The sequence below is a fragment of the Empidonax traillii genome, unplaced genomic scaffold, assembly GCF_003031625.1.
Source record: "Empidonax traillii isolate 1590-97213 ecotype Southwest subspecies unplaced genomic scaffold, ASM303162v1 scaffold766:size301553, whole genome shotgun sequence".
Classification (NCBI taxonomy): domain Eukaryota; kingdom Metazoa; phylum Chordata; class Aves; order Passeriformes; family Tyrannidae; genus Empidonax; species Empidonax traillii.
In genome coordinates, this window is record NW_020955959.1 from 39011 (window position 1) to 105439 (window position 66429).

General features: G+C 56.3%; 6 protein-coding genes and 1 long non-coding RNA gene across 13 annotated transcripts in view; 1 reads left to right on the forward strand and 6 right to left on the reverse strand.

Annotated features, from left to right (window-relative positions):
• Positions 1-8970: 8970 nt before the first annotated feature.
• On the reverse strand, positions 8971-15221 carry IDO2 (indoleamine 2,3-dioxygenase 2). Its single transcript, XM_027901219.1, has 10 exons — positions 15091-15221; positions 14500-14595; positions 13880-13999; positions 13665-13783; positions 13335-13349; positions 12818-12917; positions 12510-12627; positions 12339-12390; positions 10446-10594; positions 8971-9777 (listed from the first exon to the last, which is right to left on the reverse strand). Exons 1-10 carry the CDS (start codon positions 15187-15189, stop codon positions 9407-9409), a joined length of 1239 nt encoding a protein of 412 aa, XP_027757020.1. The 5' UTR covers positions 15190-15221; the 3' UTR covers positions 8971-9406.
• A 435-nt stretch (positions 15222-15656) lies between these two features.
• LOC114066485 (disintegrin and metalloproteinase domain-containing protein 32-like) lies at positions 15657-22387 on the reverse strand. 4 transcript variants are annotated; one of them, XM_027901209.1, is made up of 19 exons: positions 22177-22387; positions 21901-21962; positions 21694-21772; positions 21484-21560; positions 21276-21357; positions 20899-20964; positions 20585-20656; positions 20070-20236; positions 19540-19621; positions 19224-19360; positions 18862-19042; positions 18509-18604; positions 18146-18344; positions 17637-17745; positions 17178-17361; positions 16768-16848; positions 16519-16636; positions 16276-16441; positions 15657-16019 (listed from the first exon to the last, which is right to left on the reverse strand). In XM_027901209.1, exons 1-19 carry the CDS (start codon positions 22372-22374, stop codon positions 15839-15841), a joined length of 2337 nt encoding a protein of 778 aa, XP_027757010.1. In that variant the 5' UTR covers positions 22375-22387; the 3' UTR covers positions 15657-15838. The 4 variants fall into 4 exon arrangements, with proteins under 4 accessions (XP_027757010.1, XP_027757009.1, XP_027757008.1 ...); XM_027901208.1 differs by having other exon boundaries at positions 15657-16007; positions 21165-21357; XM_027901207.1 differs by having other exon boundaries at positions 21165-21357.
• A 1043-nt stretch (positions 22388-23430) lies between these two features.
• Positions 23431-48803, reverse strand: LOC114066492. Its single transcript, XR_003573192.1, has 3 exons — positions 48790-48803; positions 48028-48030; positions 23431-24266 (listed from the first exon to the last, which is right to left on the reverse strand). It is a non-coding gene; the product is annotated as an uncharacterized LOC114066492 (long non-coding RNA).
• Positions 24274-43664, reverse strand: LOC114066484 (disintegrin and metalloproteinase domain-containing protein 9-like). Its single transcript, XM_027901206.1, has 22 exons — positions 43536-43664; positions 37144-37241; positions 36843-36907; positions 36121-36199; positions 34256-34332; positions 33340-33529; positions 32520-32585; positions 32366-32437; positions 31799-31968; positions 30825-30906; positions 30005-30138; positions 29618-29789; positions 29427-29519; positions 29046-29241; positions 28506-28611; positions 27895-28078; positions 27172-27252; positions 26563-26668; positions 25426-25564; positions 25041-25143; positions 24662-24789; positions 24274-24435 (listed from the first exon to the last, which is right to left on the reverse strand). The coding sequence occupies exons 1-22, from the start codon at positions 43648-43650 to the stop codon at positions 24327-24329; spliced, it is 2565 nt and encodes an 854-aa protein (XP_027757007.1). The 5' UTR covers positions 43651-43664; the 3' UTR covers positions 24274-24326.
• On the forward strand, positions 45419-46616 carry TM2D2 (TM2 domain containing 2). Of its 2 annotated transcripts, XM_027901215.1 has the most exons (4): positions 45419-45640; positions 45718-45805; positions 45881-45996; positions 46107-46616. In XM_027901215.1, the coding sequence occupies exons 1-4, from the start codon at positions 45453-45455 to the stop codon at positions 46318-46320; spliced, it is 606 nt and encodes a 201-aa protein (XP_027757016.1). In that variant the 5' UTR covers positions 45419-45452; the 3' UTR covers positions 46321-46616. The 2 variants fall into 2 exon arrangements, with proteins under 2 accessions (XP_027757016.1, XP_027757017.1); XM_027901216.1 differs by lacking the exon at positions 45881-45996 and having other exon boundaries at positions 45429-45640.
• Positions 48804-49997: 1194 nt separating the features above from the next.
• PLEKHA2 (pleckstrin homology domain containing A2) lies at positions 49998-60425 on the reverse strand. Its single transcript, XM_027901214.1, has 12 exons — positions 60374-60425; positions 57212-57375; positions 57028-57084; positions 55903-55951; positions 55699-55796; positions 53588-53734; positions 52029-52178; positions 51880-51948; positions 51690-51760; positions 51105-51168; positions 50733-50810; positions 49998-50386 (listed from the first exon to the last, which is right to left on the reverse strand). Exons 2-12 carry the CDS (start codon positions 57350-57352, stop codon positions 50057-50059), a joined length of 1254 nt encoding a protein of 417 aa, XP_027757015.1. The 5' UTR covers positions 57353-57375; positions 60374-60425; the 3' UTR covers positions 49998-50056.
• Positions 60426-66385: 5960 nt separating this feature from the next.
• TACC1 (transforming acidic coiled-coil containing protein 1) overlaps positions 66386-66429 on the reverse strand; it is a 16017-nt gene continuing 15973 nt past the window's right edge. For all 3 annotated transcript variants that reach the window (XM_027901212.1, XM_027901211.1, XM_027901213.1), the window contains one exon: positions 66386-66429. This exon is cut by the window's right edge and continues 1172 nt beyond it. The gene's annotated coding sequence lies outside the window, so the exon portion shown is untranslated.

Sequence of the window (66429 nt, forward strand, 5' to 3'; positions counted from 1 at the left end):
GGACAGGGCAGGTATTTTAAGGGCATTTCTGCTGCAGTTCAGCTGCTGGAAAGCACAGACATGACTCAGACAATCCTCACGCAGCTCCCTGCCACAAAACAGGGAAAACCGATGGGTTTTCAGACAACAGGAGGCATGGCTGCACAATCAAGCCAGCTAAATGCCAACAGAAAAGTTTTTAATAGGGAAAAAACTCAGGGCTGGCCTGAGTGAGGGGAATGCAGCCCTGGAGCTGGGCAGAGCAGCCCCTGCACTGGCCAAGGAATGGCCAGAGCTGGGTGAGCCGAGCATCGCTCTCTGCAGGGACACCATATAAGAGTAAAGCCTGTGGTGCTGCTGATAATGAATGTCTGCTCATTTCTCATAAATTCTCTGCTAAATGTACGATCACCAAGTTAATAATGCAGTGCAGGACATAATGAATAGCCAGTTACAGTAAGTAAATCATGGCTGGTAAGAAACAGAACAGAAACAGAAACTTCTGGCACTTTTACCAGGCAGAACCTCTTGGAAGGAGCGTTGCATCCAGTAAAGCAGAGCTGAGGACACGTCTGGGGTGGACCACAAGCCACTTACTGGCACAGGGAGCTGGAGGGACTGGCTGGGAGGGGAGGGCTGGCTGTGTAAGGAAGCCACGGGTGGTTTCTCCTGGTGCTTGAGGCTTCCCAAATCCATCTTGCGAAGGGAAACCCTGGCTGTGGTGCTCCCCACTCGTCACGGGAGATCGTTTCTGAGATCTGGTGGCAGGTTGCCAGCCAGAGCACCGGTGGAGCTGAAAGCCTTGCCACCGAGAGATGAACCGTGTCTGGGGGGATGCAGGGGGTCTCAGGCCGAGGATGCAGTGGGGGTGTGGGGCAGGGGAGGAGGTGGGGTGGGATAACTCCCAGCTGGCAGTGTGTGCACCCCGCGATGGCACCGCCGTGTCGCGCGTGCAGCCCCACCCAGCAGGTCCTGCCATTTCCAGGGGAGACAGGGAAAGTATTTTCACGTCCTGACTTCAGCATCTTCCTCCCGGCTCAGCAATGAAAGTTTAGACTTTCCAGCACGAACAGCCTTTTTTCTTTCTCTGCCCAGTTTCCTGTTTGATCTTCCTGAAGGTCCCGAGGACCCCTCGCTGGAGAAGGGCGAAGGCAGAGCCGTCTGCAGCCGTCAGACAGCTCATTGTCTGGTGCCGAGGGGACGGGCCCACGGGAAATCCTGCCCGGGGCTGGCCCGCGGGGCCGGCCCGGTTCATTGTCACAGCCCAGTTTATTGTCACAGCCCGGTTTATTGTCACAGCCCGGTTTATTGTCACACCCGGCCCGCGGGCAGCAGCGCCCGACACCCGACACACGCAGCGGCGCCCCTGTACCCCTCCCCGGGGCTCTGATCTCTGCCGAGCCGCTTCCTCTGCTGCGGGAGGGCTGGCAGACAGGATGTGCCTTTGTGCTGCTGCGGCTCCGGGGGGCCTGCGGTGCCCCCATCGCTGCCGGAGCCCCCGAGGCTGCAGCCCGAGGCTGGGTTTGTCCGGGGGTCAGCGCCGGATCGGGGGCCAGATGAGCGACACGGGGTGCTGAGGCTGGCAGGGTGGAGGCAGCAGGGTGGCGATGCCCAGCAGTGAGGAAGGGGGGTCTGGGGGGGTGTTGGGGGTGGTCTGGTGCACCTGGGAAGGGCTGTGGTGGTGCAGAGGAGATCCTGGGCTGGGCAGTGGGTCTGCCTGGGGCCCTGGCACAGGGGGAAGCCTGTGCCACGTTGTAACCCTGCAAGTGGTCTGGGCTGGGGAACACCAGCTGAGCTGGGCGCTCCATCAGAGGGACAGGCTTCTCGAGCAGAAAAACAGCAAATCTAGTTTCGAGTTCCCTAATGTGTCAAAGCAAAGTGGCACGTGCCAGAGGGAGATCCTGCCCTTGCCGTGTTTTGGGGAGGAGCAGCAGATATTTGGGGACTTGTAGCTGAGCGATGCTGGGAGAAGAAAAACCATAATCAGAGCTGAGGGAAAGAGCAAAGCTGCACCCGTGGAGATTTATCAGGGAATCAACCTCTGCGTCAGTCGTCTGGGAGATGAGCTTGGCACTGCGGAGTTATCAGCCTTGTAGCTCATTCCTCCACTAACAAAAGAGTTCCTGGGAGGGAACAGATGGTGTTTGGCTCCTGCCACCCTCTCCCGTGGCCTGGCAGCCTCTCTTTGTAGCTGCTAGAAAAGCAATTTCTGTTGATCCCCTTCCTGTCCCTGCGGCCATCCCCGAGCCACAGGGGCTGCTGGCTGTGTCTGGGGGGCTTTGGGGGTATTTTTTGAATGCTGAGGCCCTCCTGCATTCCCCCCCTTCCCCCCCCCAGGTGCCCCTGGGGCTGGCTGTGCTGCTGCTGCTTTTGGGGGGCAGGAGCTGCTCCATGGGAGTTGTTCAGGTTTGTGTCTGGGCTCGGGGTTACGCCAGGTGACTGAACTTCTGCCAGGGGTTGTTTTCCTCAGCAAACTGCCATGGGCTGTGCACGTCAGCCCCGCTCCAAAGAGCAGCAGCAGGGCTGTAAAGCCTATCTCTGGGACAGGCAAGGCTGGCACTCTCAGGCACCAGGCTGGTGCTGCCTGCCACAGGTCTGCGCCGGGCAGAGCCGGAGCAGGGAGGCTCCTGCGATCTGTAAATCATCTGTGGGGCACAGACCTGCTCTGGATGGTCACAGAGTGCCCTGGCTCTAGGCAGAGCCACCAGCTCGAGGGCTGTGGCCCCGAGGCTTTCCCAGCCGCAGTCCCTGCTCTCAGAGGTGTTTAGCTCTCACAGCGCTGCCTTCTAGATGTTTCCCCACAATCACATTGCCTAAATGTTACAGTCTCAGTGACTGATGCCTTGTTTACACACGAGCCTTGTCTTTGTTCTCGAGATCTGTCCTTGAGTCTTTGTCAGGTGTCAGTGTGCGGGGGCTTTGGGCTGTCTGTTGGGTTATTTATGCAGCAGTTCAAACAAAAAAGAACCAGTTTAGAACTGCCAGTAGATTTTAGCTCTGTGTAGGAGGGGAGGAAAAGGGAGAGGGGTGATGCTGTGTGTACAGCAAGCAGTGCTTTGCAGTCCCTCTGGCAGAGCCCAGGAAAGCAGCAAAGTGCTGATGGTGAGTCTGGGCTGCAGCTCTGAGCCCTCAGCAGCTCAGGGCTGAACCAGAAACCAGCCCAGCACTTTGGGATCTGGACTGGTCGGCATCTGCCTGGGAGAAGTAAATCAGATTTGTGTCTGCCTTGGGGAGAGAATCTGCCCATCACAAGGGTCTGTGTGGGACTGAAGGAGCAGGGGGGTTGCTGTGTCAGGGGTGTGTCGGGACCCCCACGCTTACTGCTCTGATGTGGAGCACAAAAATGAACTAAAATACACTGTCTGTCAGTAAACAGTGTGGAGTGTGATGTCAGGCTGTTGAGGCTGGTGAGCTCATCCCCAGGACCCCCTCTGTACAGAAAGCTGAGTCAGTTCCTGCCACGATGAGCTCTGGGGCAGGAACGTTTCCCAGCACTGTTTAGGAAAAGCTTGTGGAGAAAGTAAACAGATATCTCAGCCCAAAAACCTGCCCCTCACAGACCTCTCTCGTCAGCCAGGGAAGAGGATGCTGCTGCAGCAGAGGGGACCCACAACCTCAGGACATCCTCGAGGTGCTTCTGCCGCTGTCTTTGGTCTGCATGTGATGAACACCAAGCCTCTCCTTCAGCAAATTAATTGGGGAAGAAAAAGCATTAATAGCCTGGCCAACAGCCCCTGGGCTGGGGCGTGGGATGGGGTCCTGATCTGTGGGGTTGTGTCCTGACAGGGAAGGTGTCCTGACGTGCCCCATCCGCTCGCGGGGTGTCCCACTGCACGTCTCCTCAGGCAAATAGTTTCCTCGGGGACTTTCACTCCCCCCCAGGGCTCCGGGGCTCCTCTCTGCTGAGGAAATGTCTTTGATCAGTAGAAATTAAACCAGGAAAATATTTTCCGCTGGTGTCAGGATAAAAATGGCTCAAGCCAGGCGTGATTGATAGCTGAAAAAAATGGGAGCAGCCCCCGTGCCGTTTCGGAAGGCTTCCCACTGTCCTTGCTTACAGTAAACACAGAATATATTTAGCTGCAGAGCCCAGCATGACACAGCCTCTTACTGCAATAATAGCAGCGCCTTGTCTCTTTTCCTTTTTTTTCCCCTCTTTTCTAAGAAATGGGATTGACGGAGCTCCTGGGAAGCCAGGCAGGGATTGCCTCGCTGCTCACTGCGCCTCCTGCAGTGCCAGTGTCTGTGTTTGCCCTTGTTTAGCAGGTCTGGCAACTTCTGTGGTGACTAACTTGGCAAACAGGCGTTGGGGTGGCCGTGGCGTGTCCTCCGCGTGGCACCCACAACGTGTCACCGCACAGGCGCCCATCAAACCCTGCTCCCGGCGTGAACAGGCACCCTGGGCATCAGAGAAACCATTTGCCCACTTTCCCCTTGGACTGAGCATGTCCTGGGGCTCAGGGCCAGCCCTGGGGATGGCACATCCCGTGCCAGGGCCTAACAGGGGTGCTCAGGCAGCCTGGCACGGTTTGGCAACCCGGGAAAGGCTGGCAGGAACTGGGTCTGACCTATCAGTGTGATTCCCCCTGAATTCTGAACTGCTAAAGTGACTTCTGTTGTGTCCCAGAATCCCACAAAATCCCCCCAAAATCCCCAGCCACTCGTGTCGCTGGGAGGGAGCTCGGAGCAGGGCTGGGGGCAGCGGGGCTGTCGCGGCCGTCACCGCGATGGTCATCATCCTCCAGTGAGATCAGAGACCTCGTCAGGGCCTGCCTGTGGCTTCTTTCCACTCTGCTTTTTGCCCCACGCAGAGCTATTTTTATTCTAATGCCAATGTTTGGGTCTCTGGTTCCTTTATTTCCAAACAGCTCTAACAGTGCAATGGAATACAAATGCTGGCCAGGCGAGGGATGCGTAAGCAGAGTGGTCAGGGCTGAATAGAACGATGTATGATGGTGATACAAATGACAGAACAAAATAACGTTGCCAAGAGGTCCCTGCTGCCTCGGGGGGCTGTGTCTGTGTTGGTGGCCCCGGGCTGGGGCAGCGTGTGCCATCCTTTCTGCAGTGATGGCTTCTCAATCTGTTCCTGACTCCCTCTCCATATTAGGTGTAATTTAGCAGCTCCTCTCCCCTCTCCCTCCTGTGCTGTAATTAGCACTTTTGGGCTTGACTCACGGCCTGTAATCATATCTGACCTGCAGTCACTCAGCCAAGGTGAGCCCTTGCCCAGGCACAGATAAGGCTCTGCTTGCGCCAGGCTGAGTGTCCCGAGGGACACGGCGCTCCCGGCACGCACCGGCACACGGCAGCTCTGCTCTGAGTGGCAGCACCCACAAAGAGGGGGAAGGCAAATATTTTCCGTGCCCTCACGTCCCTCCCAATAGGGAATTGCAAAGCAAACTTGGTTGTTGCTAATAAAGTGCTCTGAGAGCCGTGGCCGAGGCGTGCAGGACCCTGTGACAGACCTGTCTGTACAGACGGTTGCCCTGAGCCAGGCTGGTGTCCCTCCAGAAGAGCCCTGGGATTGGGGGGCAGGGACATCTGGGCCGCAGATGTGACAGCTCTGGGGACTCCCTGGGCACAGCAAGCAGTTCTGCAGCAGGGCAGAATTTGGGATGTGACATCTGGCAGCCCGTGGGTGCTCCCAGGAACGCAGCAGGTCCCCTCCAGTAGCGCGAGTGAAGATGGAGCTGGGGAAACTGCCCTGAGATAAACTCACCAGCGGATGGAGAAAGACTGGGATAGAAATGAGCAATCCTGGCACGGATCAGGAACACGGGGAGAGGAATGGCAGTCGTGGCTTGGTCTGGGTCTGGCTGTGGCTTCAGTGGGACCTTCACGATGTAATGACAGCCCAGGGACCCTGAGATGGGGCTGCAAACTCCTGAACACTTAAAGGAGGTTGATCGTGAAATAGTTTATAGCTTATGAGGAGGTTGTAAGGCAGCCAGGACCTGGATAATGGGGGATTTTAATTACTTGATATTGATGGACATAATAAGTGAGCAGCAAACCACTGAGGGAAACCTGTGGCTGGAGGGGAGAGCGAGATTGATCTATGCACAGCATGTTAAATCACTTAAATCATTCAGAGCCTCTTCTGGCCCCAGCTCCAGGAGCAGAGCCAAGTATGATAAATAAGGTCGGGGTTGGGAAGTGTCTAGAATCCAAATGTTTGTATTCCTGTTCAATTTCAGACATTCTCAGGGACAAAAGCAGCAGAGCTGAGCGTGCCCAGGGGCTGGGGGAATCCCTGCAGGGGGGGTTGGCAGCCAGAAAGGGGCTTCCACCGCTGGGGGCAGCTCAGGAACTCTCACACAGATTTGTCCCAGGGGAAGGTGACCTGGCTGAGACCCGAGCACGGAGGGAACGGGAGGCCAAAGCGACTGAGAAGGACGGAAAGTCTGAGCAAACAGTGTGGGTGGGATGACGGCTGCAGGCTGGGCACGGCCTGCGGGGCAGGGCTGGCCACCTCCTGCGGGCAGCTCCCAGGGCTGATGGGGCTTGGTGGGGTTTGGTGGCATCAAAGGTGTGCCCAGGTGAGGTCTCCTCCTGCCACCTGGGCCGGGCACCAGGCTTCCTTCTCCACCACACAGGCCTGACCATCAGATATCACGGGGGAAATCTCTGCTTAACCCAGCGGGATAACGAGGAGTCAGCAGGCAGGTGGACACCCCAGCACGTGGCTGGGAGGGCTGTGCTGGGGCAGCAGCTGCAGCTCCACAATGGAAACGTGTCCGTCAGCGCAGCAGGGGCAGGGCTGTGGCTCCAGAGATAAGGGAGAGTTCCGTGTGGGTGGCACCAGTCTGGGGCTGGAGCTGCTGCTCGAGCTGTGGCTGAGAGCTGTGACATCCCTGCTGGTTTCCCAGCCCCTGTGCCCGCCGAAACAAACCCTTCTGGGCACAGCAGGGCCTTGGCAGCCCCTGGCACTGCAGTTCCCAGTGGTGGGATGTGGCGCTGGTGCCAAGCATGTGCTTCTCCTCAAACACACCGTGCCATTTTTAGGCACAGGCATAAATTATTTAAATGCCAGGTGCTTCCAGTCAGAACGCACCTGAGACCTTAGACATCTGCATCTTGAGATCAGCGCTAGACAGCAGTGGTTTGAAAACAGAGAGAAATCAAAGCTCTGGTGGAGCAGCTGTCCCAGCCTGCCAGGGGAGCACATGGGAAAGGGCTGTGCCCCACTGTGCATCTACATTTGGGTACTGCCTGAGTGGCAGGGTCCTCCCTGAAGCTGATTCTAAAGGAGCTGCAGCTGATTAATTGTGAGCTGACTCCAACAGAGCATTTGGTAACGTGGACTCAGACATGGGGGGTCCTTGCAGTGCAGTTTGCTGACCTGGGGGTGCAGTTTCTTACGTGCCTTCTTTGTCTCCCCAAAGTGTTGTACCTGAGTGTGCCCTTCAGTGCAGGGAACCCCTTTGGCTCTCCAGAGCCCTCTGACACCTCTGGTTTCTCAGTTCCCATTCTCTCTTCTGGGGAGACACACATCCATCCTCCTTGCTCCTAAGGATCTGCTCCTGGATCCCCCTGGCATGGGGCAGGGGCAGCCTGTGCAGGGAGGGCAGTTTGCAGCAGGAAGAAAATCCACCTGTGGTGGGTCCTGTGGCCTTTCCTGGCATCAGCATCACAAGTGGAGCCCCTGCCCCCCTGCAGTGCCAGCTCCCTCCAGTCCTGGCTGCATTTCTCACTTAGCTGGAGCGATTTTCCCCCCTGCTCCAAGTTTGCTGTTTTCCTGAAATGGTCTGAAATGTAATAGACCAAGACAATCATCAGCATGAAATATTTCCTACATGAAATATGCAGCAGCTATTCAGAAATGAAGATCAAGTGGAAGGAGGGCTGCCAGGCAAAGATTTAAAGGTGCTGACATGTTCCCGTGGGTTGTTTACCGAAGTTATCTCTGAAGCCCCAGTTTTAGGGCTGCATTTCAAAAAAGGGCACAAAATACAATTTAGCAACTGCTTTAATAATTCAACCTGCAGCGTGCTGAGCTTCTTGTTGCCCTTATGGGAACGATGCCTCATTTCAAAGGACCTTGACTGTCTTCTGGTAGTGCAGAAGGGGCGCTGCCAGGGCTATTTTTGCACCAAAACACTGATTGGGTGTGAAACCTGTCTCTGGTGGCCGTGCCAGCAAAACCCGGGCAGGCGAAACGGAGCCATATGGCCTGATTTCCCTAAAGATGCGGATTCCAAGGAATTTGGGCGTGCTCTCTCGCTATAAAAGGGCAACTTGAGCACCTGGCTCTATAAGAAAAGGGTTTAGCCCTGCTGTTGGCACAAGGCCGTGCCCAGCCAGCCCAGCTGGTGCTGTGGGGTGAGCCGGTCCCTGCAGCCTCGGGCCGGAGCAGTCGTGGCTGTGCAGGGGTGCCCAGCCCGGGGCTGTCCCTGGCTCTGTCTGCCGTTTCTGTACTGTAGGAGCCTCCGCAGTGGGCTCACCCTGGCACCAGGCTGGGTGTTCTGCTGCAGGCACCTGGCCAGGGCCATGGCTTTGTCCGTGTATTTTTCCCTTGCTGGCCCCTCGAGGCAGCCGCGTCCCCTCGTGTCTCCTTCCACAGCACGGTGTCACTGAGACTCCAGAGAGCAGAGCCCGCCTGAGCCCCGGTGTTGCAGCTTTGCCCCTGGGACATCCTGAGCCCTTACCGAACAGAGGCTCCCCCCGCAGCCCCCCCAGTCCCCCTCCGTGTTTCGTTTTTCCTGCTGCCAGCCCGTTCCTCTGCTGCGGGATCGCCTGCGCCGCCGCCAAACGCGGCTTTCTGCCGCCACCTCGCGATGGAGCAGCGCGGGGATGTGGCGATGGAGCAGCGTGGGGATGTGGCGATGGAGCAGCGCGGGGATGTGGCGATGGAGCAGCGTGGGGATGTGGCGATGGAGCAGCGCGGGGATGTGGCGATGGAGCAGCGCGGGGATGTGGCGATGGAGCAGCGCGGGGATGTGGTGATGGAGCAGCGCGGGGATGTGGCGATGGACACGGCCCGGCAACGCGGCAGGATCGGGACTCGCTGCTTTATTCGTCCGTGTAACCCACCCGCGTCCAGCCCCTCTGCAGCCCCGACCCGCGGGGTGCTGCGGGCAGCGAGCGGGGCTGGGAGGGACACAGCTCTTGCCCGTGCCGTGGGAGGACGCTGCACCCACTCTGGTGGTGCCTTGGGACGATGTGCTGATCCCCGTGCCACGGGAGGACACTGTGCCCATCCCCGGGCCCTGGGAGGATGCTGAGCTCACTGCGTGCCTTCTGGGGGGGAACAGCAGCACTGTTCTCCCTCGACAGCCCAGAGCACGTTCCTCGTGTCCCAGGCAGGTGGGAATGATGCTGCCGAGGGGAGGTTTTGGACCTTGGCTCGTGCACTGCAGGCAGACACGGGAGCTGCCCGGCCTCCTGCACCCACTGTGGGCAGTGCCCCGACCCTCGGGGCACGTCAGACACTTATCATGCCCTCCCTGGTGGTGTCCCTGATGCTCTTGAGGAAGCTGAAGATGTGGGACCCACCGGTGCCTTTGGCCTCCAGTGCCGTCGGGGGCTTCCCCAGGGCAGGCCCAACCCTGGCACCCGGCTCTGCCCGCTCAGCCTTGGCTTTGGTGGCCGCCACGGAGATGTACTTGGTGACGATGGCGATGTGGCAGGACCTGAAGTCTGTCAGGGCAGACACACACCGGTTGAACGCTGCACAGAGCTGCCTGTCCCTGGAGGAGAGCACGTGCTGCCTCAGCGATGGGGCACGCTGGATCTCCTCCACAAAGGCTCTGTGGGGCGGGGGCATGTAGTTCCTCATCCTGTGCAGGAAGGCGGCTGCAAGACACCAGCAAAGAGTGGGATAAGTTGTGGGTGTGTGGATTAAAGGCCCCAGAGAGAAGCCAGCCTGGAGCTCTGCTGCTGGCACAGTTTGCAGGGACAATGGTGCTGGTGGTACTGAGAGCCTGAACAGCTTTCTCTGCTCTGCCTCCACTTCAGTGAGAAAGAAACCCCATATTAGCTCAGTGCTCCATTAGGGTTGGTCTTAACTCTAAAAGAAAAGACTACTCTCAGTCTTTTGATTTGGCTTATTTTGGGGTGGGTTTTTTTGCTAGTAGAGTGGTTTTGCTAATTTCTGATAAGCATTTCTGTTGTTGGCTGCACTAACACGGAACTCTGAATGGATGGTGTAAATCACTGGCAGGACTGTAGGCACGCTCTGCTCCCTCATCTCTGGGCCCACAGAGAAACTCAGGAAAAAGCTGACAGGCAAAAAGCAAAGCGTGACCTTTTGGGAATTCCTCACGGTGAGGAAGCGCCCACCAGAGCCTGGTTTATACCCCGAGGAGCTGGCAGAGCCCGGGCCCAGCTGGGCTCTGCAAGAGCGGGAAGGGCACGTGTGCTGCCGGCTGGCAGAGCTGGCACAGCCGTGGGAATCACTCTGGCAGGGGAATCACTTCCCCTGCCCCTTTTTTGCTTGGGAAAGGGAAGAGTGTGCATCTTACCGGTGTCCTGGCGGTGGTGGATGCCCAGGAGCTCATCGAAGGCGTGCAGGACCGTGCTCTGTGCTGCGCTGCCCCCCGAGTAGGCCAGGGGCTCCTCGGACACCCCCTCATAGACGAGCCCATCCGGCATGGCAGGATTGTCCTTCCAGCTGGGCAGGAGACACAGCAGTCAGGCAGGGGCAGCTGGGGACAGGGACTGTGAGAAGGGACTCTGGGCTGGCAAGATGGAATGAACCCTTCCTGGCCCAGCCCGTGGATCTCCTCCTCCTCCTCCTCACTCAGCTGTGCCAGCCCTGCTCAAACGGGCGATAAACTTGGAAATCAAACGCTGTGCCAAGGTGCACAGCGAGGCCGTGGATGGAGGGAGAAATCCTTAATTTTCCTTTGCCAGGAACCAGGGATCGTTCTCTGGGATCACCATGCCCTGGTGAGCACCCTGTGCAGCGGTGCTGGGACACCCTGCCCTGCCTGGCTGCACGTTCTGCTCCAGCTCGGGGTGGTTTGTGTGAGCACAGCTGCCTTGGGGAGGGAGGGGGCACTTGTCTGGGCGACAGTGGCACAACAACAATTCCTTGGATGCCAGTGGCCATTCGGAGAGGCAGCAGGTAGAGTCACCCAAATGCTTCTCTGAGTCCCTGAAGTTTGTACTTTGGATTTTCCTTTGTTCCTGTTACTCAAGGTTACATCTCTAAAAGCATTTAAAGCATAAATAGACACCGGGTCAGCCTGCCTCTATTTATCTCCACAGATAACAAGGCTGGGATGGGATTTCCTCCCTCTGAAGCTGCTGGTCCCAGGCAGGCTGGGAGCCAGGAGCTCCCCCCACACACCCTGAAGGCAGACCCTGTCAGCCCCCATTGTGCAGAAATGGAGAAGTGCTCTCTCCCAAACAAAGAGAAGAGTTATGATTCCAGGGAAATGAAGTGCCTGGCACAAAAATATCTGTTGCCCTTCTGCAGAATGCACCAGCCTGGGAGGCTTTCGGTGCTGGCTGCTCGGGCTGTGGGGCTGCGGGAACAGATTTTGCACAAACTGCACAGAAAATAGATTCATTATCAAATACCAGAATATTTTTAGTTCTCCCAGGGTTGTATTTATAGTAACCTCTACGAGTGGGAAGTTCTTATAAAGCAGAAGGGAATTTTAAAGGCATGTTTTTCCAGGCTGATGACCATCTAGACAAGGTCAGCTTGGATAAAAAATAAGAGAAACCTAATCAGGATGCATGGAGCCTTTTGACTTGGGAATGCTGAGATATGCTGGAGAGAGGTAAAAATAGAACCCCCCTGAGCAGCCCTGGAATGAGTGGTTGTGGAAGCTGCAGCCCCGCAGGGATGCTGAGGGACAGTGAAAGTGCCACGCTGGGCTCTCAGGGCTGTGCTTCTGCCTTGCCCAAATGGCTTTTTTCAGTATTTGGGGGAGATTTTCTTTTTTCCAATTGACAGAATCACAACAGAGCAGCAGCAAGAGGCTCGTTAGGGATGTTTCCTTAATGTGCAGTGGGAAGAGCTTCACAGCCTTGTGTGCACAGTGTGGAAGGAACGAGAAATTCCTCTTCTCCTGGCAAAACTGTTTGGCCAAGAGCAGGAATGATTCATTTGTGCCCAATTCTGGCTGTTGGGGCACAGAGACCTTCTCGGGGCTGAGCTGAAGTGTGGGATGGAGAGTGGGTGGAGGGGGGCAGACCCCAGCCCTCAGCCCCTGCCTGTGCCCAGCAGAGCCAGTGCCAGGGACAGGATCCTGACACATGAGGAGCATCACTGCCAGACACAGGGCTGGGCCCCACCTCGCCCTGGGGGACCCCATGTCCCATCTGGGCTGCCCCTTCCCGGCACATTCCCAGTTCCCCCTGCCCTGGGAGCTTCCAGCGTGGTGGGAACGTGCTGCGCTTACCCAGAGAGAAAGATGCGGATCACAGCGTAGAACACTGCGGGATCCACGTGGTCTAGGAGGAAACCAGTCATGTCAGAGGTGACTGGCAGTCACACCAACACGTGTGAGGAGCTGTGGTGTGTGCAGGGCTGTGCAGGCACGAGCTGCCCGCCCGGCAGGGGCTGTTCTCACCATGCATCCGCCTCAGCGCCTTGCCCATGGCCTCGATGGCCCCTGCCAGCTCCTCCAGGGCTCTCTGCAGGGTCTCCTCATCGTGCTTCAGGATGGCATGAAGGGCCCTGACGATTGCCTGTGGGAGGAGAGGAGAGGAGAGGAGGGAGAACCCCAAGTGACGAGGGGTGGCTCTGTACAGCAGCTCTGGACAGCTGCTGCCACCCATGCCAGCTCTGCTCCTTCCCCAGTCCACATGCAGGGGACAGGGTCACCTCGTGGGTGCACCTGTGGGCACTTTGAGGAGAGCAGAAAGCCCCAGTACCCACCTTAATGCCAGGCACAGCCGCCTTCTCAACCAGGAGGGTGACGAGGATGAAGCCCCGCAGGCTCTCTCCCCCGGGCAGTGCCACGATGGTGTCCAGGTTCCTGCCAAGGAGAGGGATTAGTGGGGTTGTGGCTCAGGATTTCCCTGCACACCACGGGACCTGCTGAGCCCTTGGAACAGAACACTCCCAGGCTGCAGAGCCTCTTATCTGCACCCCAGGCACAGAGAGGAGCTGGCACAGAGCAGAAGGGGTGCTCTGGTTTAGAGGCACCCACTGCCCTTCCCATGCCCTTCCCGTGGCCCATGGGTGCTGGGTCTGCACAGACAGAGCAGCCCACGGCTCTGCTGCAGTCACTCTGCTGTTGTTGCAGTGGCATTTGTGAGACAAACACTGGTTTTGTTGTGCATGCACGTCAAGAGAGGTTCAGCCTGAGCAGAACCCTGCAGTGCTGGAGAGCTGAGCCCATCCAAACAAAGCCAACACCATTAGAAAATAAATGAGCATCTTAACTACTTACTCGATTTCCAGAGGCCTGAAGGCATTTCAGTTATGGCCAAAACATGCATGAGGATAAATGGGGAGAGAGAGAGAGAGAGAGAAAAGCATCACAAACTGTTCTAGTGACAGGCTGTGCTCTACAGGGAATAGAGGAGCTGCTCCCAGAGGCACCCACATCCCCACAGGGCTCCTGTGTCTGCCTGTGAGGCCGACCCCAGCAATGATGAGGCTCGAGGGGGTTTGGCAGAGCAGGAGCAGTTTGGGAACCATCTGTCCCCAGCACCTGCTCGCTGCTGCTGCCCAACCACGGGGAGAGCCGCGCTTTGTCCGCCGGCGTTTGCCCATTTACCCGCTGGGCTCCTTCCTCCTCCAGTTGGCCAACACAAAGTCTGCGTGGCTGAGGATGGGGGGGAGGCCCAGCGCCTCGGAGACCTCCCAGAAGGGGACAGCGAGGTTTCGGGGCAGGACCTGGAGGGTACAAAGCAGGGGGGAAGATGGGGACGCTGTCAGGTGCCCGTGTGTGGGCACAGCCAGGCGGGTGAACCTGCTCTGTGTTGCCTTTACCTGCACGGTGCCCTCCTCGCCCTCCTGCCAGACGTAGCCCATGGTGATGAAGCTGAGCACCAGGTGTGCCAAGTGCAGCTCCTCTCGTCCTCGGAGGTGCCGGGCGCTCAGCTGGGGCATCTGCCGGGGAAATCCTTGGGAGCAAGGGGCAAAGCTGGCAATGCCAAGAGCTCCTGCGGTGGGATCTGTCCCCCCAGCTGGGGGTACCCTCCTAAGTGCCTCTCTCTGCCTTCAAGCCTCCCTTCCCACCCACCCTGCCGGATTTGCTCCTGTTCTGGTTTTGCTGGTTTGTGAGCAGGGACAGCTTCCCCAAAAAGGCGTCCCTCTTCCTGGCGCTGGGATGCCTTTGGGAGCAGCTGATCCCTGTGTGCCAGAGGGATCCCTGGGCTGGGATGAGACGCGGCTCTCGTGACATCTAGAGGGCCCCCTGCTCCAGCCCTCCCTGGATCTGCCGCGGGGGTTCCTTCTGTGCCGATGTTAAGGCTTTGCTGTCGCCTGGTGTCAGTCGTGGCTCAGGACACGTCCGTGCCGCCGGGTTGCTTTCCCACGCGTTTTGCGGATGCTTGTTGTGTCAGACCGAGACTGAGAGAGCTCCAGAGGCAGGAAGGAGAACGCGGTACCTGGTGGACACGGGAGCGGAGCCGATGGCTGGCGATCAGCTGGGGCAGCTCGTGGGCGACCTCCATCCAGGGGCCGTAGGGCTCGGGCAGCTCTGTCTTGGTGGAGAGAGGCAGAGAGAGGGCTGTGAATGTGCCCAGGCTCCCAGCACCCACCCAGCCTCGCACATCAGGGCTGATGGCTTGTGTCTGGTTCCCTCTCCTGTAACAGGAGCTTGTGTGGTCACAAATAATTGGATGAACACCATCTGTCTGTGCCCCCATATTCCCACTGTGGAGCCAGCCCAGTGACCAGTGGCCCCCCTTTGGACACGGGAGACCTGCAGAGTGACCGCTCTTCTTGTGCTCCCTAAAATCCTGTATGGCCAAGGCCAGTGTGTAAATGGCAAAGCTCATTCTCCTCTCCCCCCTGCCACTTCCATCATTTGAAAGTGAGGGGTTTGTCCTACAGAGCTGCCTGTGCCAAAACAGCCCCTGCCTCCCTCACTGCTCTCCGTAAGCTGTATCAACCCCCCTCCAGAAAGCCGCTCACAACCCCTCTGTTCCCCTCTCTGCCCCCTGTCCCATGCAGATGGGGGCACAGCCAGCTCCTACCAGAGGATTGGGAAGCAGGAAGCCGAACTCCTCGGACACCTGGAAGCTGGTCAGTGCCAGGGGCAGCGGGGGCTCCTCCGTGCCATTGCCGGCCTCCATCGCCGGGCGCTGGCCGTGGGGTGGGGACGTGCAGCGGGATGTGCAGTGGGATGTGCAGTGGGATGTGCAGTGGGATGTGCTGAGCCAGCGCCGGTGTCCCAGCAGCCAGGATGGACCTTGTCCTGGGGGGAGCCAGGGCCTGGCTGCCCAATGGCCGGAGGGTCTGAGCAAACACGGCTAAAGGTTGCAGATAAGGCCTTGTCATGGAGCATACGTTGATCTCTGTCCCTGTGTGTACCCACCCTGGAGAGGGCTTGGGGGACCTCCCTCGCTGTGGGTAGGAGGTTTGAGTGGCTTCCTCCCCCCACCCACCCCGAGGGGCTGTCAGGCTCCCATGGGGGGCTGCAGGGAGGGGTGGCAGCTCAGGGACACTGTCTCTGTGGGTGGAGTTCTCCAGGATCCTGGCAATGCCAAACTGTGCCATGGGCTGCTGACCAAGTTGTGACATGCAGGAGCCAACCTCCTTGCTGAGAGACTTCTGCTGCCATCTGGCTGGAGATGGATGAAATGGGGCTGAAAGGGCCCTAACCAGGCTGGGACCTCACACCCACCCCGTGCTCTTCCTGTTCCTCTGACAAAAGGCACAAACTACGTAAGCACAAAACCACGGGGCTCTGGCCACAGCAGCAGCTTTGCCCAACGCCTTTAATCAGCACTGGCAGCGCTGCCCCAGCCGCAGTGCTGGGCCCACGTCTGTCTTCAGCTCCTGCTCTGGCTTCAGCTCCAGGTTTATCTGCAGCTCTGGGTCCAGCTCTGCATCTGGCTCCAGGTTCAGCTCCGGGTCTGGCTCCAGCTCCCTGTCCACGTCCTGGCTGGTGCTGTGGGGAGACCTGGAGCGGTGTCTCAGCCCTGCCTTGACTCAGGGAGAGCTCAGTCCCCCAGGGCCACCTCCGTCCAGGGTTCACCTCAGCCCTGGGGAATAGACTCATGCCCTGCCTGGGAATCACCCTGGACATCCCTAGGGAATCCCCTCATCTTCTCCCCTCCCTTCCCTGGGGCTTCCCTCAGCCCTCGTGGGGAACACCATGGCCCTCTCCCACACCCCAGCCCCCCCTGAGGATCCACCCCAGGCAGGGCCCCACTCACCCCTCTGTGCCCTGCGGTTGCTGCCCTTGGCACCAGCCCAGCACCTGCTGCTGCCACAGGATGAGGACGAGGACGATGGCCCCGGCCAGGAGGAGCAGGACGAGGCTGGAGCCCAGCACCAGCCAGGCCAGCTCCCCGTGCTCCAGCACTCGCTGCAGGGGCAGGCCTGGCAGGAGACAGCCCAGCTGGCACGGGGCACTGCCACCCCTGCCCGCGCCATCCCCCCGCAGCTCCTGTACCCACCTCTCTCCACCAGCTGGAAGCCGCTGTCCACGCTGCCCCCAAAGGCAGAGCCCTTCTTCTGGCAGCTGGGGGGCCTCCAGCCCGTGAAGCAGTGGCAATTGCCCTTGCTGTTGCACACCTGGAACGGTGGGGGTGGGGGCAGAGGAGTGCAATGATCTCACAGAACCTGCCCCCCTCCATCCCCTCCATCCCCTCCATCCCCTCCATCCCCTCCATCCCCTCCAGCCCCCCCAGCCCCGGGGGACTCACGCCGTGGCCGTGGCAGTTGGCTTGGCTGTCACACTGGTGTCCCAGCACCGACACGGGGTGGCATGTGTTGTTTATACACACCTGGGGAAAAACCACAGCAGCTCCAGCCCAGCGCTGCCTCACCCACACAGCGCTCAGCACCTCAGGCTTTGGCCCAAAAGGGAAGGAAAACACACTATTTAAAAAAAAAAAAACAAAAACAACAATAAAGCTGCAGTTCTGCCCTGGGGCTGGGTCATGCCTCGTGCTCACACGCCGCCAGACCTTTTAATGCAATGTTTGCGTGGTTTTATAGTGTTTTTAAATATCAGGCACGCTGCTGCTGCTGCAAGGAGCAAGCGTTTCTAAAACCTTGCTGATATTTACAGTTTACATCTGTCATTTCAGATGATTACCAAACGCTTCCTCACCCTTTCAGAGCCACATTTTGTCCCCGGTGCAACCAGCAGTGGATCCAGCAGTGCTGATGCATTCAGATAATTCATAGAGACACACAAATGCTTCCTCACTTGGGCGTAAATCACGGCGGCACCAGCTGATGGGAAGGGGGTGCTGGACGGGTACGTGCAGACCAACTTCCCACACCTGAGATTCCTGGAAAGCCAATTTGCACAGGATGTGTGTCACACACACACACACACTGCCTGATGGACACGGCAACATCAAACAGCGCAGTCTGGAGCAAGGTGGGAAAACATCAGCAGGACTGGGAAGTCTAAGAGAGAATCTGTGACGTAAGGAGAACACATAGAGAACTATTTCTTGCCTCCCAAATCTCATTATAAACTGGAGTTTTGACACTCCCCTTCACTGCCCAGTCCCAATTAAACCTGCATTTTGGCAGAGCCAGTGCCCCCTCCCCAGCGTACCTCCAAGAACAGGGTTGGTACCCCTGTCCACGCTTGAACCCGCAGTGCCCAAACCTGTCCTTCTGGCTGTTGATCTCCTCATAACAGACCACAGGAGCATTCTTTGAATCTACCAGTTTAGCAATAATATTTGTTACAGTCAAAGGAACACAGAGGAACATACGATAATAACTTCATTTTTCCTCCTTTAATTAGAGCAAACATGCTTGTCCCTGCCCCACCAAACCCTCAGCAGTCCTGAACCCAGAAATCAGCAAGGGAGTAGCAAGTGGGGCAGTCCTCTGATAGAGTTCACCTCCAGATAATAATTTGCTTTTTGTTGTTTCTGCTGTTATCTGTGAAGCACTGGGGGACTTGGGTAACCAGAGCCAAACCCAAGCTTGAAACACTCCCCTAAGGCTGTGCCCTTCCCTCCTGGTGCCCCACTCTCACCTGAGAGCGCTGAGCACCAGCATCCTGCAGCCACCCCAGCCCCAGTCAGTGCCAGTGGCACCAGAAGAGCCCGTCACCTTTCCCGTAGAGGCGCTGGCACTGCAGGTCAGGGGACTGGCAGCGTCCCCCGTAGCAGTAGCCGGTGCCGCGCTCGCAGCCGTGCCCGTCCTGCACGAACACGTCGGGCGGGCAGGACGCGGAGGAGCCGCTGCAGAACTCGGGCAGGTCACACTGCGTGTCGGCGACAGGGCGGCACTGCCAGTTCTTCTTCCTGAACTGGACAGCAGCAACAGCTCTCCAGGAAAGATTCCCAGGAAGCTCAACCCCAGGAGCCTCTCCCGTTGCACAGCAGGGAGTTTGGCTCCATCCCTCAGCATGGGAATGTACTACTTCTCCAAAACTAAAGAATTATTTGGCGATAATTATAGAAGTTGCCTTACCTGACAACTTTTACAGCATGATCCAGAGGAACATTTCGCTCCTGGCTTAAGCTGACATGTTTTAGTGCAGCACCTGTCATGCAGGCATTGCTGGGGAAACATGGCAAACCCACATTTCAACTTTTCTGTGCCCCCCAGTTCTACTCTTCCTCCTTCTCCCCACGAGGCTACACTTGGGCAACATCATGCAGAACAAATGGGCAAAGCTGCCACCAGACTGATGCCATCTCCACCCAACATGGCCCTTCTGGGCTGCCCCCTGCTGCAGCGGGGCCCTCAGTCTCGAGGGTTGGTTATTCCACACATCACAAATGCAGGGATTTAGCCGTGGATCCCACAGCACCCACCTTGGCTGTGCCACAGTCGCACTGCTCGCCCGGCTCCACCACGCCATTGCCACAGACAGCCCCGCTCCGGGGGGACAGGGGCGTCAGGCGGGGGCTGTTGAAGAGGCACTCGCCTCTGCCCTGCTTCAGGAAGCTCTCAAAGTCCCTGACGCTGCAGTTGCTAAAGGCTTTTGCCCCACTGAAGTGTCTAAAATAAAGCAGTTTTCAGTTTACACATCACACATTCACCACCCCTCGCTGCCTCCAAACCTCTGGCAAGTCAAGGGCTTGCCCAGACACTGGCACAGGGCACGATGGCCCCAAGATACCTCTGAGGAGGGGACACCATGTAACCACCCCCGGCCCCCACAGCCCCCCAGCCCACTCACAGTGCCCCGGGGTCCATGAGGCACACGCGCCTGGCACAGCCACAGCCTCGGGAGCCCTCGGAGCTCATGCCCAGGCTGCGGCCCAGCACCTGTGCCAGCAGGACAGAGAAGGACTCCAGCGTCACCTTCCCGTGGTACTGCAGGGAGGAGAGAGCCAGGCTGGCACAGCTGGGCATGCCCTGCACAGACCCCCTGCTCTGGACAGGGATGCTCCTGCCCACTCACACCCACCCTGTCCCTGCTGCCCGTGGGCGAACTGTGGGGTCACGGCCACGTGGGCTGGCTGGGGACAGGCAGGGGCCAGGTGGGACTGTACCAGGGCCACTGCAGCAGCAGCATCTCTCTGACACGCCTTTCCCAGAGCCGTTGCTCCCACGAGCTCTCCTTGGTCCCTGTACCTGGAACAGAGGGGAGCGGTCACTGGTCACCCAGCCCAGGACACCCCGTGGCTGGGGGTGAGGGGGTTTGTACAGCCAGAGGCCCCTCCAGTGGCCCTGATGGCTCTGCTGTCCCTGGGGGAGCTGGGACGGGGCTGGTGTCCAGTGCCAGAGCCTGCAGAGCCTTGTCTCAGCCAGGGCAGGTGGGGTGGGGTGGGGTGGGATGGGATGGGATGGGATGGGATGGGATGGGATGGGATGGGATGGCACCACCATGGCTGCTGCACTACCACTGAAAGGGCTGGCTAGAAGGAGTGCCTTGGAAGAAGCACTTCCAGAATATTAAGAAATTAGGAATTATGTAAGAAATATGGCTTTTTAAAAAAGCATTTGTCATGAGAATCTTTATAGTTCAACCTACACTGGTTTGACTGGCTTAACCTTTAACATTAAGGAACCTTTATCTTACCCTAAGAGAGAAGCGATATCGTGTGCCTGCAGTGCCAGAGTCAGCTGTTTCCACTGTAAAAATCGCTGCAGAAGGTCATCTGTGTCCCCTGCTGTCAGTATTTTATCTCCCTCTGCCCACAGCTCCAGGGAGGACAGCACAATGGTGACGTTAAGGGGACTAAACATCTGAAAGCAGAAAGGAAACATCTGCTCACACACCTACCCTGTGTGCAGTCACCGCTCTGCACACAAACACATGGGAAAAGCCAATTGCTGCTGTCAGTCCCTCAGTGCCATCTGTAGCCAAAAAGAATGAACACACCTGAAAAATAAAGAGATCTAGCAAGAGGCCTGAGCCAGAGCCCAATAACTTCATAGGAAGAAGTTAGGGATTTTGGGACTAATTTCTCATTACACACACGAACCATAATGGCTCCTCCTGAACCCAAAAGCACCTAGGAGAGACGTGACCACTACTAACATCACTGCTGCCCCCCCATCTTACTGCAATACAAACCAGACTTTAAAACTCACATTGTTGACTAAATTGAAAGCCTGGATTATCTTCTGTGTGACGGCATTCGGGTCTGACCCCATATAGTTGTACTGAAAAACAAGCCAAGAGGATGTAAGTGCAGAACAATGTTGGAATACTGAAGTGATTCCCAACACCAGCCATGGAGATGTGAGGCGCAAGTTTACACTCCTCCTTTCCTACAAAATCCACAGCACATGTAATTTCTCAAAAGGGAAAACAAATCCACGTACAAGCTGGGAAATGGCAGCATTTCCATGCTCACAGAAGTCAGGCAGGCAGAGACAAGGAGGAAGTGTCTGGCACAGCTTACCAAAGCGCTGTCCAAAACCACGTACACGGTGAGGTATTTGGGAGATCGTGCTGCTGCCGAGAGGTGCTGGAAGAGAAAACGGGCTCCAATGTACTCCAGGGGACAGGTCCCTGTGTCCCCCATCACCTCACTGCTGCCTTTTGCTGTGCTGCTCCAGCCTCCCTTTGGAGCTTGTGGCCAAGTGTCCGGCCAGAGCTCCCTGTGGGATCAGGCTCCTCCTCGTGGGACAGGACAACAGCAGCGCTGTGAGAGCAGACCTTGCTCACCTCGGCATCCCCGTGGGCCTCAGCTGATGTCTCCTCTGCCACCAGCCCACCCAGCCCTGTCCTGGGGGGGCTGTGAGCCAGGAAGGACCCTGCTGCCTCCTCCTCACCCACTCGATACACGAGGTGCTGGAACGCGGGGGAATCGTCCAGGGGCTCGATGCCGTAGCTGACGTTCTCAAACTGCAGCAAACCCCTGCCAAGGCACTGGCACTGGCCATTTGCTCCTGGCACTGCCCTCTGGGCCATCCCTGGGCTCCCCACAGCAAAGGCCCAGCAGCACCTGAGGGCAGGGCAGGGCAGGGCCGTGCTGGTTCATTACCTGAGCCCCGAGCAGGTGCTGAGGGTCACTGCTGAGCTGGGGAAGCCATCGATGTACCCCCAGTAGTGGCAGCCTCCCTGCAGCGTGACAGAGGACAGAGAGAGCCTCTTCTGGGGCTGGGAAGGTGGTTCTCACCCAGCCAGCTGGACTGGGGCAGAGATCCACGCTGCAACACTTAGGGTACAAACACCCCAAAGCAAGGCAGGTTACCTCGACGTGGGCTGAATCAGGGCCCAGAGAGCCCTCCTTGTCCGACACGTAAATATGGAAATCATCAGATAAAAAGGCACTAGGAGAGAAAGGTGCAAAGTGAAGCACTTCCAACAACATCCATTACCCTGAGCTTCTCACAGGTCCTGCAGTCGCCAGGGAACGGGGCAGTGACTGTCAGCAGGGGCAGCATCAGGGCCAACTCACTGCTGCTGCAGGTGGATGGTGTACAACCTCCCCTCGATCCTCAGGACGTAGGACACTGTGTCCTTGTGCGTGCAGAAAAGCAGAGAACGGGAGAATTAGGAACAGGGAGTCGGACCAGCACCGTCCGAGGCCCCCTGGGAACACCAAGGACGAGCACAGAGCTGGCAGCTCTGCTCTGGTGACACCATCACAGCTGCCAGCACATCTGCACCCCCCCAGCTCTGCTCTGCAGCTGAAGACCTCACTTCCCCCCTCTCCCCCTCCCCAGCACCGTACCTGCTGCAGCCGCGTCTCTCCGGTCACGTTTGCCGGCAGCTGCTGTGGGATGGTGAGCTGGGATGGAACCTGCCACCCCACAGGGGACAGAGACCCCCAGAGCTGAGCCCAGAGCCGGGGGGTGGAGGGCGTGGGGGGGCCCTGCCCAGCCTCATGCAGCAGCTCCAGCAGCAGCAGGAGCAGCAGTGGTGGCCCCATTGCAGGCCGGTAACAGCCCCACAGCCCACCAGTAACCGCCCCACAGGTAACGGTCCCGCTGGTAACGGCCCCTCCCGCCCCTAAAGCAGAGGCCGAGGCAGAGCCTTGTACAAAACTGGCATCTTTATTGCTCGTTGGGTCCGTACAAAGGGGTTGGGAACAGCCCTTTGGCCAGAGCCCGGCACGGGCCGGCTCTGGGGGAGCACACGGGTTCGACCGCGGCCCCACCAGCAGCTCCAGACCCGCCCGGGGACAGGAATCCGTACACTTTACAAAAGAAAGTCAGTAGTCATCTTCAGCATTCAACACAAAACACTGGAGCCATTTCCTGGCCACGGGATCCCCCCAAAACCCCACGTCCCTGCCCTCGGCTACTCCAACGTGCACGCTGGGAGTGCAAGAACTCTTTGTCTTGTAAAGGCACCATTTTCAGCATAGTTTAGTTCAGACACACAGCGTCACACACAGCTGAGTACATCCCTCTGGCTGACTTCATTCCCTGGATCCCCTCTGACTGGGGCTAGAGATGGGCCAGCTGCAGAGCTGGTTGTGACAGACAGACAGACAGACAGACAGCCCAGGGGGAGCAGGACACAGCAACGTTGGGAAATGATTGATTATCTTGGAACAAACAGGAGACCCCCACCAGTACAGTTGGTGAAATTCTAGGTGACATTTTACAGATTTTAATAGTGTTATAAATCTTAGTCTAAGTTTATGGGAAACCACAGGAGTTCAAGTATTTTATTACTGCACACACTATATATATATATTTATATATGTATATACAGAGGAAAAGATGATTTTTTTTTGGCAATATTAGGGGGATTTTACAGACTGAGCTGTGCTTGTGGCGAGCACAGAGTGAAACAGCCCAGCATTCTCTTCAGCACTTTTAGCAAGTTGTGAAATAGATTCAACAACATCCAGCTTCTACCCACGGCTCCATAGGATCAGGATCACAGCTCCTCCTCCCCTCCCAGCACACTGAGCAACTCTGCTCAGGAGGAGTTCCAAACTCCAGTCTAGCCCGTGGGGCAGGAGCAGAGGGCAGTCTCGTCTGACACAAGGTGGCCTGAAAGCATCCTGACTGACACTACAAAGGTTTGGGGATTAAAAGAGGGGGTGCATCAGTCACCAGGTTCACGTTTAAGTGCACAGAGAAGCTCTGTTGGTCCAGGCAGAGACAATTCCTGTTTCCTAGTGTGCTGCAGGAACTGCTGCTCTGTCCTTAAACCTGAATTAAAACCTAACAGCACCCCGTTTTTTAAAACCAGAATATGGCCGTGTCTTCTCGTACCTTTATCTTCACTGCCTATCCATGTATTAGTGGGAATTAGTACAGGAGTCTCATTTAGCCAATCTCTAATTAAAAAGCATTAAACTCAGTGTCCCTATAGCACAGCTTAGTGTCAGTCAGCATGGAATTAAGGATTTAAGTGCATTATTACGCATCTATAAACATATATACATGCACAAACATGTTTAAAATATATCTCTCTTCCTCTGAAGAAGTCCACTGAGACCTCATTCCACTTGTGCCATCAAGGTGTACACAGGAAACACTTTCTAGTCCAAGCAGAGTAACGGTAAATTAACTGATCTCCTTGTTTTGCAAGCGGGTCACTCCGATTCCTCACTGCACAGTCAGAGAGATGACAATGAACCAGACAGTTTCCTTACCAGGGCTCAGGGCAGAAATGGGGAAACCCAAAGCGATGCCCACGTGCTGGATTTCAGGGCTGTTTGCCCCCAGGCCGCTGCGCTCCCGCTGCCAGCCCGGCTGCAGTGAGGAACAGGCCGGGTATCTCAGTCCCTGGAGCTTTGGTCGAGGTATTTATTAGTGTGAAGTCCTACATTCCTGGTTTGGATCTCTCCCTGCCCTGTCCCAGCTGCCACGAGGGGGACTGCCAACAGCTCAGCTCAGGGGAAGGCCCCAAGGAAGCCAAAAGCTATTTGGGAGGCAAAGGCGCCGGTCGGGAAGGGAAATACTGTCCCTGAGGTAAACATTTCTGCTGTGGCGGCCCCTGAGGTACGAGCTTCTGCTGCGGGGGTGGCGGCCTGCAAGAGGACAGAGGAGCTGCCATCAGTCAGGGGGGCTGCACCCACCACCCACACCCCTCACCCACCCAGCCACCAAGCCACGAGGTGAGGCGAAGGAGAAACCTCTCCCAGGGAGGAGTCAGCCCTGCCAGCACACGATGGGACACCCCAGTGCTCCCGGGGAGGGAGGCCAGGAGGGCAAACCCCTTCAGTGCCAACAGGTATTTGCAGTAACTCCACTGACCTGCTGGGCAGCCTGGGCGGCTGCTGCACTGGGTACTGTGGTGGAGGGTAGTAGGGCTGGTGGAAAGCCTGCTGAGGGTGCTGGTTCACTGGGTAAGCTGGGACAGGAAAGGTGTTTGGATCCATGTCCTGCTAAGAAAATATAACAAGAACGTTCACAAATTGCACGCAGGGAGTCGAAGTGTTTGTGCTGTTAGTTAAGTGTCACTCACGACCGCTAATTAGGAAATAAATATTCCCTCTGCTTCCTAGCAAAGGGAAGACACCATTTCCAGAACTGAAGAAGTAACTTTGAAGCTTTTATTAGGGCAAATATTATATAAAATACTATCATCTGTTACTTGAGATTAACCCAGCAACAGAGAGGGGATGACTCCTACCGTGGGCACAGCTCTTGGGGCGTAAGGCATGCCGTGGGAGAAGCCTCTGTGCTGGTAGTCCCTGGGTTCGGTGTCTGGCCGAGGAGGAGGTGACTGAAGTGACCTGAAATCCGATGGATAGGGACTGTGTGAGCACATAACCTGGACACAGTGACTGTGCAGGCCATGAGCCCTGACAGCTGGATTTATACTGTCTTATTAGACATCAAATGCCAGCAAGATAATATTTACCACAAGTCTAGTTAAACAACAACTCTCTGTTTAGGATTCTGAGAGCTTCCCTGGGACTGGGATACACCTCCACACCCTGGCATTGGCTCCTACACACAACATCCACAGAGCATTCCAAGGGCAGGGGAGAAGGTGGGAAGGAGAAGGCACTCACGAGTGGCAGCGGGACATCAGCCTCCTGAAGCATCGCTTCAGCCTGTCCCTCCTCACAAAGGCCAGAGCAGCAGCTACGAGGAGTGGCAGCACCAGGAAGAAGAACACCAGCAGCCCGTCCCGCAGAGAGGTGTCTTTGTCTGAGGGCACAAAACCGTGGAGAAGAAATAAGTCTGATGTGGTGCCACCACCGCCTGACTCATCAGTGGCAGTGAAGTGGTTCTACAACTGCTTTGCATTTTTCAAAGAAGAAAAACAAAAGAATCCAGTAAGACTGCAAGATAAATGCCCAAAGAGGTTTTTTTTCTGTTTATCTTTTCACAGGGATTGCCTGGTTGAAGATGAAAGAGCTGTACGTGCCATGACACCCCGGGCTACAACAGCATATTGAATTAGGAGATCAATCCTCATTTTTCATTACTGCAAAGATGTTACGAGAGAGGAAGACAGAGCTTCTGCCCTTTGGTCTGATCCTAAATCTTCCACTTCTCCAACCACTGTTTGCTGTAGGCAAAGAACTTGAGTTCTGAACAATCTCTACCTTTTTATATGCAGCAATTTCCCTCCTGCAGACTGTACTAAAACAGCCTTTCCCTTTCTTGTCTGATGATTTGAGGGATGTGCCCATGCTCCACCGTGATTATCCACTCTGTTACTGTATCACAGCATCCAGCTTTCCCTAACCCACATCATATTATGAAAGCAGTCCTCAGTATCATTCCTGCAGCTCACAGAAGCTATTACAACAATCCCATCTTTATATACTCCACCTGGACACAGCACAAGTTTTTTTTCCAAATTACAGATTGGCTTTGGCTTCCTATTTCATCTTCAAACCCTGTTCTGTCAGTCTGCTTTCTCACATGCAAGAATCGTGGTCCCCTTCACTGGGGCTTCCCTTCCCAGCCTGGAGAAGTCCAAGGTGGCAGAAATCACCCGAACTAAACCAGCCCAGGTCCTTGCAGATTCCAGCCCAGCAACCCGAGAGAGAGAGGTGCAACACCTTTACCCCAAAAGCTCCACTGGAATTGTTCACAAGTGAAACCCAGTGCACCAAAAACTCCACCCCCAGGGCAGCTGGCAGGGAGTGCCCGTGTGTGGGTGCCCAGCCCAGCCCCACAGCTCCCACCCCACTTGCCATTGTACGGGGGACCACTGTCCACGCTGCCTCCGTAGCCTTTGGTGTCACAGAAAGGGGGGGCCCAGCCTGCTTCACAGTGGCAGTTCCTGTTGTTGTTGCACACCTGTGTTCCAAAACACAAACACCACAACCCACCTCTGCTCAGTGACTTCCCTTTCCATGCAATTAGAGCAGCGAGCAGCAGCCACGACCTGCTGTGTCCTCCTGTGCTGCTCAGCCTGGAGAGCTTCACCCAGTAACTCCCACGTCAACTCCAAACAGTCCTTGGCCAGGCACCCCCAGATTTCACATGACTGAGCACACAGAGCACTGTTCAAGAAAAGCTTCCAAGGATTAGCTATCCCAACAGCTTACACACCATGGCTTTTGCTTGCCTCTTTTTTTTTTTTTTTTTTTTTGAGATGCAGAGTCAAATTTCATTAGTAATACTGGAACTGGGAATTCTTGCCTGGCAAAAAGAGTTTTGTCAAAGACTTTTTTTTGACACTGTTACAGGCTCTCTTGCCTAGAGACATTTTATAGAGAGTTTTGCAGCTCACACAAAACAGAAAAATAAAGTTACCAATCACCATTTAAAAACTTGCTGCCTTCTCCTGCCCCGCTTACCCCGTGCCCGTGGCATTGCTTCTCCACATCACAGTCGTAGTTCAGCACAGAGGCACTCACACACTGGAAGTGCCTGCAGATCTGGGGAGCAGAGATGCACGCAGATGAGGGAAGATGACACTTCAGTGCCCCCCTGCCTCCCCAGCTCCCTCCTCCCAGCGCGGGGCTCTGCAGCCACACAGTGCTCCTGCCACAAAGCCTCTCACACTCTCACTGATAAACCCCAACTCTGCAGAAACTCTGCTCCACAAAGGGCCTCTCAGCATGGGGCCTGAGCTGGCACTAGGGCCTTTTGTCTCTAGTCTGAATGTAAAGGAACAGCAATTAAATTGTGCCCAGTAAGGACATGTGGAATGCACATTCCTCTGCCGGGGCTAGGCCTCTGTGCTCTTTGGTTTAGTTGGATTTTAATTGAAAGCTGTCTTCAAGGCATTTGTGTGGGCCTGGCTCTTCCTGCTCATTGACAGAGCAAAGATTTTGGCTCTCAACAAACTCAATTTCTTTCGCTTCACCTCCAAGTGAAAGGCTCATTAAGTGTTTGATGCACATGCAGTGCAGTACTGGGCACTGGGGGGAATCAATGGGCTTGTTTAGTTTTAAATTAACTAAAGGCACCAAAAAATAGTGCCCATAAATATTCATGAAACAATGCAGCTGAAAATTTTATTCCTGTGAACATCCCAGATTATTAAATTAGGATATCACTTCTAAATTGTTAATTACCTTTCCATTACCACACTTGGTGCCTTCATTCACCATTCCTGGGTCTGGGACATCAGAGCCCAGCTGGAAATCCACCCCCCAGCACATGGTGTTTTTGATGGGAGTTTGGATAATAGCAGGCTTGATTCCAAACACAGGCATGGCTTTCACATTTTCACACTGCAGCTTCCCACACATGGCATTCCTACAACAGCAACACAGGAACACTGTAGTGACACTTGAATTCATTCTGAGAACAAGACTATCACACGTTCCATTTGATTTTTTTCTTTGTACTTGAAGATTCTACTTGAAAATAAAATTGAGGCAACTCAACAAATTAAACCGAGCTGGGCCTCATTTCAGTGCTGCAAGAGCACCCTTCTTTCTGGAAGCTGCTGGGATCTTTACATTAAGGACAACATGATGATTTACTGCTCCTTTGCCCACATGTGAGCCCTTGGGACAAGGCACAACCCACAACAGGATATGTGGAACACACTGTCCTCCCCACAGCCCCACATCCCTGCTCAGTGCACCCGCTACAGCATCCCAAACTGACACTACAGCACCCAAACACAGATTCCCAACGGTGCATTTCAGAACTTCCCCAGGCACCGGGCTCAACTCACCAGCTGGAACATTTCTTGTAGTCATGGCCATGGAAACCACAGTTGCCAAATCTGTCCCCCTTGGAATTCACTTCAGCAAAGCAAATGTTTGGGGCTGCTTTGGCTTCTGCAAACAACAGCCCATCCCCAGAGAGAGAAGACACATTAGCCAGGGACAGAAACATCTCACACCATGTCTCCCATACCCAAAGCAATTACTCTGCAGCAGGGAGCTTAGGAACTGTAAGGAGGTGACAGCGGCTCCAGGTTTAAACAGAGAGAAAAACTCACTCAACATTGAGTCAGTTCTATTTGATATTTCCTCATGGCTTCCTTGCAGCCCTGTAGAGCAGAAATCCCACTGCACCAGCAACAATCAGTGCAACAGAATCGCTGCTTGAACCCCCAGCACAGCACCAAGTGTGACACAGGAGCAACCTGCGGAGGCTAAGCCACAACCGCCGCTGTTTCCAATCCTCTGCCACAGCCAGCTCGAAATAAACTCGGGGTGTTCTTCAGGTACATCTCCCAGAGCGGCTGTAACCCTGTGCTGCCCCTTACTCGAGCCGAAGATGTCCTGGCACTGCGCGTCGTAGTACTGGCACACGCCGTTGTAGCAGTAGGCCTCGTGGTCGTGGCAGGGGTGCCCGTTCTGCACCGTGAAGTCGGGCTGGCAGAACTGGGACGTGCCGTTGCAGTACTCCGGCAGGTCACACTCGTTGTTGCTCGCCCGGCACTCGGTTCCTCCGGGGAGGAGCTGGAGGGAGAGGGGAGGGGAAAACCTCATCAGGAAACAGGAACCTCAGGGCAGGGACAAACACTGCACACACCCCCCAAACGGGCACTCGTCACAGCCCTTGTGGGGCTGTGGACTCGCAGGACACCTCCCTCTCACACAGGTGCACTTTCTCAACTCGCAAACAACATGCTGGAATCCCCTACCCGGCAGTTTTTGCAGCAGTCACCGTAGGCACACTCAGCGCCGGATCGGAGCCTGCAGGTTCCTGGCTCACAGCACGGATCGCTCTCACATTCCTGAGAACAGAAGCACTGTGAGTGTCACAAGACTGTCCCCTCTGAGCAAGGGTCACAAGGCTGCCCCAGCAGCACCGGGAAAATACCCAGCTACGAACCTTGGGTGAGCCACAGTCACACTCCTCCCCAGCGTCCACCAGCCTGTTCCCGCAGTATGGGACGCTGTAGGTCTCGTCAGGCCTCGGAACGTTGAGCAGGCAGCTCCCACCTTTGTTGAGTGTCAGCTTCTCAAAGTCCTCTGCGCTGCAGCTGCTGAAGTTCCTTGATCCCCTGCAACAGAGAACACGAGCTGAGCTTTACACTAAGAAAACCCACGAGCATCCCCTCTGTTTGCAGAGCAAGGGTAATGTTTGCTCTCCCCATGAGCTACAAGCACGACACTGCTCTCTGAAAGGGGAATTTGAAGACAGAAGTAATCCATAACAATGAAGTGCATGGATGAGGTGTTCTGACCCTCCTCTGCCTTCCCTGGGTCAGCTACTTACGATGCTCCAGAGCTCATAATGCAGCTGCTGGCCCCGCAGTGACAGACGCGTTCGTCATCGTGGTTCATCCCCAGGTTATGGCCAAGCTCGTGAGCCATGATGGATGCAAACATCTGGATACTGATCCTTCCAAACTGCACAGGAGTGAAACAGAAGGCAATCAGCAGAGAGCTTATACTGGCACAGTCAGTGTTTACCTATGTGCCAAAGAGACACTTCTGCTGTTCTGTCTCTACATTATCAGGGCTCTCAGACCAACAGTGCCGGATTTCCAATCAAGTGCCTGGAATTTGCTCAGTAATAAGAGCCTTCAGAGAAATCTCTTTGGGACACTACCCAGCAACCTCCACTTTCTAGAGCAGCTGCAATGTTAACACAAGAACTAGAATTCTCCACACCAGCCCTGATCTCCTGAAACGTGTGAATTCCAGCACTTCTGTCACTAGTCCAAGGAAACCAGATTGCTGGGCTTGCCAGTTATCCAAGACCAGCAGCTCAGTTCATTAAGGCTCTGCAATTCCACATAAAACAGGCAGTGAACTGGCACTGCTCAGGGAGGTCATGGCTGCAGGTTAGACAGCACAGGACAGACTTGAGAACACCCACAGCTCCCACACATACTTCCAAGCCAAGAGTGCTTAAAATACCACTGAGAAATCCTGTTCTTTCTGCATGAGTGTCAGAAATGGTTGAGGACAACACTAAAGCCCTCATTAAGCCACTTCAGCTTTGCCATGAAAGATTCTGCACTTCCAGGAAGACTTCTGGAGTGCAAAACTCTGCTCTTGCTCACATTCAGAGATCACCAAAGAAATCTCACCACATTAATGCCTCCTGCATGGCTCTTGGAGCACACTGTTCCCACGTAGGCCATTCCAGCTGTGCCACCAAACCCCTTCTTCCTACAGTCATGGAGAGAAAGGCAAGGCCATCATCTGACAGTTCGGACACTATTTAAATTAATATAAATATTAATTGAAAAAAAGTGCTTGCAGAAAGTCTTCCCTGCATATAAAAAGCTTCTCATTGCTCTCTTATTTTGTTCTTGAAGCTGAAGTGCCACAGCACACTTGCACCACATTTTACTTTGTGCAGAAGAACTTCTAAAATTAGTATTTTCTCAGCCATTTCCCCCATCATCTGCACGCTGCTGTTCTGCCTTGGAGGGGAGGAGGTTCCCAGCTCCCAGAGGAAGGAAAGGGCAGTCTGGGTTGTGCTCTTGCCTCTGCCCCTTCCCTGCTTTGGGCAGTGACTTCCCAAGGCCTGTGCTATCTGCAGGAGGAGGAAGTGCACTGGGGCACACGTCCTGGAACAGGGCAGAGAACAGCTCAGGAAGCTCTGGGCTTGCTTAAGGCAGCAGGGACAGACAGATTAACATCCTGTGCCAAACTCCAACCACGTCACCGGCTTCTGGACACCAGCTGCAGAAACAACCTTTTCCCTGTTAAAAGGCAACGCTCTGCACCACGTTTGTGCTCATTTTCAAGTGGAAAAGGCCCTGGGTGACAAGCCCAATCTGTTACTAAGTGATTATCTGAACAAAAGTACAACACAGAACACTGTAGGACATGTGGGATGAGGAAAAAAATGTGCTTTTTATCGCTACACCTGTCAGAGGGCACTGAAATCAGAGAGCACGGAAACCTTCCTAAAAATGCTTCGCTTGGCTTGGAATGTTTTCACAAGACAAACCCCTGCAGATTGCCCAGCAGCTCCTTTTGGCACAACAGCTGGGCTGAGCAGGCAGGAACAGAAGGAGCTTGTTGGTACCAAAGGGCAGGGGTTGGCACTCACAGGACTAACTGGGCACTGTCGTGTCTCCGCCGCAGGACCAGGTTCTTCTCTCGCCACTGCACGAAGTTTGCCAGCACATCCCCGGCCCCCCCGTCCGTGCTGATGATGTTCTCGTACTTCCAGATCTCCAGACCGACCAGCACGATGCGGATGTTCAGCATGATGTACATCTGGGGAAGAAAATAATGGTTATTAATAAAAAGGAATATTTATTAATACCTTCAGCTAAAAACACGTGGCTTGGTGTTGCAGATCTTAATGCAAGTATCCACCTCTTCTGTGTGAGTCTGATTTTTTTTCCCCCCACAGCTAGCACACAATTGGAATCACCAGAATGCATTTGCCCTGTAATTTAGACCCTCATTAGGTAAAGAATCAATGCTTAAATGCCACACTGTAAAAAAGGCACCAAACAGAAAGAGTTCCTTAAACTAATTCTCCAGGTGAATTTAGAGGTGGAAAAGCTTCCACGGTGATGCATTCCCTAAAATGGTACCAGAACAGACCCTGAGGTGGAAGTTTACAAAGGGCAGCAGGGTTACAGCACACAGCACCCCTCCTACTCACACTGTCGAGGAAGTTTGCCAGCTGCACCATGTGTTCTCTTACTTCTGTTTCGCTCTTCCCAAAATCTTCAAACTGCGAGACAAAAAAAGGTAGTCATGAAGAGAAGAGGTCCACTCCTGAGGGGAAGAAAGGGAAAGCCACACACAGTCCCTACCTTTTCTTTATCCACAACTATGAACAGCTCCACATATCTTGTCTGGTGCAGGACTGCTCTCTTTCTCTGGGGAAAAAAAGTTTTAGGCAACTTCAGTTTTACGAATTCAAATGTAAACAAGAAAAAAAACCAACTCATGACATTGTCATATTTCACTTGATACAAGCAGTGGTTTGAGACACACCCAAAGCACACTGTGCCAAACACAGGCAGCGTAATCCAGTGCAATGGCCTGGATTTCTGGCTTTTACACTAAAACTCAGCTTGCACAAAGACTTTCTGTGTCTCAAAAGCAAGGGATCTTTTCACTCTCCACACAGGTTGCTTTGAAAGGGCAGCACACACTTTTATACAGGGGCAGAGAGATACTACAAGCAAACGCCAACAACCTTTCTCATTCTCCTGCTTTCAGCTGGAATCTGTTCCTGTACAGCCAGTCCTTGAAGGGCAAGGGGAACCTTCACACCAAACTGCTCTTGTGATGGTGAGGAGGATGGAATAAACACCACAATATTCTCCTGGCTCCTGATGCAGTACTGCCTTCACAAGCCTCTCCATGAGGGTGGTGTTCCTGGCCTTAAAAGCCTCCCCTAAAAAGCCCAGGAATATTCTAACCAGCTGCCCCACACTCACCACCCCGTGCAGAGGCAGAAGGAAACTGCAGGTGCTTTGGTGAAGGAACTGAGTTCTCCAGCAGTGCAGAAACCTCCCAAATCATAAACCTTTAGCTATGTGCTAAGCCCGAGGAAATCTGCTAAGCTGCTTCCATACTCTTAGGTGAACTCACAAAACCCATTACAGGGGACTGGGGAGGACTTACCCGGAGCAGCTGGGTCATACTGGGATGGGGATTTCCCTCTGCCTGCTCCTGTTCCGGGCCTTCAGCCGTCACTCCACACGTCGTGGGCTCTTTCTTCACGTTCTCCAGCCGATATAAGATGTGTTCAGAGCCAGAAGAGGAATCCATGGGCTCAATCCCGTAAGTGACATTGCCTATTGTCACCAAGCCCCTAAAACACGGCAGTGTGTGAGAAATCCAGCACTAAGCACAGAGGACAGTTACCCAGAGAGCAGAACAAAGGAACAGTTATTCCTGGATAACCAAGGCCTGCCTGTGTCTCAGTCCTTGCAAACCAGCACACTTCACTTCAGGCCTGGCAGCAGCCTGTCACTGGAGGGGGGCCTTACAAATCCAGTAAATCAAGCACTTCTCCAGGGGTCTGCAGTGCCCCAGGAACTACATCACAGGCCTTAAGCAGAAACGCTTTAGTTCAAATACACTATTGCCCCTCTGCTGCCTGGCATGGCCCTGCAAAAAAATCAGTGGCTCAAAACATAAGGCAATCAGACCAAAGCAGAATAAATTTCAGTCAAACTTGAGCTGCACAAGCTTTAGGGCCAATTTGGTTAAAATTTGCAGACTAGTGTTTGACTTTTCATTTCTGCACTTAGGTCCAGTTCCTTGTTTGTGACCATCTGTGCAAACCAGAAAATAAGACAAATTTGTGTCAAGACCAACTTACTGGGAACAAACTGCAGTAATAACTTACTTAATGGTACTTCAAATATCTGTCAACTCCATGAATAAAAGATGCCAAAGGACAACAGCACCAAGGCAGCTCGGCCTGGCCAGTGACTCCCTGACTGGCTGAGCTGCAGTTAAAACCAGCAGAAGTGGGTTTCAGGTTCAGCAGCCACAACACGACAGTCAGGACACAGAGGATGAATTGTACTACCTGAGCCCCGAGCAAGTGCTGACAGCCACCACGGAATCCAGGGTCCCCTCCACGTATCCCTGATAATGGCAGTGATCCTGGATGGGAAAACAAGGGCGTGTTACACACGTGCTCCAGGTGTACCTGCACGCCCAGGGTGATCTCTGATCTACCACTGACCAGCTGTGACTACAACCTGAGAAAACGAAAGCTTCCAGTTAAATTTACCACACACCTGCAGCTTCTAACATGGTTCCAGCTCTATCACATTTGCTCACATGCATCTGAAGATTTCCCCACCTGCCTTGGTCCCACAGGGACTGATGAACATGACAGTAATCAAGGACAGGACACAGGACCCAACAGGATCCCTGCTCCTGCAAAGCAGACACTCCTCCCGACTCAGTGGGGCCAGCAGCTCACTATGGATTTCAGTTTGAAGCCCCCCTGGCCCCCTCAGCCATTCCCTCTGCTGCCAGACTCAGAGCTGGCGCTGCCCACACGTGAGGGACTCCAGGCGAGCGGGCCTGGAGCGTTATCCTGGATTTCTTAACTCGACCTAGGCTACCCTTCTCCTGTTCCAGCCTCCACCCTGCCTCACACATTTCGAGGCCAGCCCCTCCCTGCAGATTTGGGCCAATTCAGCCTTCTGGCAAACAGTCCTGGCTCATCCACGGCCTCTCTGCAGCAGGAGGAGGGACGAGACCTGCTGTCCTCACCCACCAGCGCGGCACTGCCGGCGCTTCCTGGCTCTGTGGTACAGCCCTGACAGAGGGAACACTCCACTGGGCCCTCTGTACTTACATATCTTGGAAACTGGACAAGGGCAGCATGGGGCAAACACACTCCATTTTCCCCATTTTTGGACGCTGCTATAGGGGTTTTATTATACAGATTCTGTCACCTGTTGCTCAGCAAGGAAAGCAGAAAGCACTTAAGGCATGTGCTAATCCTTCAGGGCCACTGTGACTACTCTCATGACCTTGTGCAGAAAAAGCATTTTTCCTCTACTCAGTTCCTTTTAACTAGGAAGCAAATACTCCGTTGACTCAGGTGTTCTGCTTTCAGGAACAAGATCCTATGAATCATGTATGACTAACACTTCCCTCTCAAAGGAAGAGTGAAGCCATTAGAAATACCCTCATGCATTTTGTATCACACAACCTGCTCTTTACTCCTATTCTCCTGAAGCAGATACATCTCCAAAGGCAGCCTGTCAGGCAGGCTGGTACAGAAGAGGGTTGCAAACGCTCTTTCAGGGGAGTAACTCAACGCTACGCAGATCACATCCTCTCAAAGGTCCTCCAGCCTTCATCTCAATCATCCCTTCCAGCACTCCCCAAACCTCAGGACTAATGGATCGCCTGTCAACCCCCCAAAGTCGTCAGTCACCAACAGGCAGCCCCACTGAATGGAAGGGTCAGCAGCTGACCATTCACGTTGGCTCGGGGACCCGTCTGGAAGCCCATTGTGTGTAAAAACAAAAGCAAAGCTGCCTGTGCAGTCCCCAGAGCACCCAGTGCTGCCCCACAGCTCCTGACCTTGGGAGAACGAAGGCAGAAGTGACACCAGCCCCACGCTGGGCTGTGTGACAAGGACACAACTGCTCTGATAACGAGACATCGACAGCTGAGAGCAGCACTGCCTTCTGGAGAAGAGCAGCTTTTAATGAGACAGCAACCACCTCCACATCAGAAAATACATGTCTGTTACAGGCTAGAGCCTCATCCAAAATCAGGGATTCCCTCCAGGAAGAGGGCAGTGGGTCCTGAAGGTGGCCCAGCAGAAAATACAACTATCCTTTTGTAATCCCTGCCTCCCTCATCCCGTAGATGCTCAGCGTTCCAGTCACCCTCAGTGAGGGCATGAAAAGAAAGAAGTCCTACCTGGACATCTGGATATTCCAATTGCAATTTTCCCTCCTTGTTATAGGTATAAACTGTGAAATCTTTGGGCAGCAGTTCTCTGCAAGGAAAGGGGAGAAGGAATACAAGAGGAATTTCATGAAATGACATTTGAGCAGAGCACTAAGATGGTCCTAATCAAAAGTGTGGCAAATATAGTTGTGTCTCTATCACAAGGGCAGTTTGGAGCACCAGTGGCCACGTGCTGGTGCTGTAAGTGGCCCTTGAACACTTCAACCCCAGACTGACAGCATCTGTCTTGGCTGTGAGCTGTCAGTATTCAGGCCTTGGATAGAAAGTCCATTTCCTCCTTTATTAGTGTCCTTGTGCCACTGAGACAGGAAAAAACACAAACCTAAAGCAATAAATAAAATCCAGACAAAAGTGAAAACATTTACTCGAAATGCAGTTCAGCTTGTTTATTTTTAGCTGTGAATGGAAAGAGTCGCGTCCACGATTTCCCAGATCCCCTCTGAGCAAACTGCAGCTTCCTGCCCTGAAAGGGGATCCCAGGGCTGCAGGAATCCAAAAACATCTCTGGCTGATGGCCAGGACTCTGGGACTCAATCTCTTCCCTTTTTGGGGACGTTCCTGCCCTTCCCACAGAGAACCCCAGGAAATGGAACCCATGTGCTACCTGCCAGCTTGTCATCTGGACGCAGCAGACTGAATAATTCAATAATCTAAAGAAACTCAGCACTTACTTGTTCTTTTCAAGATGAATGGTATATTCCTGTCCCTCGATCTCAATAGCATATGACACTTTGTCCTGAATATAAAAAAAAAAAAAGTTGCATTTTACTCCTGCCAATGAAATAAAACACTCTTAGAAATCCACAAAAGCAGTGGTGAGCCTGGAATCTATTTTATAATTGCCCCTGCCTCCAGAACCTGGCATTCCTTACTGTGGATGAGTCTGACAGCATTCCATGAGCATTTCAGGCCAGTTTTGGGTGGATCTCGTTAGGAACTAGACACTAAACTGAAGGTAAGAATGCCCAGTACCTGCACTGAGGAGCTGTTGGAAGCCTCTCGCCGTTCTCTTCCCAACCTCTGCGGGGTTACAACTTCATAGGAAGAGAGCAGGGAAATCTGCTGGAAACCTGGAAGGCAGAAGAGAAACGCTGGCTAAAGGAGCAAAGCAAAGCAATCACAAGCACGAGGCACAGGGAAGAAAACACTATTTCAGGAAAAGCAGAGGAAACCTCACAATGAGACATGCTCGGATTGCCTTGTAAGAGGCCAGAGAAAACAACACACAAACAGCAGAGAAGACACCAAATTTACCAGAAAGTTTCAAAACTAAATCTTCACGTGGCAGTTACTGTCTCAGCAGTGCCCATCTCACACACCACCACTCTCCAGCAGCAGGAATGGGAGCATTTAAAGGGGGTCAGTGCAGCGAGGACTCGCTCAGGGATGCACAGGCAGTGCCACACCAGGTGCCCTGTGCTGCAGAGCTGCAGAACTGCCCTGGCTCAGCCTCGTGGCCTCTCTCGAGGAGCTCCAGCAGCTCCTGCGCTTCCCGACAGCTCAGCCTCACACCCTCACCCCGCTCAGCACTGCCAAACTCCTGACGCCAGCCTGCTGCTATTCATCATGTTCTTAAACAGCTCTCGAGGGCCTCATCAAAACAACCGAGGTGAAACAAATCCCTGCAACAAAGTGGCAGCCACAGGTCCCTTTATGTGTTATTTGCATATGCAACATCAGGCAGATCCCCTGAACAAAACACAAATCCAGAGTTCAGGCTCCCTTCATGAAACACCAGGCTCTGCAAGCAACTCTTTTACATCAGCTGTGTAAACAACAATAAATTGCACATGCAGATTGCTCTTCCCATCATGGTGGCGTCTGGCAGTGCCTGGCTGGGAAGCTGCTCCCCCAGGAAGCAGGAGGTTGGTCGCCCAGGATCGAAGGCAGGATCCAGAGCAGTGGTTTTACTGGCTCATGGCAATGGAATCAATGAGCTCATCAGAGGAGCCTGAGCTTCCCGACAAAGGTAGGGGGAAGGGAACAGTTATCCTAACCACATCTGGGGCAGGTGAGCCAGCGTTTGGTGTCCGAGATACTCCAAAAACTCTCCGGTGGGACTAGGATGCTGAATCCATTTGAAACCAGCCCCTCTGGGCACACCAAAACTCACACCACACCTCCAAAGGGCCTTTGGCTTCCCTAGTTAAATGACAGCTGTGTGGGCTCAAAGCTTCACAGGAGGCCTGCTCCACACATTGCACTCGTGCCCAGCCCCAGGCTCCTGCAGGTCACTGCTCTGCACTTGTTCCTTCCCCCTGCCACCCCCAGGTGCCCATTGCAGTGGGGATGGGACACTGTGGCACCTGGGTCGGGTTCTGGAGGTCTCAGGGCACAGGTCACACCAAGAGCAGGGCACAGCCAACCCTCACAACCTTCACAGCACTTGGAACATGACACGTCTCCCCAAGAGCTGCTTGGAAGCAGAAGACAAAGAAGTGAATCATCACATGAAGCAGAACTGGGAGGGATTTCTGGGAAGAGAGCAACTCCAAGAAGATCCTCTTAGAGCAGAGGCACTAAAAGAAGCCAATTTTCAACTCTCTGAATACTCTGACAATTCTTCTCCCCCTTTCTGCCCTCCTTCGCTCCCTTCACCCCCTCAGTTTGGGAGGTGATGGGGAGCCTCCAGTAGGTATCTCCCTGGCACTGCCCCTCACTTCACAAATAACCTGTTTCCATGCTGAGTGCAACATGTTTGAAGATACTGATATTATCTGTCCCCAAGATAAGCTGCTTGTTGTAGCTTCCTCTCCGCCCTTTTGAGAAACTCCACTGCAGTACATTACTGGTTCTCAAGCACAGCCATTTGCAATAAATTTTTCAGCAAGTTATAGGACTTCTAGTCCTCAGGTGCTTCCTGCCAGTGGCCAAGGCAGCTGTCAGAGCTGTACCACGTCACCACTGAGAACACGCTGCTGCTGCTCCACTCCTGGCTGGAACACAGGTAGAGATTGTGTTTCCAAAGAGAAAAACACCATTGCATCCGCCACGTTTATCTCATCTCATCTCATTAAAGGCTGCCATTAATTACCAAGCATTGGAGGCAGCTAGGAAGACGTGAATCATCTTCCCCTCCCAGCCCCAAATCCACCAGAGGAATTCTGTGCATGCCCCATGGCATGTGGGAGCCTGAAAACCACGGGAACACCTCACAGCCATAACGGCTCCCCAGACACTGAGGTGAGCTCTTGGGGCGTTCACTGCCTGACAGGTGAGGTCTATATTCAGCAAAGGTCATTCCTGTCCTCCTAGACCTCGGCATGCCCACGGATTGCTGGCTCAGTTACAGTCCCAGCACACAGCTACATCCACCTACACTCACACTTCCCCTCAGTTATCATCCTTCCTGGGCTGGGACTCCTTCCCAAGCCTACCAAAGGGAGGTCAATGGAATGCTCCTCAGTGGAGGCAAAAGAAAAAAAAAAAAAAAATCAGAGTGTGGCTTATTACACCACCAAACCAACTAATTTCATCAAAACAAGCTCATCAGCACATGAGCAGCTCAGCAGCTTGGGCTGCAGGCAGATGCTAACACAGAACATGCCATAAACCCCACAGAGGAGGGGGATTGTTGGACCCAAACCATGCTAAACCCAGAGCACCAGTTCACAGCAATCAGTTCTAATCTTCCATCAACCACGCAGATGAGTCAAAAGATGCACATTGCTAAAGCATTAAATACCCAAACTCATTAAATTACCCCGGTTATCATCAATTAGCCGAGGTCAGCCACACCAGTCCATCCTCACTCTGGCAGGGGATTGCTCACCAGAAGTGCCAAAAGCCTTACACACCAACCAGCCCATCGGGGCCCAGGGCAGGACCAGTTCCACACAGAGCAGCTCCCCCAAGCACCCTGATCTCCAACAGATCACATTCATTGTGCTTTAAGCTGTACCTCTAATCCCCACAGGAGGTGAACAGTTCACTCCCTTCTCTCTGGCTGCAAATCTTTAGACTTCCAGAGTGTGCTGTCACACTTCCCTCTGGAACACCAATATTCAGTATTTCCTTGTGCAACCTGTATCTTACACCTCTGCCTGTTCTGGCTCCACTCTCCAGTCAGCCCATACCTCTGCCAGAAAAGGATCCACAACAGAACACAACATCCCAGTGAGACCTCACACATGCTTTGGGTGTTTATGGATGTCCACAACACATGGCACGTGGCTGATTCACTTGCCATTTAACCTACTCCAACACTCACTTCCTTTCCGGCCAACACAATCCTTGCTCCCCATTTTTCACCCTCTCATACTCGTGATCTGGTGCAGGCAATTATTTCCACCTCAGCAGAACACTTTGCACTGTCCTTTCAAAGCCACTTCTTTCTGCCAGATACTTCTCTGTGTCCAAATCACTAGGATTGCTATCCCTGTCTTTAAGGAGCCTGAATCCCAACTGGCTGGAAGGGTACCAGCTGCCAGATCAATCTGCATTCTCCCTATCCTATTTTCAGAATCACGAAGGACTCTGCCAAGCAGTGTCTGTTTGAGGAGAAACTTCCATGGCCTGGCTTACAGACGTCCTTCAGAACAACAGAACCTCCACTGCCTCCTCAGTGGATTTCTCCAAGCAATGACACACCAGGAAAAGCATTTTTAGGTGCAGTTGACTTTTCCACTAAGGTCACAGCTGTAGCAGAATTTACTCTTCGGATTACTGGAATCAAACACCTCCTTCACTTTCATTATGTAAATATTATTCGAGTCCACTTAAAAAATGTTTAGAGGTTTATACAACACACAAAGCTAGTGAGTCTTCCACTAAAAGTAGGAACATGTCCTGTGGAGCCAGCAGTTCCAGCTCCTCCCATACCTCAGAGTGCTTCATCTTCAAAGCACCCAGCAACATCTGGCCAGCTGTTCTTCTACAGGGCAGAGTACTTGAGACTCCTCTTTCCATCTATTCCCTGCCCTGCGCTCAGTCCTCAGACCTGCTGGGTCTCCTGCTGCCCTGGTGCCTTTCAGAAGGCAGGAAGAGATGACCAACCATCCTGGCAAGGGAGGCAGATTATCTGCTTGCTGTGTTGCTCACCTGGAATATTTGTGTAACATGAAAGCTGGCCAGAACAGTTAATGCAGTTTCTCTCAGTATTCCACTGGGGGTGTTGGACACTGAGGAGGTTTCAGGGCTCTTCCACAGCAGTATTTCCTAGAACGTTCTTACCTTCCCCTTGCTGAAATCCAGACCTATGCTGTAAGTGTTTCCTGTCTAGACTCTCCCCGTTCCTCCTGCCCTTCCTAAAGCAACACTGATTTGCCTGCAAGACAACAGCTCCCCTTGTTCCACAAAAAGGACTGTCACACGTGCCTGCTGGGACTGTCACAGCATCCTCTGCATCCTGGGACCTTCTCACAAGGAGAAGCAGGGCAAAGCCCAATACCCTGTGGAGGAAGATGAGTAATCCCACCGGGACACCCCTCCTCTGCATCAGTGGCCCTGAAGTCCCTTCCTTCCACCCGTGACAGCGTGTCCATGCAGAGCAGCAGAGCACACTGAGCCCACTCACTTCCTCCCCATCTCAGCAGCTGTGTCAGCTCTGCTCACACAGCAGAGTCCATGGGAACCTTCCCTCTGGAGACATCGCTGGCTTCGTGCTTGGCCACCAAAGGGAACTGTAATGCACTGTTTCTTTTTTTAATTTTAGCTTGAGAAATGAGAACGATCAAGATGTGCAGAAACTCCAAAGTCATGGTTCAAACCTCCTTTTCCTGAAAGCAAAGCTCTACAAGAGGCAACGTTAGCCACACTGAAATGCCTTTCTTCTCATTACTCCTCACATGGAGGAAATAACCACAAACCCCTTTATTCTGCTGAATGATTGTCTCAGATTTGTTGAAATATGGGTGAGGCAGTGCTCTGTTTTCCACGATCTGAACAAAAGAATTATCTTAACCAAACACCCTGAAATTCAAACCCAAGCGTTTAGACACTTTAGGAATTCCTTCAAAAACTGGTAAAGTATGGCTGGAACATCCTGGTGTGTGTGTGACACCAAGTATCAAGGAAGAGATCAAGTGGCAAAAAACACAGTCCCTGCCTATGCTTTCTTTTTTAATTCACACAGCCAAGCCCTGAGGCCTCCTGTGGACACAAATAGGAGAGGAAAAGCCACACTCCACAAATCCCTTAAGGCTACACATCACTGTGTGATTATGATCATTCAGGAAGTTTCAATTAATAGTTTCTGGTAACACTGCATTTCTTCCCCATCCTTATGTGTGTACAAAGCACTTGCATTATAACCCAAAAGGAGGTTTCTGCCCTCTCCTTCATGCTCAGACTTCAGACGAAGGGGGTTTGTTATGTTTCATGGCAGGTTTGGCATTATTAGCTGGGACAGAGGTTTCCAAAGGCAGAGAGGACCCACGCCTGCCAGCAACACCACTATAAGTGAAAGAAGAGATTCCAGCACAGAATCCCTCTAGGAGAGGCACCCAGCACATGAGCACTGTCCTCAGCATGAGGCACCAGTACCTGCTTTAGAGAAGATTCCTCAGTTGGGAAGCCCTGCCTATAAAAACATGCATTAATGACAAACACAGAAGTTTAACTCAGTATGTGTGTCCCTCCAGGAGGGGGAAATGATGAGAGAGAGACAGTTCTGTCTGTCCTGTATGTATAGCCTTGAATCAGCACCGTAAGAGCCCATAAAACAGAATGGTCTCAATTCACAAACTGCCCCCGAGGACACACCAGCAACAACTCCTTAAAAGCCACACCAAGAGCACGGTGTGAGCGTGTCCGAGTCCTGCCCCCAGTCCCCGGGGACAGCAGTCCGTGGGGTCCTCGATGGCCAAGGCCACCCACCCGAACAGCCCTTCCCGGGGGAGCTTTGCCTCCTGCCTCGCCAGAGCCTGCGATCGCGCCTGGCAGGGAGGGCTGGGACGCGAAGGGGGAGCGAAGGGGGAGCGCTCCCGGGCACCTGCGAACTCGGGCAGGTGCGAGGGGCCCCGAGCCCACCCCCGGCACCGCCCCGCGCGTTCCGGGCTCCGTGGCGGCCCCTCCGCACCAGCCCGGCCCGGGAGCACCGACGATCCTGAGCAGGGCCGGCCCGCACAGCACCTCCTGCTGACACGGGTGACCCCCCGTGCCCTCGGAGCCCCCCGCACCGCGGGGCACACAGACGGGACCCCCCGCTCCGGCCAAGGACACGGGCAGGGGGGTGGTCCCCGCCCCACCTGCCGCCCCTCGGAGGGGAGGGGAAGGGGATGCCAGACCCCCGCGCCCCCCAGCTGCCCCCGGGGATGCCGAGGGAGGCCCGACCCTCCGGAGAGGACGGGGAAGGGGGCGCGGGGATCGGGGGCCGGAGGGGGCGCGGGCGGCAGGCCCGGCCCGGCCCGGCCCCGCGCACTCACCCGCGGGCTGCCCGGGCGCGGCCGGCGGCGGCAGCAGGAGGAGGAGGACGAGGAGGACGAGCAGGAGGTGGCAGAGGCGGCTCCGGGCCCGGGCCATGGCGGTCCCCGCCCGCATCACCCCTCCCGGTGGGGCGCTGGGTCCGGCCGGCGGCCCCGCGGCCTTATGGAGCCGGACCGGGGCCTGCGCTGCGCTGCACCGCCCCGGGGCGGGGCTGCCCGACCGACCGCCCCGGCACGGCCCCGGGGACAGCCCCGGCACGGCCCCGAGCCCCGAGCATCGGCACGGCCCCGGGGACAGCCCCGGCACGGCCCCGAGCCCCGAGCATCGGCACGGCCCCGGGGACAGCCCCGGCACGGCCCCGAGCCCCGAGCATCGGCACCCACCGGGACACCGGCCCACGGGCAGCACCACTGCCCCGGATTACCCGGACGGCAGCCTCGACTTTCCCAGTGCTTTTAGGGATTAAAACCAACCAAGTCCCCAAAGCGACGGGGAAGGAAAATGCCCGCGAAGGGAGCTGGTGTCAGCACGGACGCCTCCGCCTGCCCAGAAAACTGCCCTGCACGTTGGAAGCACAGAATCACAGGATGCACTGAGCTGGGAGGGACCCACAGGGATCATCCAGCACAATTGCTGGCCCTGCACAGCCCCAGAAATCTCACCCTGTCCCTCAGAACACTCCTGGAGCTCTGGCAGCCTTAGGGCCGTGACCACTGCCCTGGGGAGCCTGTTCAGCATCCAACCACCCTCTGGGGGAAGAACCTTTTCCCAATACATTGGAAGCACATGGAACACAACACAGCCAGGCAATACCACAGGTACAGGTGAGTGAGAGAAACTCCCCAGAATGAGACACTGTCACAGACTTTGCCCGCCATTGCGAGTGTCAGGCGTGGCCCTGCCCTGCCAGGGCATCCTCGGAGCTCAGCATCTTCCCCTGGGAAAAGCAGGAATAAACAACGTGTGACACATCCGTCACGTCACACATGGGTGATGGAGGAGCAGCACAACAGATGGTGTGTGAGAGCCCAGACAAACATGACACTGAGGTTCCCATCTCCATCCTTCCAGACAGAGCCTGCACACAGTGCTCGAGTCAGGGGATGAATACCCAGTGCCTGGGCATTGCCCAAGGTACAGGAGGCTTCCCATGGATTATGATAATATCATGGATCACATACAGATACCTCTGTGCACTGTACAAATAATGCACAAACATGAATCATCCCGTGGTTCCTGCCTGAGGGGCAAGAGATTCCAAGGTCCGTATGTAGCAAGAGCCACATCCATCTCCACTGGCTTCTCCCATCACTCAGCACCACTATTGCAGCCCTGCAATACAAGGAACTGAAGACAACACCCCTTGAGGTTCCAGAGACAAGGCCAGACAGCTGGGACAGCTCCTGAGCACACAACTGGGGTCAAATAAAATCCCTGCTCAGCTGCTCAGCCAGGTGGAACGCACCTGGGATGCCCACATCCACAGAACTGTTGTTCAGGCTCGATGGGAGATTCTCTGGAATAACCAGGTGAAAATACCCAATAAATCCTGGAGCTCTGCAGTATCTGAAGCCACAGGTGAGACCTTGGAGCCGAGCTCTGGACTGGGGCCATTCGCTGCCTCCAGCACGGGCTTTGTGACTAGAACGAGGCAAAGTGAGAAACCCCCTCGCCCTGGGATTACCTGATATTCCAATAGGGATGTTTCTGTCTCTCCAAGGCTGGGATAGGAGCGATTCTCCCTCCTGCCATTGGCCGCCAGCCCTGCTGGGCAGCCAATCACCTCCTCTGCTGGCGCGCAGCCCCTTCCGCGGCTTCTTCCGCCTTCGCTCTGATTGGCTGGGGGTGGCCCGGCGGCGGGCGCCCATTGGCTGCGGGCGGCGCGGCCCGGGGCCGGGCGGGGCGGCGGTCCCGCCATGGCGCCGCCCGTGGGGTACGCGCTGCTGTGCGGGCAGGCCGCGCTGCTGCTCGGCAATCTGCTGCTGCTGCACGGCCGCGGCCTGCCGGGCAACGACACCGAGCCCCGCGACCCGCCGCCAGGGCCGCCCGCCTCCGCCTGGGCCTACACGGACCCGCGCGCGCCGCTCGTCCTGTGCACCTACCTGTGAGCGCTGGGCCGGGGGCGGCGGGGCGGGAGCGGCCCAGCCCGGGCCGCCCTCACCGGCCGCTCCCTCCCCGCAGCCCCGAGGAGTTCGTGGAGTGCGACGAGCCGGTGGACCACGGCGGGAACGCCACGGCGCAGCAGGAGCTGGGCCACGGCTGCGTGAAGGTGAGGGCGCGGCCGGGGGCGGGGGGCGGCCCGCGGAGCTCCCCCCGGCCCCGCTGAGCGCTGCCCCCGCCGCAGTTCGGCGGACAGGCCCACGGCGAGGTGGACCACACGCGGGTGCAGTGCCGGGCGCTGGACGGCATCGAGTGCGCTGAGCCACGGAGCTTCCTGCGGGGCAGCCGGCCCTGCGTCAAGTAGGAGCGGCCCCGCGTCCCCCAGCCCCGCTGCCCGCGGGACGGAGCCCCCGCCCCGGGCTGACAGGGAAGGCTGACACCCCCTGACCCCTCCGCCTCTCCCCTGGCAGGTACACCGGGCACTACTTCATCACCACGCTGCTCTACTCCTTCTTCCTGGGCTGCTTCGGCGTGGATCGGTTCTGCCTGGGCCACACCGGCACGGCCGTGGGGAAGCTGCTGACCCTGGGGGGCCTGGGCATCTGGTGGTTTGTGGATCTGATCCTGCTCATCACCGGAGGGCTGATGCCCAGCGATGGCAGCAACTGGTGCACCGTGTACTGAAGGAGGGGTAGGGCTGGAGCCCTCCCTGGGCACCTCCCCTGGCTCCCAGCACAGCCCAGACTCTGCCTGGCACAGCGTGGACTGACAGGGCTGGAACTCACCGTGCAGAACAGTTACTCTCGTTAATGCCTCTGTACAAACCTTGGACACAATGTTGGTCAGTGTATATTTTGCTTATTTAAAATAATCTGGATTCTCTCCCCCCCCACACACCCCCCCACAGTGACAGTTTAAGAAATCAGACCTTGCAAACAGAGGAGGTCAAACAAACCTTAATAAAATCTGGAAGGAGCTGACTCCACGTCCTCTGGGGATTAATTGAGTCAGCCACAGAGAGATGGAGGCCAGCCCCAGCACCCTGGTGACCTCATGGTAAGGTTGTCCCTGTTACAGGGACTCTCTGGCAAAGCATCCAGGAACTATCAGAGTGCTGGGAAGGGCCCTGAGCTGCCAAGGGGCAGCTCCTGTCCATGTGCCAGGCATCCCCCCCAGCCCCAGCGTGGGGTGCCTGTGGGAGATGCAACAGCCTCGCTTCCGAAAGAGGAAGCCCCACCAGCTGCAGGCTGAGAACTTACCGAGCTGAATAAAAAGGGAAAAGGAAGCTGCAGCAAGTCCCAGCCAGGGCCAGACACAGAAATCCGTGTATGCAAATGTCCGGTCACACTTGAGGTGAACCAGCAAACACACACTCCTGGTCTCACACAGCTCTGCAGGCTGAGGTCCCTCCAGCCCTTGGCCTTTGGCCACCTTCTGCCTGCAGTTCTACTCCTGTGGAGCTGCCCTGGGGCTCAGTTGGCCTGGGAGCTGTTGCTCAGTTAGGTCACCACTGATCTGAGCTTGGCAGCTTCGACTGGGGTCAGGGGGAGGCTTCATCCTGAAACTGCCACATTCCTCAGCAGAACAACTGGGCTGAAAAGCCCACGGAGGGGAAAAAATTCTGCAGCGAGCCAGAAAAAAAAAATTAAATAATCCCTTGTGCAAAAGCCCATTGTCATGAACAGCTCCCGTGTCCCAGCCCCCTGCTGCCAGCTCACAGCAGGACCTCAAATTCCTTCCTGCACCAGGCTCTCCTGAGCTGCACTGAGGAATACCCAGCGCCCTGATCTGGCAGCTTCCCTCCTTCCCATGCCTTCAGAAAGGCAAAGAGACATCTCTGTGCCCACCATGTACTGTCCCCCAGACCCAGAGCCCCCGTGTGTGCAGGACAGCAGTACCCTGAGGGTGGGGGGCACCCACCAGTGCCCTTGGGTCCCCCCCAGCTGCTGCAGCCTGTGCCCCCACCCCAGTGGGGACAGCGTTCACCCCCCTGGCAGTTCTTACCCAAAACACATAGTGCAAAGGGACAGCGTGGGAAAGCAACTGGGATTTCCCTCTTTATTTAAAAACACAGGGAAGAAAGGGCCCTCCAGCATTTACAGGTGAGGGGGGAGGCGGGTACCCCACACCCCTGAGCATCACCTGCACCAGGCCCCCGGCCCTAAGAGCACTTGAGATCCCCAGCCAGCACTCACAGGAACGTCTGCAATCCCCTGGGAATGTCCATCAGAACAGAGCAAACCCTCCTGTCACACCACTCTGCCCACAAGGCACCCCGAATCTGCAGCACCCCCAGCAAAGCCCCACAGCGCACGCTTCGGGAGGGAGCAGCTCCGGGGGGATGTGGCCACGCCAGGGAGCTGGGAGGCAAATGCAGAGCTAAGAGGACACCAGCTTGCTTTAAAATCACCACAAAGCTCACCGAGGTCTGGCTGCACCCGCCCCGTCCTTCAGGATGGGAGGGAAATTCCTCTCCCCAGCACCACCTGCATAACAGATGGGTCTGGAGCCCAGCTCAGCTCGGCACTTGAAATTCATCTGCAGCCTTTGCACTGTCCTGGGGATGAGGGAGGGTGGGAACGAGCAACAGGAATGTTGCAATAATGCTGGAGTCACTGGTAGTTTCTCCTCCTGGATAATTAACCCTAATTGTGCAACAAGCTTCTGTTTTACCATCCCAGGCCTGAGGAAACTGTGCAATTATCGAGCACCAGGAACACTCAGGACTCCGTGGTTCCAAGGCCTTGCACGAAGGAACCATCATCCCTCTGCGTTCCCTGTTCTCCAAAACTGAGGTCAGAGCGCTGTCAACAAACACTGTGACTCTGATGGATGGGCTTACCAAACTACTAAAACATTCCTGAAACACTGTGTTAAGAGCCAAACAGCAAGTCAGCCTAAAAAAATTAAAGATTTCAAACTCTAGTGCAAATAAAGCAAAAAGGAGCAGGAAAAGGAACAGCAAGGCCTGAGTTGCTACAATTAAATAACAAGTACTAACACTTGCCCCGTACCGTTTGCTTCGATTCCCACTTGTTTTCATCGTCTCAATGTTCTCCAACACCTCCACACAACCCTCTTCTGAGACCCTCCTGCCCCTGAACTCGGGGAGCCCCATCCCTGCCTCCCCCAGCTGCACCAAGGCAGCTCCACCGATCCCAGAGGGGATCAAGGCAGGAAGGTGCAATTGGAATCCTGTTGAGGTCAGCTGGGCTCATCAAGGCTCAGAGCTCGACTGATAAAGCTCCGCTCAGCCCTGGGCTGAGGCTGAAGCACAGCTGTCAAACAGCTGGAGGCCCCAAAAGGGCAGGGAGAAAACAGATGATGTGCTCCTGGGGAGCACGCTGGGCTGAGTTTGCAGGGCAGAGGATGTGCAGTGGCCAGGGAAGCGAAAGGGAAGCTGTGTCCTCACTCAACACCCAGGGATTGCACTCACTTTCAGGGTGAAGGTATCAGACAATCTCGCTGCCAAGGGAACACCTGGATTTTCTACACACTGTTTATCACACCTACAGGAGCTCATTTGGTTATGGAAATCACGATTCACGTTGCTCTAAAAACTCCTGGTGGTTTCCACCTCGGGCAGGCAGTGGGTGACTCAGCCAGACGAGTCTGCCCAGTTCCATCAGGCACTCGGTTTTCGGTGCTTTTTGCTCAAAGCCCTTCACCACCCAGTGTGTCCAGGTGTGCACAGTGCAAAACCAACACCGTACCTGAGGATGCTCCCACCTGGGAGCCACTGCTGCTCCAGCTGCCTGCTCCGGCTTGCGCTCAGGAAGTACCAAAAAACATTTGGAGAGGCTGAGCACCTGCCCGGGCTGGGGTTCAACAGGAGCCACAGGTATAAAAGGACGTAATTAAAAGCCAACAGATTGCTGATACACCCCTGGGCAGGCGGTGGGAAGAGCTGGTCCGAGGGGAATAAGTCATTGGGAGGGGAAGCTGCAGCGAGTCCCCTGTGTGGGCAGCTGTGGGCTGGTTATCTCTCAGCTCTTCCCCACTCCTGGGGAGCCTGAGCAGCTTCAAAGGGGGCAGAAACGTTTTTCAAACACAAGAAAGGCCACACTTCCCTTCACGCTTCCAAGACCTCCAGCCGCTTCCTCCAGACTTGGTTTTTGGGGGAAATGATGGAGTTGCAGAAGGTGTCCCCTCATCCAGGTCCCCAGCACCTCCTGCCCCACACAGCAAGTGCTGGCAGTGCCTGGAGGCACCTTCCAAAACAGGAGCCACTGGGGTCAAGCCCAGGCAGGAGCAGCCAGGGAGCCGCTCTCCGCAGAGCAGGGCACCGGGATGCAGGTCCGGAGTGATCCCACATGGCAGGGCAGGGCAGGGCTGTGGGGAGGGGAGAGCCCACCCCGAATGGCCCCTCAGGGACCCCCGGCAGCCGCGGGTGGAGCCGGGGGGGCGGCTCGGTGCGCGGTCAGACGTCCGAGGTCCGGATGCTTTCATCGTCCAGGTCGAAGGCGAAGGGCTTCTCCTTGAGGTGCTGCGGCTCCGAGCGGTGCCGCAGGCGCGTGCCCGGCGCGGCTCTGCCGGCGCGTTCCGTCAGGGCCGGCACGAACACCGAGTCTCTGAGCGGCTCCGGCCGCTTCCCCTCCGCCTGCGGCCCCTGCGGCACCGGCGTCCAGGGCTGCCAGGAGGAGCTGGACGGGGCCTTGCACGGCGCTCTCCGCTCCTCCGCCGCCGGCCGCGATGGGGCCGAGGAGCCGGCGGGCCTGCCCATGGAGGTGGATCTCATGAAGGACATCTCCTGCAAGGACAGGGCAGAGTGAGGCTGCTGTGCCCTGCCCGGCACGCACTGCAGGAGAGAAAAGAGCCCAGAGCGAAGGGAAATTCCACAGCCTTTGCCATCCGTCAGCCTCTCGCTGGTGCCTCGGAGCAGAGCAGGGCTCGTCCTGCTCCACCTTGACAGCTGAATCTCACTCTTCCGCTTTTTCAAGGAAGCTTTTCCAGCGACTGGCAAAGCCAGGGAGGGCAGGGATCTCATCCTGGAATCAGTCTAACCAAGCACTCACACCATCCGCTAAATAAATCTCTCACACATTGGTATAAACTCCATTAGACACTAAACATGAAGCAGAAAGGACATGACCTACCCTGGGGCGGGTCTTCAGGGCCTGGACTGCGGCCGTGATCGCCCGGATCCAGCTGTGCATGTCCTCGGGGCTGTCTGCCTGCGAACACACCAGCCCCAGTGAGGCTGTGCCTCCTGCCACCCGTGCTGCAGCCACGCACGGACACGTGAGGCACCCGCTGTGCCGGCATTCCCGAGGCTCAGCTCTGCCTCTTCCTGCTCTCAAACAGTCCCTATCACAAATAAGCCCAAGGGAGAAGTGAAACCCCCCCACAGCTCTCTCTCAGCTGTAACTCATGTGTTCCAGCCCCATCTGTTCATGTCCACTGCTGAGGGGCTGCAGGGAACAGCCCAACTTACTGCTCCGAAAATTACCCCGGCCTCGCCTGCTCACCTGGATGTAGAAGGTCCTGGAGCTTGTTATGATTTCAAAGAGGTTGTCCCGCATCAGGAGGTCACTAGAAACAGTGAGAAAAAGACAGTCACACCAGCAGCCATTGTGCATGGATAAACCTCTGTTTATCCTCATCTCTGGGGTGTGCCGGGGAGAAACATTTTGAAGGCAAACCTTGGATCTCACTGGGATTTTGGGAAGACTCCAGCTCCCCATAGACCCTCAGCCACACACCCTCCCCATCTCTGCCATCAGCAGGAAGAGCCCTGCCCTCCCTCACCATAACCCACCGTGCTCCCAGCTCATTTTAAATGTCAGCTTACTATTAGCTATTAGGAATAAACAATTCAGAGATACGTCAATACAGTCTATCTTCACTTTAGCTGAAGAGGTTTGTTTTCTTAGGTCACTTTTCACTGCGGGTCTTTAAGTTATGTTGATTTTATCAGCGTTTGCTGCAATAACTTCCCAAGACACTGCAGCTGCCTGGGCAAACACCTCAAGAGCTGCCTCCCACCAGCAGGTCCCGCTGGCTGCTCCGGCCCGGCACAGCCTGGGGCAGGGAAACACGGACGGGAGCATTACCCAGACTTGACCAGGCACTCGTGGGTCTTGCAAACGTCCTTCAGGAGAATGGAACGCAAGGGCTCCTTGTCCTGCAGAGGTGGGAGGAGATGCTGATGGGCTTGGCTGGGCTGTGCCTCACCCAGGCCCCTGCTCCGGCACAGCAGCAGCGCCAGAGCTCCGCTCGGGGTCCCGGGCGGGGGCTGCTCACCTGCTCACACTTGTAGTAACTGATGGAAAACTCATCCAGAACGAAGAACCGCCGCTTCCAGCTCTTCCTCTGGAAAAGAGGAAATTGCTAGGTGCTGGGCTCTGCCACCCTCCCTGCCCAGGCAGCCCTGGAGCAGCCCTGGCACTCACCACGTTCCCCTGCTTCACGCAGAAGCCGCTCTTGAGCACGGGGGGCCCGGCGGGCGGCTTGGCGGCCGAGGGGGGGATGTAGCTCTGCGAGCGCCGCAGCAGCGGGTGGGCAGCCCCCACCTCGCTGCCCTCCCCTCCGTCCCCACCGTTCTGCAAGCAGAGGGAGCAGAGTTACCGGGAGCAGGGAGGGGAATTCCCTGCTGGAAGGCAGGACAGCCAGCTGCAGGGAAAAGCCACCTGAGGCAAGCCCCCAGCACAGTGTGTGAGCCAAGGGCTAATGGCAGGGCTGGACACAGGCAGGGAACGAGCCAGAGCCCAGCACCCACCCTTGGGTCCCCCCAGCACGTCCCAGAGCACCCCAAGGGGTGGACCCTGCCCCAGGGCCAGCATGGCCCTGGCAGCGCCCTCCCTTCCCCCCAGCAGCGAAGAGGATGGTTGAGATGAAACATCTGCTGCGCTCAGCTCCTTCCCCATCCCTCCAACCCCTTCCTCCCGCTCGCTGAGGTTTGCCATTGCCATGGCAGCAGGGTGGCCCTGCCTGCCACCAGCCTTATATGGCCCCGTGCCGGTGCGACTGCCGGTGCGGTTAAGCCGACGGTCTGCCTGCCCTGTGCCTTCCAGCACCTACCAGAGCTGCTTCAGTGTCCCCAGGACAGACAAACAACCTTTTGGCTGGCCCTAAAGTGCCACCCAGCCCCTCCAGAGAGCAGCAGAGCAGAGCTCTGGCCCTGCTGGGATGGGGACGTTGCCTCTGCCCCTCGCTTGGGGCTGTGCCAGCTCTGCTGGGTGTTACACACGTGCTGTCCAAAGCCAGTGGTGAGGACACTCCTGCAACAGGGAGGGTCACCCCTTGGAGCTGGGGTGATGCTGCTGGCCAGCCTGGGGGTGCAGCCAGAGTGTGGGGCTCCCCACTGCGGCCCCGGAGCAGCACCAGCCAGGAAACCACAGACGCACCCAGGAAGCTGCAGCAGAGGAATGGCCATTTCAGGTAGAAAGAGAAGCAAGAGCACAGGAACTTTGTGGCAGCTGATGCTCCACCTCCAAAAAACCCCTCTGCACCCCACTCCCCTGCACACACCCCCACAGCCCCGCCGAGCCCCGCGGCCAGGGGAGTGTTAAAAGCAGAAACCGCTGCAATGATCTAATTCTGCGCTCTATTTTCAGTGCTGCCACTGATAAGGGCTGAAGTGAGACCCAGAGCTGGACGAGAGCCCAAAAGTGGGCGATGCTGACGGCCACGAGCACACCCGGCCCGGTGCCAGGGAAGGGGTGCGGAGCCACAGCAAGCAGTGCCAGCCACCGCCCCCAGGACAGCCCAGTCCCCCTGCCCTGGGCACCTCCAGGTGGGATTTGGACCAAGGATGGGTGGGTGGATGGTGATGGCCAGGAAGCCGAGTGGATTCGTGGCTTCCTCCTCCTCCTCCTCACACCCCTCATCTCATCACACTTCAGAGCAAGACAAAGCAGAGGTGCCCCAGGGTGCTCAGAGCAGCCATTTACACCCGCAGTGGGAAGGGTACCACGCTGGTTTCCAGAAACAGAAGCACAAACCAGCTCACCTGGTTGATGGAGATGGGCGTGTGGACCACCACCCCCCCGACAATCTCTGTTTTGTAGGCCACCTGGGGCTTCCTCTCCTGGGCCTGGGGGACCACTGGGGCCTTGGCAATCTCCGTGGCTGGCGGGACGCTGCCGCCCTTTGGCACCTGTGGGAGAAACAGAGGGATGAAGGGCACAGGGCGACCATGCAGGGCAGCCCCACACCTGCACTGGGCACCCCAGTCTCTGTCTAATGCAGCAACATCCCTTCAAAAAATAACACCTGAACAAGCACCCCAGTTAGGAAGGGTGTGGGCCCCCCTGGGCGGCTTGCAGGAGGCACCCAGATGGGAGATGAGAGGTGCTGAATGATTAAGCATCACCTCAGAGGCACCTGTGATTCGCCTCTGCAGCTCAGTGCGTTTGTGGGACACTCGCTCCTTTAATTGTCCCCGCTCCACTTACAGCCGGGCTTAATGAGGAGCTGGGTCCTTAACGAGGCTGAGCTGCACGTCCACAGCCGACAGCCGGGCGCTAGCGAGCCCCCCAGCCTGGCTGTGACCCTGCTGAGCGTGGCCTCACACCCCTGGGCACAGGCTGTGCTGCAGGGACCCTGCTCCCAGCACCAGCATCTTCCCTTTCCCCCTCCCAGCTCCTTCCCCCTGGCACCTGGCTCTGGAGAAAAAGGTGTGTTTCCAGCTTTCCCTTCCCGAGACTGCACTTCCACTCCCTTACTGCCATTAGTGGGGTCTCTGGCTCCAAGCCACCCTCCTGCTTTCCCCCCAGAGCAGGGCAGAGTGGCAGCGTCACCCACAGCCCAGTAGCCCCGAGTTTCCCAGCCAGCCCGTGACAAGTCCTCCCTGCAGGGCTGGAAGAGCCGGTCGGCCAGCTGGGACACAGCCAGAGTCGGGAAGGGCTGCCCAGCACCAGGGTATGGAAATCACCACAGTTTCTTGCAGAGGTAGAAGATGTATCTAATCTTCCCATCACCCCGGGTCCCACCTCTGCCAGCCTGGCAGACCCTCCACCCACACCCCTGCCCCGGCAGCAACCCCAGAGGAATCTACACTGATGGTACAGCCAGACACACACCCAGGGCAGGCTCTGGCTGCAGCTCTACCCAGCTCTGGAGGTGAACGTTGTGGCCAACATCACCTGGACCCAGAAAGAGAAGGCACGAGCCAGAGCCCCTGCAGTCTGGTGGCTGCAGGCACAGAGGTTGTCATACAATGTCTTTGCAGACAAAAAAAGAAAATACAAGCCAGGTCTGATCTTGCAGATGAGTTTGCCACAGAGGCTACAACACGGCACTCCAGGGATTTTAAAGAAAAAACGCATCTGATTAGGCCCCAAACCTAAACTGTTTACCGTGATTTTTCCTTGCATTGAGCTTACACACCATAAACAGCACGCCTCAGTGCACGGTCTAGCGGAACTCTGCTCACATTAAGCACTGGCCCCACTGCTCGCTGCAGTTCTGCAGAAACCCCCAACCCCTTCACAGGGCCCCCCCCACCCTCCAGGTGCAGGGAGAAGCCCCCAGCCCCGAGCCCCCGGCGTAGGCACTGCCAGCTGAGCGTCCCCCCCAGCCTGGGGATGAGGCTCCCCCTCCACGGGGAGGGAGCTCAGCACATCCCCCATCGCCGGGAGCTCCGGGCAGCTGCGGAGCACAGACTCTGCGAGCTGCTGGGTCACTGACCATTCCCTCACGGCCCTGTGAGCACACCAGGAAATGAGAGGAGATGGCAGACGAGCCCCTCTGGATGTAGGCACAGCCCGCCTCGCCGCTCCCCACAGCGCAGGGCACTCGCTGCGCCTCATCACAAGACCCGGCATTCCAGGAAGAATAAAAATCGGGTAAATAAGTTATTGAAGCACAAGAAAGACGCCCTTTGACAGCCACAGCGAGGAGCTGGCTGGGCTTGATCCCAGTCAGCAGGAGCAACAGGAGGGAGAGGGCCCCGGAGCAGGCAGGGATGGGGACGGCTCCAACAGGACCTTCCTGGGGCACAGCCCCTGTCCCCCAGAGCCGGGCTGGGAGGGTGAAGAGAGACACACCCAGTAAATCCCAACCAGGAGAACCCCTGGGGATGGTGGAGGCAATATCTGAGAAGAGCATTAAGTGACCTACCGTGATCTTACTGGCCCGGTTCAGCGCCTCCACCCAGTCCTGCAGATCCTTCTGATCGCTGGCTTGCAAGAAATAGCGCTGGGAGAGAGCGTTGATAACTGCCGGGGAAGGGAAGGACAAGGACAGTTGGCAGCAGCTGGGAGGGCTCATGGCCATGCCACAGCCTCCTGAGGCTCACAGCCCGCTGGGGTCCCCCTCACTCACCAAAGCAGAACGGAGTTTTCGGCTTCTGTTTCGGGGTGGCGACGCTAACCTGTGACAGAGCAAATCAGGGCAAAAATTAGGGGTAACAGCCCATGCTCACGGTGGGCACGAGAGCTGGACATGAGGTTCCAGCTGTTGGGAACTGGCCCGTGCCAGAGTGACACCGACCACACGCAGCAGTGGGTGCAGGATCCCAGGGGAAGGTCAGCACGGAGCCAGGACTTCCATCCCCCGCATCCCCCCCGGCACTGGCTGCACTCTGCAGCACAGGACAGAAAGCTTTCAGAGGCCCTGGAAACATGAGTTCTTCTGGACTAACACAGTGGCTCTTGTCAGCAATTAAGAAAATTGAGGGAAAATAGCAGTGGTTTCTCCCTAAAGAGTAGGAATCATTTATATAAGAGTAATATTCCTTGGGGCTCCAAGCACAGCATTCGTGGAGTATTTACTCTGACAGCCCTCCTTCTTCAGAGCCAGTCCATAATGCTTTAAATATGTTTTCTCAAGCAAACCTCCATTTTTCTGGTGTATTTACTGTTGGTAGTTCCAGCTGCTGGCAGAACCCAACCACGCAGTTTGTGACCAAATTCTGTCCTGCAGCAATTTTCATTTAAACTAAAACCTATATAATTTGTAAGTGAGGCTCTTTCTGAAATGGGGAAGGCTCAGCCTCCCGGCGTTGCTTCATCTGTGCTTAATTTATAAATCATGATTCAGCAGGAACAGAGAGATCTGTCCAATTCTTTATCCGGCTCCAGGATAAAGCCGAGCTGAGCCCGGCGTGGCAGCCACGAGCCCCCCACTCCCCCCACAGCGGCTGAGGGGCCGCTTGCAGGAGGAGGACTCTGCTCTCTGCTCTCACAGCTGCAGCTCCACGTCTCACTCACTGGTCCTGCAACAGTTGTCACTTATTGCACTATTTCTGCCTTCTCCTGGAGCCGGATGACACTGTTAAGACACACAGAGTGAGTTTCCCACCCCAGGGAGGTTGTCACGAGCTCAGGCAGGACCAGGACCTGGCCTCGGGTGCTTCCAGGGCAAGCCATCACCTCTCCTGGGAATGCTGCATGGATAAGGGGATAACAGGGAGAATCCACCTTCCCCTCTGCCCCACCCTGACATTACCTTGGAGATATAGGTCAGCTGCAGAGATCCAACAGCACCCGCTCCGATGGCCAGGTTCTGCAACACAGGGATGAGCAATGGGAGGTGAATGACAGGGAGAAGGTGGCAGGGGCGAGCCAGGCTGTCGTTTGTGTCCTCGGGGTCGAGCAGCAGCCTCGGCTACACTCCCAGCACACGAGCCTACCTGAGGGTTGTCCATGTACCACAGCAGGTGGTTGGCCTGGGTGTCCAGGATGAAATACCTCCGCAGAAACTTGCCACAGGTCTCATTCTCTTCGATGTCCAGGAACCCGCAGATACGGTTCTGCCGATCCAGGTACGGCATGCCGGGCTCCTTCTGGCATCACCCTGCGGAGCGAGGGCGGGCAGGGAGGGGTGGGTGCTCTGCTCCCACAGCCCCAGCTCCCCAGGGAGCTGCTCCTGCACTCACAGCCATCCCAGCCCAGCGGAGCCAGATGTGCCAGGATGTCAGCACAGCCGCTCAGCCACATCTGAGCTCACCGGAGGGAGAGGAAAGGGATAACCTACCAAGCCGTCACTCCCAGCCCCAAGAGCCACCAACCCCCACGAGAGAGGACAAAGCAGCCACAAAGGATCTGACGTGAGACGCCAGATCCCTGGGAACTGTGGCAAAAAATAATCCCGAAGCAAACTGTGTGCTAGAGAGAGCCCGAGCTCACTCCCAGGAAATGGGAAACAATCTGCAACTCCAGCAGAAAATCTGTGCAGCCAGGATGCCGAGTCAGCAGGGCAAACAATGACCCATCACAGCGGGGCCACACCGTGCCCCTGGGTCTGCCAGGGGCATGGACCCCCCATGGCACTGTCCCCCAGCCAGGGTGGGCCAGAAAGTCTCCCTCGAGCCCCCCTCGGCTGCAGCAGGAACACCGTCACTTCCAGCCCCACGCGGGGAGAGGAAGCGGCACCGGGAGCTGTGGGTGGGCAGGACACGTCCCACGGCCCGGGCAGAGCCCCCTGTCCACAGAGCAGGGTGGAGGGAAGGGCTGGGGGCGGCCGTTACCCAGAGGATGAGAGCGAAGCCGGTGTGGTTTGTCTGGCAGGAGAGGGGTGATCACGCAGGTGCCAAAAGCAGAGCTACACAAATAAGAGACCTCATGCAGAAAAGGAGGAAATACTATTTTTGAGCTGCAGTGGAGTGGGGCCCGAGGAGGCAAGGGTTGTGCAAGAGCTGGGGTGCAGCTGCAAAGGTAGAGGAGGCAGAACACAAGTCAACCTGCTGTCAGGACCTCAGTTTATCACCAGCGTTTCAGAGATGGGTATTGGGGCTTGGCTGATGGGGAACTGTGCTGCTGCAGGGGGAGAGGTTGTTTTAGACCAACACAGGTGCCCCAGTGCAAAAGTTTATGTGGGGCACTTCATGTCTCACTGCTTTTTTGTGGGGTTATTTTTGTGGTGGGGAGGCACGTGGAAAGCCAATTGCCAGGTGCCTTCAACCACACCAACACATTCACACCAAGCCTCGTAAACTCTTCCTTCTGCTGATAATAAGAGTCCAGAGGTCCCTCCAGTACCATCCTTCATTACCACAGGCTCGCCTGGGACCCCACAAAACAGCTCAGCCCTTCTGTGCACACTGACCTCAGGTTGCACTTGGATGTGCACAAAGCTCTGGGCAGAGGAGACTGGGACTGCCCCCTCCTCAGCCCCCAGCCTGTCCCCTCACATCCCACTGCCCACAGGACACAAAGCTCTGTGTTCCTGGGGACACCGAGAACTTCACTCTTCCACAGGAGAGGGATAAAAGTAGCATTTCCAGCTCTGGCACTGAGAGCCAAGGTTTATGGATGATGCTCCCCCCTGATTCACAGAGGCTGATCTGCCACCCAAAAACGACAAACTTTCCGAGCATTACACCAAGTACAACCCTCAGGAGCTCATTACCACATTCTGCTTAGGAATGCATGCCATCTCCCAGTGAAGCACCCCAGAGGATGTGCACTACCAGGACTCTGTCCTACCTCTGAAGCAACCAGCTTTCGAGCTTTTTCAGTCCTAATGTCCCAAAAAGACAGACACCTCTTTCCTGACTCAGTGAATGAGATGGCAAGTAGTTGGTCTAGGGAAGAAGTTTACAGCAAAACACTCTGGGGATGTGCTTCCCAGGGAGAGGCAGGAGGAGCAGGGCACAGTCCACGCAGCACCCAATTCCCCTCTGGGGCCACGGGTGGCTCAGAGGCCTCGTGTGCAGCCACACAGCCAGACTTTCCGGGAAGAACCCCGGGACACCAGCACTCCACCACACCGTCACGACTGCTCGTGCCCTGCTCTGTCCTGCTCCCAGCACAGCTACAGCCACAGGAGTGACCCAGGGACACTCTGCAGCAGCAAAACCCGAGGCAACGGGAGACCCGACATTTGGAGCATCACAGCTGCACTGCCAGAGCCATCTCCTTGGCACCTCACTCCACAGCACCCATCACACCAGCGGGCAGCCACTGCATCCTCCTCCTCCTCCTCTCTCACGCCTCTCTGCCCGAGCTGCCCTGGCAGTGGCTGGGGTGCAGGAGGACGCCCCGTTTCAGAAGGGCTGGGAGCTGCGATGCCCAGTGAGTGCCCCAGTGCCCCAGGCAGCGGAGCCGCAGCCGCTGCAGCGCCACTTCCTCCGACCTGCTCTTGCAGAGGAGCTCCAGGAGCTTGTGCTGCGATGTCTGTCCCGACCCGAGAGAAGGACGGGGTAGGCAGAGCCCAGCAACTCGCTCCTGCTAATTCCAGACATCTGCCTTAATGAAATGATTAACCTGTTGGGAGCAGGCTGGGAGCAGCCAGGATACAGTTCTTTATCTGGCCACAAAGAGTCGGGGAACACAGCGAATAGCTGCAGACCCCTCATCCCCGCCGCACGCTCGCTTCCAGCCCCACAGACTCTCGGCGGCGATGGTGCCCACAGTACTCCCGGGGCTCCTACAGGGACCCCTCTGCTCCCCAAACCTCGTCCGTCCGAGCGGAGACCCCCTCGCTGCCCCCCGCTTCCCCGACCCTTCGCTGCAGGCACCGCCGGGCAGAAGCCGCTCGCACCGGGAGGGCTCGACCCCAGCCCGGGCAGGGATGCTCCAGCTGCAGCGACCCAAGTCTCCGCCACATCCCGGCACCGGGGGACCAGCCCTGGGGGCGCCTCCCCGCCCGCTCTCCCCGCCGGGAGCACCGACGCCTCCCGCCGCCCCGGGAAGCCTGGGAAGCCCGGGGAGTCGGGGGAAAGGGGCCGGAGGGAGGAAGGGGAGGGGGCAGCAGGGGATCCCAGCCCGCCCCGTGGAGTCCCTCGAGAAGCGCCCGAGAGCGAGCGCTGCCCACGGGCGGCTCCCCGTACACGCGTGGCCCCGGCACTCACCCCGCGGCGTCCCTGGGCTGCGCCCCCCGCGCATGGCCGGCGGAGCGGGCGGGGGGCGGCGGGGCCGGTGGCCAGGCCGGGGCTGCGGGCGCTGCGCACGCCGGGCGGCGGCGGGAGGAGGGCGGGCGGGCAGAAGAGGGGGTGTGCCCCTGGCTCCGCCGTCGCTTCTTTCCGGGTTAATTACGTCTGTCATTAGCAAACCCGGCCCCGGATGTGAGTGCGGGGCGGCTCCGTGGGGCGGGGGGTCGGTGCCCTCCGTCCCATCGCCCTCCGTCCGTGTCCCTCCCGTGCCCCCGGGGCCGCCACGGGGAGGGGTTGGGACCAGCCCGGTGCCAGCCCCGATACCAGCCTGGTGTGGGTCCCCTGCGCCCCCCAGGGCCGCCCAGTGCCAGGCTCGGGTCCCTTCCGATGACTCCCCCCAGACCCCGCGCAAGGGCGCTCAGCGTGTGCTGGGGTCTGGCACTGATGGAGCTGAGTTGCCCGGTGTGGCTCGTGGTTCCTGCAGGAGCATCCCTTCGGAAAGCTGCGGCTGGAGTGAGTTCAGGGTGGATTTGGGGAGCAGGAAACACCCCTGGGGAGCAGGAAACACCCCTGCCCTCGTGCCGCCCAAGGGAAGCCCCCGCTTTCTCTCCGGAACTGCACGTGGCCCCCAAGCACTTTCTCCCGGCGCGGGTGAAACCGATTCTGATACTGCCGTCGCCGCCAAGGGTGCTCAGGAGCCTGGCTCAGGGACACCCGCAACCCTCGTCCAGCCCACGCGTGTCCTCTCCTTCCCACTGCTGGCTGCGCTGCCTGCTCCCGGCATCCTCGCTGGAGCTCCCGCGCCCTGCCCTGCCAGCGCTGCCTCCCGCTCTCGCCATCCCTCCCTTTACAAAGACTAAACTGTTCCAGGGAGTATTTTTATGCCGGGGCATCTCTCGCAGCCCTTGTGACCCGCCGGAGCCCGGGGCAGCGCTGAGCTCCGTGCACGGTCACACGGCAGCGAGTCACAGCGCTGCGCTCTGATCGTTCCGAGAGCCTGGCAGTTCTCCTCAGGGATTTTCCAGTGCGTTTACTGCTGTAGCCTGTCGGGGCGTGCGAGCAGCCCCTGGGACTCGCTGAGACACCCCGTTAAGCACATCTCCACTCCAGGGCCTTTGGAGATCCCACCAGCACCCAGAGACCCCGCAGGAGAACAACCTTCATGTGCCCTGGGGAAGGAGCCAGACCCACAGCAGACAGGGAATAATCTGCTTTCCAGACACTCCTCTCCAGTGGCAGCAGCTCAGCATCCCTCTTGTCTGGTGTTTACCCTCACAAGACTTCATATCCACGTTCTCCAGGACTTCTTTCTCACCCTCCACCACTCACCAAAGTCTCAGTTCCAGCAGCATCCTCCAGCTGGGAATTCCGTGGCTGAAAACGAGAGTGCTGAATTACTTCTTTTCTTCTGTTCAGACTTGCTCTGTTTGGTTTCAGTACCTGTTCCCCTTTCCCTTGAGTGTTTAGTGGGGCAGACTCCAGCAGACGGCTGCTGTTTGCTGCTTGCCTTGCATTATAGTTCTTGCAGCCAAATTCCCATGGTCCCAACCATCCTTCTCTCTGTTCATCAGTCCCCCTTTTCTTCTCCTCATTCTGTTCACTCACTTTTACCGTTCTCCCTCACAGGGGGAATCTGCTCCGGGCCCTCGAGCTCTGCCTGGCAAAGCCCCCCAGGAGCCAGCCCAGCCCGTTTCGGGATGTTCTGTCGTGGTTCTGGTGTCCCTGTCAATGAGAGGCTGTGAACAGGGTTCTCAACGGCAGCGTTTATTGGACTGGTGGCGGCGGGACCCCCCTCCTCCCCCAGAGAGAGCCCCCCACCCATGTATCCCTCTAGGCTAGAGCAGCGAGCAGCTACGCCGGGCCGGCCGCCCCGCCGGGCCCCTCAGAGCCAGCCCAGCAGCAGCGTGCCGGCCAGCGCCGCGGCCAGCAGGCTGGGCAGGGGGGGCGGTGGGACCCCCCCGCCGTTCCGGGAGCCCCCCGACGGCCCGTTGCAGTCGTCGGTGAAGCAGCATCGCACGGTGGCCCCGCCGGAGCCGCCGCGGCGCGCCTGGTCACAGAAGGACTTGTAGGAGCAGGACTTAATGACGCTGTCTGCAAGGAAAGGCAACGCGACACGGGGGGTCAGGCGCTCCCGGGAACCAGCTCCACCAGCAGGTCCCCTGCTTCTCCTTCTGTCCCCAGCCCCTCTGGTCCCCCCACGCCCCAGGACCCCCGGTCCCCCAAGCCAAAGGACTTACTGGGCGCAGTGATGGTGGAGCAGGCGTCGGCGTACTGGGGGCAGCTGTGGGAGCCCTGCTTGTTGCAGTCGTTCTCGTTGGACGCAACACATTTGTGGCATTTCAGCGCTTTACCTTGGCAAAAACGAGGAGGAGGAGGAGGAGGAGGAGTGAGAGCAGTGACTGGAGCCCCCAGTGCCCCGCCAGAATCTCTGGCTCTCCACAGCCACTGGTGACCCCCAGCACCGGGACAGGGAGTCACAGGTCTTCTTGTGCCAAATTTCATTTTAATGAGTGTTTCATGGGGGAGAAGGGAGGATTCACCCAACCTGTGGGAGCAGGCTTTGTGTATTTGTGTCTGTAAATGACAGCAGCTCCCATACACTACCCTGGGCTCAGGAAGCTCAGCCCAAAGGCACTGCCTGGGGACAAGAGCGGTGACAGGTAGCACAAGCCATCTCCAGATCGTCCTCAGAGGAGGCCATGGGCAGGTCAGACAACAGCCAGCCCCTTGCTCCTGTGTGTTGGAGCTGATAGTGGTGCAACCCTTCAGAGCACACACAGACCAGAAAAACCCAAACCTGAAGATCCTGCTCTCTCCTGAAATTATGAGTCCTTGATTTGGGTGGGGATGGGTAAATTACCGCTGGTGTTGGAAGTAACTCATCTCTGCTTTGCTGGCGGAGCAGAGCCCTCTCGTGGCAGTGGGGACAGGCTCCTGGCCAGAGCCCCCACCTTCATCTCAGGGAGAGGAGAAAAACCACGAATGGGGAGAATTGGGATCTCATGGGGTCAGATGAGACTAAGCACCTGCCATTGACCCACAGTGGCCCAGCTGCCACTGAGGGGCTGCTCCTTTGTGGTTCTTCACTGCACAGAACAGCCTTTCATCTGCCCTGAGCTAAAAACACAGGCAGGTTCATCTTGCCTTGGCCCAAAGACCCCAAAACCGTCCAGAGCTGCCCCCACTCCATGGCACTGCTCTGAGCAGTGTGACCCCCCTCCTGCCTTCAACGAGGGCTTTTTGTGATTCTGCCTTGGAGGAACCAAGTTTTAGCTGGGAAGCACAGCCCCAGCCACGAGAGGCTGCTGTGTTTTGGCTCAGGTACCTCCTCGGCTCTGTTGGGTCTGGACACCGGAGGCTCTGCAGTCCCTGCACGCCCAGGCTTTGTGCCAGTGGCAGAGAGGCGAAGGGCAGGGGACTCCTCTGCCTGCTACTCAAAGGAGAAAGCCCCCCTTCCCCCCCCAAGAGACCACCTCATGCAAGGGGTGGGAGCAGCGTGGGAAGGGGGCACAGTGGGAGGGACAGGGCAGCAGCAAGCGCAGGAGCAGCTACAGCAATTTACCTGTAGCCTGGAGCCAGGGGACACTTACTTTCTCCAGCCAGGGACGTGACAATGGCCAGGGCCAGGAGGGTCTTCAGGGAGGGCATTCTCAGCAGTGTGCAGCGCGGGGTGCGTAGCTGCTGTTTTGTCTTAAGCTCTCACAGCTAATCTGCTCGGGTGATTGGACAGGGGGAAGGGGATAACGCCTCACTGCAGCCCCTGGATAATGCCATCTTAGCTGGGGAGGACGAGACACAGCTCCCCAAGGGCACGGGCCAGGCTGGGGCACAGGAGCAGGCAGGGTGTGGGAGCGGTGCCGGTGGTTCAGCGTCAGCAGTTCAGCGTCATCGCAGCGTGGTGGGAGTCCCAGGGGCAGCAAAGTCACTCCAGGTCTGAATTTCAGAGCTCAGGAATGCAGATTTCAGGCACAGATGATAACTGTGCTTATTTGAAACCAACTGCAACGTAAACCACGTTAATAAACACGAGGCAGAACGTGGCCCACCCTGGAAGGCAAAGCCAGCTCCTCCAAACACCCTTCACCCACCTCACAAACACCAAGAAAGCTTTCAAGAGTGATAAACACAATTTTTACTCAGGCAATGAAACATGGAAAAAAAATATATTAGTAATCATTATAATAATCTCATTTGTGTGAGTATAACTCTTACAAATATTTACCTGACATATAAAAGGGAAATTATCATACATATAAAACTGATGATGATGGCAGTTACACGCATGGCACGAAGCGGCAGGGCAGGAGTCAGAGCAGAGGAAGTTCCTGCCTGGGGGATCACACTGTGGGGACAGGGATTGGCACTTCATTACAGACAGATCTGCTGGCAAATGCACACTGCAAATAGCGACACGGGCAGGGCCTGTCACTGCCAGGAAGGGGCATTTAAACTCTACTGCGAGGAACACACGACAAACACACCCAGGCTGGGATGCCCTGCAGGGGGACTGGCTGCTCCCCGCGCTGGCCACGGGGACGCCGCGGGCTTGGCACGAGAGACACAACAGCCCTGCCCCTCTGCAAACACACACCTGCTGTTTTATATCACTATACCCATTGTGTATGTGTTTATATATATGTGACTATAACCATATTATAGTTAAGAAATCATTCCTTAGGAATCTTCTTGGCCCAGACTGGGGTGCGTGCGGACAGGCCCAGGATGGGACAGCGCCGGGTGAGGGAGGCAGTGTGGTGGGACCAGGTGACAGGGGGAGCAGGGACAGGACAGGAGGGGCTGAGGGCTCTGCCCTGGGGGTGATCACGGTGGAGCTGTGCTCTGCAGACAGCCCAGAGGGGAAGGATGCAGCAGTGACCACACCGTGCGCAGGTTGGGGCTCTGGGGAAGTGCCGGGTGGTGAAACCCAAACTTCTGCAATTCCGTGCCAGCCACGAGGGCCAGAGCAGCCCCCTGAGGAGAGACCAACCTCAGACTGTCACACGTGGAGCCAAGCCAGCACACGAGCATCACGGCCCTGAGCAGAGCAGGAGGCTGCTGCAGTCCCTACCCAGGGCCAGCCTTCCCCCAACTCTGAGATTGTGCTACACTGCTCTCCAGCTCCTTGAGAGCTGCAAAGACAAAACCCCAACTGCTCAAGAAATCTCTGGGTCTCAGGTATTCGCTTTATCAGATCCCCCCAGGTGGGACAGAAACAGTCTTTGCTGATTGTATGACTGAGGCTTTTCCACCAGCCTGGGAGAGGGACACGTGGGGAGGTCAAAGGGGAAGAAAAAAGAGGGAAAGAAAGATTCTTCCTGTCAACTGTGCAATGGGTGAATATCCAGCACAAGCCACAGGTGCACAGCTCCAAGTGGTGTCAGCCACTGGCTTCCCATCACACAGTGACCAGCCCATCACTGGGATAACTGGGAGAACAGGCTGGGAGGCTGTATGCTGGGGCAGGCTGCTGGAATCTTTGCTTAGGTGTATAATAAACTCTCTCTATACATTATATAACTAATAAAATATAATCAAGTGTATGGCTCTGGCTTAAACAGGTGTTTGCTCTGCATGCTCAACACAGGGAATTAGAAAATAGAAGGAAAAGAGCTCAATTCTGTTACAAAAACGTAGCAGCAAAAAGGTTTGTGAAAGTGTTCAACAGGCTGGGCAGGGAACAGTCCAAACTGCAAACATTTCCCTTATTTCACCCGTTCAAGGCAGAGAATCCACAACTGCAGCTCCTTCCAGATCCCATCCATCTGCCTCCTGCAGGATGGGATGGGTCTGCCCTGACCCCGAGGGGCCGTGCCCACAACCCATAGCTCACCCTGCCCCGTGGCACACTCCAGATCACGGCCCATGGCACACACACACACATCACCAGCCCCTGCCTGAGGCTGGGCACCGAGTGCTGCTCCCAAGGCACTGCAGGCAGGGAAACGTGGCACTGCATGGTGTGAACAGTGCCAGAACTCACCAGGGAGGGCTGCATCCAGGCACATTTCAAAGGCTGTTTTAGTGTCTGCGTCTGC

Bases quoted from the DNA above. Each gene is read 5' to 3' on its own strand.
- LOC114066484 (XM_027901206.1), bottom strand. From the start codon at position 43,650: ATGCGGGCGGGGACCGCCATGGCCCGGGCCCGGAGCCGCCTCTGCCAC. The intron at 36,908-37,143 runs GTACTGGGCATT...TTTTATATTCAG, and splicing joins CCAACAGCTCCTCAGTGCAG to GACAAAGTGTCATATGCTAT. The intron at 25,565-26,562 runs GCAAGTGGGGTG...TTGTGCCCTCAG, and splicing joins CAGTGGTCCCCCGTACAATG to ACAAAGACACCTCTCTGCGG.
- IDO2 (XM_027901219.1), bottom strand. From the start codon at position 15,189: ATGGAGGCCGGCAATGGCACGGAGGAGCCCCCGCTGCCCCTGGCACTG. The intron at 14,596-15,090 runs GTAGGAGCTGGC...CTCTCCACCAAG, and splicing joins TCCTGCTTCCCAATCCTCTG to ACAGAGCTGCCCGAGCCCTA. The intron at 9,778-10,445 runs GTAAGATGCACA...GGTGTCTTGCAG, and splicing joins CCACCACCGCCAGGACACCG to CCGCCTTCCTGCACAGGATG.
- LOC114066485 (XM_027901207.1), bottom strand. From the start codon at position 22,374: ATGGGGCCACCACTGCTGCTCCTGCTGCTGCTGGAGCTGCTGCATGAG. The intron at 20,965-21,164 runs GTGAGCAAGGTC...TTTCTCTTCCAG, and splicing joins AGGCCCACGGGGATGCCGAG to CACCTCTCGGCAGCAGCACG. The intron at 19,043-19,223 runs GTGAGTGGGCTG...GCTTTATTTTAG, and splicing joins CTCATGGACCCCGGGGCACT to ACACTTCAGTGGGGCAAAAG.
- TM2D2 (XM_027901215.1), top strand. From the start codon at position 45,453: ATGGCGCCGCCCGTGGGGTACGCGCTGCTGTGCGGGCAGGCCGCGCTG. The intron at 45,641-45,717 runs GTGAGCGCTGGG...CCCTCCCCGCAG, and splicing joins CTCGTCCTGTGCACCTACCT to CCCCGAGGAGTTCGTGGAGT. The intron at 45,806-45,880 runs GTGAGGGCGCGG...CCCCCGCCGCAG, and splicing joins TGGGCCACGGCTGCGTGAAG to TTCGGCGGACAGGCCCACGG.
- PLEKHA2 (XM_027901214.1), bottom strand. From the start codon at position 57,352: ATGCCGTACCTGGATCGGCAGAACCGTATCTGCGGGTTCCTGGACATC. The intron at 55,797-55,902 runs GTGAGTGAGGGG...CTTCCCCGGCAG, and splicing joins GAAAACTCCGTTCTGCTTTG to TTATCAACGCTCTCTCCCAG. The intron at 50,811-51,104 runs GTGAGCAGGCGA...GTGTGTTCGCAG, and splicing joins CCAGGACCTTCTACATCCAG to GCAGACAGCCCCGAGGACAT.